Source organism: Loxodonta africana, chromosome 7 (assembly GCF_030014295.1).
Source record: "Loxodonta africana isolate mLoxAfr1 chromosome 7, mLoxAfr1.hap2, whole genome shotgun sequence".
NCBI lineage: Eukaryota > Metazoa > Chordata > Mammalia > Proboscidea > Elephantidae > Loxodonta > Loxodonta africana.
The window spans coordinates 19,045,893-19,097,002 of NC_087348.1; the positions used below are offsets into that span (position 1 = coordinate 19,045,893).

A 51,110-nucleotide genomic window follows, 5' to 3' on the forward strand; every position below is an offset into this window, starting at 1 on the left:
AGTTGCATCCCTGCATTTACTTAGGGTGAGCGTGTATTCAGGACGAGGAGGAGCCGGCTGATGGAGAGGAGTCCCTGGGGCGGCCCCGGGCAGAAACTAGCACCCGGATGAGCAGACCCCAGCCCCGCGCTCTGCGCGCTCACCGCCTGATGCAGAGCGCCCCCTACCGGGACTCAGAGACCAGGCACGCCGCGCGCTCCAGGGACCATCCGTGCCCCCCAACAAAGATCGCGAGCTGTCCGGATCCGAGCGCGCGGCTCTGAGGCCTGGCCGGGTTCTCCCCGCAGGGCCCCCTCTGTCTTCGAAAAGCCAGTGGGGAACAGGTCTGCTGCGTCCGGCGACCGCACGGGCGGAGCGGAGCGTAGGCGGGGCTCCCGGAGGTGGGGTCCCCGGGGCGGGGCGCCTAGTCTCCTCGCAAGGTCGGCTGGAGTCCGCTAGTGCCCCACACTCGGTTCCGAGATGTCAGCGAGGAAGCGGGTGGCGAAGGTAACCGCGTTTGGGACACTCCTTCTCCCCCGCTCCTCCTCCCTCCGTCTCTTTCCCGATTCCCTCCCCCCTCCACCCCTTCCTCGGCTCCCTGCCCCCTCCGCCCCTTCCCGGGCTCCCTACTCCCTCCATCCTTTCCCCTGCCGGCTCTCCGAGCGCTCCCAGTAGTCCAGGTACTGGGGCCGGCTGAATGCCTGTCATCTCCTGCTCCCTAACCCCAGGGGAGAAGGGGGTCTGCGAGGGGTCAGAGAATAGTGTTTTTGGGGGGAGGGGGCATATGGGGTGTGGTGTCGCTGGTTCCCTGAGCCGTGCTGGGGGTGGAGTGAGCCGATCGGAGTCCCCCCCCGCCCCCCCAACTGGTTTCAGTTTCGCTTCTGCCAGAAACTTGTGAGAACATTTACGTGCGTCTCTGGTGCGGGGAGGGTTTCCTGGCCTCATCCTGGTGGCAGGCGCCCTGCTGTGGGTGGGGAGTGGGCTATGCACAGAGATAGGGGACAAGGTACTTTCCTCGGAATAGTCTATGGCCCGTCCTCTGGGCTGATACCTGCTTGACTAGGGTCCAAAGCAGCATGGGGTGCTGACCAGGAGTAGGTCAAAGTTCCCTGAGCGCTCTGTGGAGAAGATGCTGAAGCAGAGCAGGGAAGGCTCCTGGAGACGGTGGCGCGCGCCTGCCTTGTTCCTTGTTCTGCAGTTGCTGTTCAATGCCTACTGTATGCTGGCCCTGTTCTAGCTGGTAGGGAGGCAGAGGTGAACAAAGGACACAAATCCCTGCCTTCCTTGAGCCTTCGTTTTAATCAGGGACACAGTTTGAGATGAGGTCTGGAAGGATGGGGATGGAGCAAATTCCACCAGGAGGTGGGAAAATCCTGGGTGGTTGGGGGGGGCCTGGGGTGTAGCTGGAGATGGAGAAGAATCCTGGTGAAGTGGATCTGACACCCCCAGACTCTGAGTTCCTCTAATCTGCAGAATGGAGTGGAGGGGCTGAGGGGAGTGCCTGCTACCCCCAGCCTCTGAGAAGAAGAGGGTCTCAGTCTGGGTCACCCAGAGTAGGCTCAACCCAGAAGAACTGAAATCTGAAGGGCGACTGCTAAATGGAGCAGGGGTTTTTCCAGTAGGAAAGAGATGGAAACCAGTATTTATCACACTGGAGTTCCTGTGTGGTGCAAACTGGTTAACACACTTAGCTGCTAACAGAAAATTTGGCAGTTCAAGTCTACCCAGGTGCCTTAGAAGAAAGGCCTGGCAATCTACTTCCCCAAAAATCAGCCATCGAGAATCCTGTGGAGTACAGTTCTGCTCTGACACACATGGGGTGGCCGTGAGTTGGAATCAATTAGATGGCAGCTGGTTTTATTTATCACACTGGCATCATTACGTGCCAGGCAGTTTACATCAGTTGTTTCATCCAATTCTCACAGCAACCCTGTACTCCCATTTTACAGATGAGGAAATTGAGGCTCCGATAAAATAACTCATTTATCCAGGGTCACTAAAGAAGGAAGAGATGGGGCTGGAATTTAAGCTGGGTCCTCAGGACTCCAAACAGGCCCTTTCAATGGTCACTCTACTTTCATTTTCTCTTCCTCTAAGTCAGGTGATTTCTTAACAGGCCTCAGGAAGGAGCCTTGTGTCCTAGCTCAGGTTTCATCATCCTCAGGTGTTGCGAAAGCTTTGGCAGAACTCACCTGTAATAGATAAAATCCGAAATGTTCCTGTTAATGGTAAAGTCAGGGAAAAATGTCCATTCCAGAGCTTCTCTATTCAACCTTGGGCTTCATTGTTGCCCCCAAAATAACAGATGATACCGGAACCCGATTTGTAGTAAAAGATGCTTCTAGTTTGGGGCAAAAAATAAATGAAAAGTCGTAGAATCTGGGTAGAAGGTGTGAGAAGCAGTGTGTTGGAGTGAAGGGGCGGGGAACAAAGGCGTGTTTATATTTTGGGAGGGGGAAATAGAAAGTTCGGATGGTCTACAGTGTTAAAGGACCCCTTCTCAACTGGGAACTGGGTTTGGGGAAAGTTCTCTCTGCCCTTGTTTCCACCAGAGCTTCTCAACCTCCTCACTATGGACATTTGGTCGGATAATTCTTCGTTGTGGGAGGTTGTCCTGTGCACTATAGGATGTTTAGCTGCATCCCTGGCCTCTACCCACTAGATGCCAATAGCATTCCTGCCTCCCATTTATGGCAACCAAAAATGCCTCCAGATATTGGCAAATGTTCCTGGGCGGGGGTGTGGGGGGGGGCTCCGTAAAATTTCCTGTAGTTGAGAACCAGTGGTTTACACCCATTTGGTGTTTCACAGACGTATGACCTGCCCTTGAATGTCATTTTTATGTTGTTTTGAAAAAAATGTTCTGTCATCAGCAAAGGGCGAGAGGTTGCTTGGTCAGATCCATTTGAGAAGTACTGCATGCTATGGGCTCACGTTTTGGGGATTCACAATATGTAATAACAAATTAAAGGCTCTGGAAATCCCTGCAGTAAGGAAACCTATTTAGCCCAGTGTTTCCCAAACATACTCATCCATTGAACCCTTTTCCTGTAATAACTATTGACCTTCCATGGGACATTTGCCCTAATTGGGCCTGTCTTGGTGCCCCTCAACTTCTCTGCGTGGTGGACTCCTGTTTATTCTGCATGGCCCGGCTCACCATGTGCAGCCCCTGTAAGCCTTCCTGTTCCCATCTCTCTCCTCATTAATGCATCCACACACGTCATTCTCGTAATTGCATTCATGTTTCCTCCATTACTCCATGGTTGTTCTTGAGGCTTGAGCCATGTCGTGGTCCCTAGAGCATGCTCAGTCAATGGCTGTTGAGGTCATTGGGTGATGGCCAGGTGATTGGGCCACATTTCTGAGAAGGTGAGTCCCTGCCTGTCACTTATTTCTCTGCTTGGTGTATAGAGTTCTTACCTGCTGTGGTCTGCCTGAGTTGTTTTCCTTCCCCAACCCTGGGCGAGTGGAGTCTGACAAGGCTGAGGCGATGTCTTTGCCACCCACTCTGCCATGAGCACTGTGTGTACATCTCATCATGCTGGGCACTTGGCGGATGCTGATGGAAGGAAGGGAAGGAGAGAGAGAATTAAGACCTAGTGATTTTCTAGGAAGAGGGCAAGAGGGTGAAGCACCTTGGTTTCAGGGGAAAAAAATTCTAAGAGAGTTTAGTTCCAAGTTTTTAAATCTGGGAGAAGTGATCTGGTGCTTCTCTACACCAAGAACCCCCAGAATTATAAGGCTAAAATCATATAATTCACTTGAAGCACTTACCACCATGCCTGGTGCATACTAAACCAAAATAAAAACAAACCCCGTTGCTGTCAGGTCAACTCTGACTCATGGTGACCGCCTGTGTTGCAGAGTAGAGCTGCTCCATAGGGTTTTCTTGGCTGTAATCTGGGTGAAAGCAGATCGCCAGGCCTTTCTTTCATGGCTTTGTTGGTTTGAACCGCCAACCTTTAGGTTAATAGACTGGCGTAAGCCATTTGCACCACCCAGGGACCTTGACACATACTGAGTGCTCAATAAACGGGGACTTTGACTTTGTTGGCTTCTGCCCCCTAGGGTGTCCTGCTTTGGACAGGACAGCTTGCTGCTGGGGCAGGGGCAGGAGCTGAAGTGTGGAAGTCGAGGCCAACTGCCCGCTTGCTGTTCCCCTTGCAGGAGCTGGAGGATCTGCAGAGCCAGCTTCCCAGGTACCTGCAGAATCTGGTCAGCGAAGATGCCAACGTCCTGGTGTGGCACGCCCTCCTCCTGCCCGTGAGTGTCCATGGGGATTGCGGCTCTGGACTGGGGGTGGCTCAGGCCAGGGGCCTGGGCAAGGAGGGTCATGATTGGGCAGGAATTCTCCCTGCCTTAGGGTCCTCTCACTGGAGGCTGCCATTGGTGGGGATGGGGAGGTTCTCCCTCTGCACTGATTGCAACAAATAGCACCTAAAAAAGAAGTAAGAAAAAGATCTAATAGACCTTTGTCAAGGATTCTCTGAGTGGTGCAAAGTGTTAAGTGCTTGGCTACTAACTGAAAGGTTGTCTGTTCAAACCAGGGCTTCGAACTAGTTTATTCCAGTTTGAACCTCTGCTGAGAATTTGCATTTCTAACAAGTTCCCAGGAAGTTATACCTAAGAATCACCTCGGGATCTTGTTAAAATGAAGATTCTGATTTACAACCTCATATCTAGGGTGGAAATGCAAATTTCTCATCAGGGAACTTGTTAGAAATGCAAATTATTAGCAGGAGTTCAAACTGGAAAGAACTGGCTCAAAGCCCTGGTTCAAATTCACCTAGAGGTCCCTCAGAAGAAAGACCTGGCAATCTACTTCTGAAAGGTCACATCTGTGAAAACCCTATGGCATACAGTTCTACTCTGATACACATGGGGTTGCCATGAGTCAGAATCGACCCAGTGATAACTACGGGGAAAAAAAAAGACCTTTGTTAAGTGGTAGGGGCAAACTTCTAGGTTCCCATAAAAAGAAAAACAAAACAAAAAAAACCATTTCCATTGAGTCAATTCTGACTCATAGCGACCCTACAGGTCAGAGTAGAAGTGCCACTAGGGTTTCCAAGGAGCGCCTGGTGGATTCGAACTGCTGGCCTTTTGGTTAGCAGCCAAACTCTTAGCCACTATGCCACCCGAGTTTCTATAGTTGGTAAAATTTACTCCCCTAAACCTCATTAAAAAAAAAAAAAAAAACCTCATATGTTGTATTTTTTCTTTTAAAGACTAATTTCAGAAAATCATTGTTCCAGGTGACAACACAGTTAACTTATCTCTACTGTTCTGATTCCTCTATACTTATTATTTGATATCATCTTGATAAAACCTCCCTTTGGAAGTCATATTCCAAAGAATTTATCATCAGAGTGCAAGCTCTTTATTTTGACATTTAGTTATTAGTGCCTGAAGATACTGTCTTACAGAAATTCATCCATACACCTTTGGTCCCTTGGAAATAAAAATGAAAACATTTGAGTTTTTTGTCAGTCAAAGCTCTTTGGAAGGGAACACACCCATCTGTAGATACAGGTCTGGTGGTGGATATTTCTGTAGGCGACGCTTATATATCAGTATAGACGATAGATCACACAAAGGCCACAGTCAGGGCAGCTTCTTAGACATAACCAAACACCTTGCAGGATGAAGTTCTTAGGCTTGAAGGCAAAGGACCATATAGACTTGGGGGACATCTACATTAGTTAGCACAACATAGTTCATAAAGACAAAGTTCTTCATCCTACTTTGGTGAGCAGCATCTGGGGTCTTAAAAGCTTGTGAGTGGCCAGCTAAGATACATCCATTGGTCTCTTACCATGTGGAGCAAAAGAGAATTCAGAAAACCAAAGACTCAAAGGAGCAATTAGTCCAAAGGACTAATGGACTACATGAAACACAGCCTACATGACACTAAGATCAGAAGAACTAGTTGGTGCCTGGCTACCACTAGCGACGGCTCTGACTGGGATCACAACAGAGGGTCCCAGACAAACTGGGAAAACATTGCAGAACAAAAAATCAAATTCAAAAGAAAGACCAGAAATGACTGGTCTGATATAGAGACTGGAGGAACCCCCGAGACTATGGCCCTGAGACACCCTTCTGAATTGGAACTGAAGCCATTACCAGAGACCACCCATCAGCCAAAGCATAGATAGGCTCATAAAATAAACAACACTCTGATTTGTAAACTTTCACTTAAAGCACAATAAAAATTAAAAAAAAAAAAAAAAAAGCTCTTGAGGAATGTGTTCCTTAGAACAATCGATTAAATAAGATCGAAAGGGGGACATTTGCTCAAAAGCAAAAGATAAGAAGGCAGGAAGAGGTAGCAAGACAGTACAAAAGGAAACGCGGAGCCTAGGAGGGAAATGGGGGGAGGGCAGGCACGTTATGGGGAATGGAATCAACTTAATGGAACATTTTGTGTACAAACTATCAAATGGGAAACTAATTTGCCATGTAAGCTTTCCCTAGTGCACAATGAAATTAAAAAAAAAAAAAAAAAGCCCTTTGGGATGGAAAGGGAACAATTCATCTTATTATTTAGGATTTGGATGTCTTACTAACAATACAGCATGCCAGGGTTGTGCCATCTCATCTTTTTCGACTGATCTGTAGCCTGGAAAAATAGAAAAGGCTTGAGTTGGGTCAACATTTGAACCTTCTATCAAGTCCCTTGGGCTGCTGGGTTGAAGCAAGTTACTTACCTGGCTGGGAATGGGAACACCTGTTAGGTGCCAGGGGAAGAAGGTGCTGGAAAGAGCTCCGGGGACTGATTAGATCTCCAAGGAAACCAGCTTTGAGATGATAAGAGTGAAGGCAAGAAGCAAGTCAGAAGCTAAGAAAATGGGGGTAGGAAAACCTAGAGAAGGTCACATTTGGAAGAATACTGTGAAATCAGAGGACCGGAAGTGTTGGCAAGACTGGGGTGGGTAGGTGGACCCCAGGAACCAGTCAAAGATCTGGCAGCCTTACAAGGGCCCTGAAGAAGCATGCTAGTTGGAAGGAACCCCAGGGCTGGGGACCAAAACTTGGTGCAGACTAGTCATCCAGGAGGACCTGAAGGAACCCAGTGAAGCCGTGAAGGAGGGGACGGTTGGCCAGCGGGGAAGGAGAGGTAGGAGAGGTCTGTGGGGTGAGCAGATAGCTTCCCCCTCAAAGGCTCAGCCTCCATCTGCATGTTCATTTAGGTGGCCTCACTTTGCTGGTCTTGATCATAGAAGGCTACGGTTGGATGGCCCTTGTGAAGCTGATAGTAAGAGTTCACATTTATTGAGAATCTCCTGTTCTAAGTACATATTTGAGGTCATATTGAATCCTCACAACCACCCAATGAGGAAGGTAGTATTTTTTACTACCTACCAGCTGCTGTCAAATTGATTCAAATTCATGGTGACCCCATGTGTGTCAGAGTGGAACTGTGCTCCATAGGGTTTTCAATGGCTGATTTTTTGAAGGTAGATCACCAGGTCTTTAGTGGACTTGGATCTCCAACTGCTAACTTTCCAGTTAGTAGCAGAGCACATTAACCTTTGCACTACCCAGGGACTCCTAGTATTATTTTTATAATTGAAAAAAACAGAGGCATAGGAGGGTAAGTAACTTGTCCAAAGTCATACAGCATAAGGTGGTAGGGATAGAATTCAACTGACACCAGAGTCCTCTCTCTTAACCACTCCATGAAAGATGGATGGTTTTCAAACTTTTTTCAGTCTTTTTTTTTTTTTTTTAATAGTAAAGTGGTTTATTTAACTCGGAACTTAGAAGAAACTAGAACTTTCGGCAGTCCCTAAGGTGCAATGTGGAGTTTTCTGTCTAGACCAACTTCATCTTATAGATGAGGAAACTGAGCCCAAGAAAGGCTGAGTAATGAGCTGAGGCACAGCTGGGACAAGGCAGAGCAGGAAAGGGTGGAGTCGTTGGGGCTCCGTTACTTCCTCCCTCTTTAAGATTAAGAAGCCCCATAAATGGCCCTGTAAACCCATACCCACAGACACGCCCATCCTTTTCTGAGGCCTATGCCCTTGGTCTTACCTGCTGCAAGGGTTCCAGCCCTTCTCATTCCGTAAAAGCTGAGATGTTTTCCTTATCTTCCCAGTAAAAACCAAAAACCAAACCCATTGCCATCTTCCCAGTAGTTACTCCATTTCTTAGATACACCTAAGACCACTGTGGCTTCCCCCAAGGAGGAGGAGCTCTGTGAAGACCTTGACTCTGCTTAACTACCTTTGTCATTCAAACTGTCCTTGCCTTGTCTTCTCAGTAAAGAAGGTTCTGGAAGATTTGGTCCTTTGGAACCAGCCTAAACGCCCCTGTGCTCAGTGCCAGGGTCACCTAATTCTAGGGGTCCTCTATTCTAGGAGTATAAAGCAGTGATCGAGGTGGAAACCTTGAGTCTACAGCTCTCCGTTCCCATCCCAGCACTGCCACTTACTAGCTGTATATGGCCCTGGGCAAGCAACTTATAAACACTGAACTTGAGTTTCCTCATCTGAAAACAGAGATGTTAATAGTTGTGAGTGTTCATAATACTTATCATAATTGCTGTTGTTAGGTGCTGTAGAGTGGGTTTTGACTCATATCAACCCTATGCGACAGGGTAGAACTGCCCCATAGGGTTTTCTTGCCTGTAATCTTTACAGGAGCAGATTGCCAGATCTTTCTCCCATGGAGCCACTGGGTGGGTTGAAACCACCAACCTTTCGGTTAGCAGCTGAGCGCTTAACCGTTGCACCATCAGGGCTCTCTTATCATACATAAGAGACAGATACATACATAACTGACAGATATGTAATGTTTGCCATGTCCTGTTCTAAGCTTCTCATGTAAGTTGACCCATTTAATTCTCACATAAGCCCTATGAAGAAGTAAGTCTATTATTATCCTTATATTGAAGCACAGGGAAGTTAAGTTACTTGCCCAAGATCACTCCCGGGCAGCCTATGTGACCTCAACATTCTGAAGCAGAGGTTCACGCGTGTCAAGCCCTTAGCACGAGGTAGGTGCTCAGGAAGGTCTTCAGGTCTCTCTGAGTCTGGAGGGTCTCCTCCTGGATCGCGGGGGACCTCATCTCCTCAGTCACTGCAGCCCCTGTGTTCTTATGGTTTCTTCGTTTTCTCTATCTCCTCTCCATTCCAGTGATGATGTATTCCTGTACTTGCTAACAGCTCCCAAAGAGAGGATGTTCTGGTCCTTCTCTTGCATAGTTCTCACAAAGACTTTAAAGCTGGGGTAGCCCTTAGGCTTCACCTAGTCAAACCTTACCTATTTTTCACACGAGGAAACTGAGGCCTAGAGGTGGGGGAAGCTTGCCCATGGTCACACAGCAAAAGGTAGGGTTAGACTTTTCTGGCTCGAAGTCCAGTGTTCTTTTATTTTGTTTATTTTTATTATTGTTGGGAATACACACAGCAAAACATACACCAATTCAATAGTTTCTATATGTATAGTTTAGTGACATTGACTATATTCTCTGAGTTGTGGAACTATTCTCCCTCATTAACATCATCTCACTGCCCCCTGAGTTTCCTTTCTGACCTTTCAAGTTGGTGTTGTCAATTTGATCTCACATAGATGGTTCATAAAAGAGCACAATGCTCAAGGCACGCCTTCTTTACTGGTTAAGCTAACCTATTGTTTGCTTTAAAGACTCAGCAGTTATTTTTGGTTTAAGGTTTAAAGATCATCTCAGGGGAATCGTTTTGGGGGTTCATCCAGCCTCCATGGCTCTGGAAAGGTTGGATTCCACGAGAATTTGAAATCCAGTTCCTCATTTTCCCCCCTTTTATCGAGGTTCTTCTATTGGTTCTTTGGTCAAAACATTCAGTAATGCAGTTCTTCTGGTCTCATGGCCAAGGAAGCAGTTGTTCAAGGAGGCAATTAGCTACCCATTCCATTTCTTCCTCCTAGTCCTGACTCTCTTCTTTCTCTGTTCCTCTAGGCAAACAGAGACAGTCCAGTGGTCTTTTGTGATTCCACCTTCCCCCTATTCTATGGCTCAATTGTTGAGTGGATTCAGCTGCCATCTGTACTCCCTGCTCGAGATTCTTCCCAGGAGCGGAGCAGGGAATGCCTGGGACCCTGGGATGGGGGGGCGGGGAGGAGGAAAACTAGACCAGGACTCCAAAGGAGAAAGGTGGCCTTTGCCGAGCAGCCATTCTTGGAGCAGAGCTTGACCCTTTCTCTCCCTACAGGACCAACCACCCTACAACCTCAGAGCCTTCAATCTACGTATCGACTTCTCCGAGGAGTATCCGTTCAAGCCCCCCACGGTGAAATTCACAACCAAGATCTACCACCCCAACGTGGATGAGAACGGACAGGTGTGCCTGCCCATTATCAGCAACAAGTACTGGAAGCCATGCACCAAGACCTGCCAAGGTGGGAGGGGAGGGACCAGTTAGGCGGGGGTTACCAAACTGATTTGGGGTGGTTATTGTTTCTCAGTGCTGTCGAGATTCTGACTCATGGCATCCCCATATGACAGAGTAGAACTGCCTACGGGTTTTCTAGGCTGTAATCTTTATGGAAACAGATCTCTAGGGCTTTCTCCCTCGGAGCTGGGTAGGATCAGACTTGCCAGCTTTTCAATTAGCAACTTAACCATTGTGCCACCAAGGCTCCTTGATTCCTGGTTACCAAACCTGTTGCCGTTGAGTCGATGCTGAGTCACAGGGACCCAATAGGACAGAGAAGAACTGCCCAATAGGGTTTCCAAGGAGCTACTGGTGCATTTGAACTGCCAGCCTTTTGGTTAGCAGCTGAGCACTTAACCACTGTACCACCCAAAAAGGAAGAAGACAAAAATTGTGAGTTTCAGCTGAGGTTATCATGAGGTAGAAGAGATGCTGCCAGAGATCTTGGATGGGTGACCTCCTCCTACCTGTGTTTCTACACCTGGGCAGGTGTGCAGAGGAACTTTGTCATGGGTCTTGGGAGAGAGAAGCAGTTGGGCTGTAGACGGAGATGGCTTGGGATAAGAAGACCCACCGCTCCATCTGTGAGCAAGTCCTTTTTCTTTTCTGACCTCAGTGCCCTCGTTTGAGGGGATTGGCCTCATGATGATAAAACTCATCCTGGAGTTGAACGCTTTCGGCACAGAGCTAAGGGCTCACACACAGACTTCATTTGATGCCCTCAGCAATCCCATGAGGTAGTGCTGCTATCAACTCTATAGACGAAGACAGAGGCATAAGAGAGCTGAGGCAATTGCCTGAGGCTACACAGCTGGCAAGTGGCAGAGCTGGTATTCAACCCATGTTTGGCTGACTCTGGAGCAGTGCTGTCCAGCAGCACTTTCTGCCATAATGGAATGTTCTGTAGTTGACCTGTCCAGTGGAGTAGTCACTTGCCACATGTGACTGTTGAGCACTTGAAATGTGGCTAGTGCAACTGAGGAACTGAATTTTTCTTGTTTTCATACAGACAGCAAAGAATTTTTTCCCAAAGAAATAATTTTACCGTAAACACCCATATATTTTTTTACCTATATATTTTTATATTACCAGTTGCTGTCAAGTCAGTTCCGACTCATGGCGACCCCACTTGTGTCAGCACAGAACTGTGCTCAGTAGGGCTTTCAGTGGCTGATCTTTAGAAGTAGATCACCAGGCCTTTCTTTCAAGGCACGTCTGAGTGAACTCAAGCCTCCAACCTTTCAGTTAACAGCCAAGCTCATTGACCATTTGCACCATTTAAAAAAAAAAAAAAAAAACAACCCATTGCCATCAAGTTGATTCCAACTCATAGAGACCCTGTAGGATGGAGTAGAGCTGCCCCATAGGGTTTCAAAGGAGCACCTGTGGATTCCAACTGTCCACCTTTTGGTTAACAGCCATAGCTCTTAACCACTGTGCCACCAGGGCTCCTTGCATACCTAGGAATTCCTAAATAACCCTAGTATACTACCTAGATAGTACCATTAACTTTTTACTATCCTTGCTTCATCACATCTATCCATTCTTCTATCCACTTATTAATCCATCTTATTTTTTTAATTAATAATTCTTGAATATCAAATATTCAATTAGTGTTTATATTTTCCTAATTGTCTTATTTTCTTTTTTGGGTACGATGGTTGTTTTTGTTTCATTATTATATTTTTTAAAAAATATTTTATTGAGTTTTTGGTGAAAGTTTACACAGCAAACTACATTTCCCATTTAATAATTTGTATACATATTATTGTTTAGTGACGTTGGTTACACTTTCTACATTGTATCAACATTCTCTGTATTTCTGCTGTGGTTGTTCTGTTTCCATTAATCCCGCTTCCCTGCCCACCCTGACCTTCTCATCTAAGCTTTAAGGTAAGTGTTGACCATTTGGGCTCATACAGATGATTTTTTTTAAAGGAGCACAGGACTCTTGGGTGATTTTGTTTATTTTATGAGCCAATCTGTTTTTTAGCTGAAAGGTGACCTCTGGAAGTAGTTTCAGTTCAAAGTTTAAAGGGTATCTCAGAACAATAGTCTCAGGGGTTCCTTTAGCCTCTACTAGTCCAGTAAGCCTGGCCTTTTTTTTTTTTTTTTTTAATAAGAATTAGAATTTTCATCAGACATGAAAGGGACTGGACAGTGGGTAGGAGAGAGATGCTGATGAAGAGTGAGCTATTTGTATCAGGTGGACACTTGAGACTGTGTTGGCATCTCCTGTCTGGAGGGGGGATGGGAGGATAGACAGAGTTGGAAGCTGGCAAAATTGTCACGAGAGACTGGAAGGGCTGACTCATTAGGGGGAGAGCAAGTGGGAGTACGGAGTAAGGTGTATATAAACTTATATGTGACAGTTTGACTTGATTTGTAAACGTTCACTTGAAGCTCAATAAAAGTTAATAATAAAAAAAAAAGAATTAGAGTTTTGTTCTACAATTTCCTCCCATTTTATCTGGAACTGTCTATTGTGTCCCTGGTCAGAACAGTCAGTGGTAGTAGCCAGGCACCATCTAGTTCTCCTGATCTCTGGATAGATAAAGCCGTGGTTCATGTAGACTGTTCGTCCTGTAGACTATATTCTTCCTTGAGTCTTTGGTTTCGTTCTTTCTCTTTTGCTCCAGAGGAGTAGAGACCAACAGTTTTGTCTTAGGTGGCTGCTCACAAGCTTTTAAGACCCCAGATACTACTAACCAAACTAGGTTGTAAAACATAGACTTTATAGACTATGTTGTGCCAGTTGACCAAGTTGTCTCACAAGACTATGGTCCTAAGCCTTCAAACCTAGTAAAACAATCCTGTGGGGTGTTTGGTTACGTCTGGGAGGTAACTGTGACTATGTCTCCTATGTGCTTTATTTTATATATATGAATATATGTGCGGCACACACAAACATGTATTTATCCATGCCTGCAGATATGCCTGTATGTCCATATGGATATATACACATATACCTTGCTATACACGTAACATGCTTATATATCTACCTATGTAACCACTCACGTATTTTTGGGTTGTTACTGCTGTTGTCGCCAAATTGTGTATGTTATAGCATTTACCCATAAGGTCCCTTAATTTTGTGTATTACTTATTGTCATCACTTACCTTCGTTAAGTTGTGCACGCTTTATCCGCATTCGGTATTGCCTTCCCCATCACCAAAAATACCAAGTGTCTTCTGTCTAGAGAGTGATTCCTCCTCCCTCCTCCTCCCCCCGCATCTCTGGTATCCACCAAAGAACGCTGACTTCTGTATATATACCTATTTTTTAAATTAATAATTCTTTAATATCCAATTAGTATTTACATTTTCTTTCTTGTTTTGGGTGTAATGGTTGTTGCTTTTGTTTTATAAATCAAGACCTAAATAAGGTCCACCGAGTCAGGTTTGATTTTTTTTGGTTTATTGTTTGATTATGGATATATCTTTTTTTAATGTAAAGTACAATTTACCAATTTTAAGTGGACACTGTTTTAGTTCTTTAGTCTTGCTCTAACAGAAATACCAAAGTGGATGGCTTTAAGAGACAGAAGTTTATTCTCTCACAGTCTAGGAGGCTAGAAGTCTGAATTCAGTGTGCCAGCTCCAGCGGAAGGCTTTCTGTCTCTGTCAGCTCTGGGGGAAGGTCCTTGTCATCAATCTTCTCCGGTCAAGGAGTTTCTCAGCGCAGGGACCCTGGGTCCAAAGGATGTGCCCTGTGTGTGGCTTTTCTTGCGTGGTGGTGATGAGGTCCCTCTCTTGTCTGCTCACTTCTCTCTTTTTTATATCTCAAAAGAGATTGACTCAAGATACAACCTAATCCTGTAGATTGTGTCCTGCCTCATTAACATCATGGAGGTTAAGATTTACAATACACAGGTAATTACATCAGATCACAAATGGAGGACAACCGTACGATACTGGGAATCATGGCCTAACCAATTTGACACACATTTTTTGGGGACACAATTCAATCCATAACAGAAACTGATGACTTTTTTCCCATTCCCTCTTCTTCCATTCCCTGCTAACCACCAGTTTTCTTTTGTCTCAGTGAATTTACTTTTTCAAGATATTTCATATAAATGAGATCATTCAATATTTCTCCTTTTGTGTCTGGCTGAATTGAATTAAAAAATATATACATTTTATTTATTTTTGGTGGCAATATACACCACCAAAATCCATTCACAATTTCTACATGAACAGTTCAATCACATTGGTTACATACTTCACATTGTGTCACTGTTCTCACTTTCTTTACCCATATTGTTTTATCACCATTAATTTAGGCTCTCTGCCTCTGAGAGTTCTCATCTGTGCTTTAGATTAACTCTTGTCAGTTTGCACACATATTGATAACCCTTTATAAGAATGCTGTGCTTGAGGCAAACATTATTAATTGGACTAAACTGTTGTTTAGCTTAACTACGGCTTTTTGAGATAGTTTCAGTTCAAGGTTTAGAGATTATTTCCAGGCATTAGACTCAGGTGTTTTCCCAATCTCAATGAATCCAGTAAATCTGGTTTCCAAATGAGTGTAAATTCTGTTCTGCACTTTTCCTCCTTTGGATCAGGATCTATCTCTTGGGTCCTTGCTCAAAACATGAACTTAATTTTTAGTTGTACTTAATTTTAATTAAGTTTAGATAACCATCGAATGACTAGTGGGTACTGCCTTGGGCAGTGCCACTCTAGAGTCTATGAGCTTAATCTGTCCTGCCTCAGGACCAGCTCAGGAGTTCTTAACTCAGGAACCCAGCAGATCCTTGTTTGGATGAGCTTCAGGGGGTCTGCGAAGCACTCTTGGCTCAGAACTGTATGTTTGTGCATGTGCACATGTGTACATGCCGAGGAGATGGGTCCCTGCCTTCACCAGGTTCCCAAAAGCACCCATGAAAGATTAAAAGCCACTGGGGCAGTAGTGGTCTTCGGTCTTTAGCCACAGAATGCTTTTGTCCAAATACAAATTTATTTGGAATCCTAATATAAAACAGAGAAACAGAGCTGTTCTTGTTGAAATGGGGGTGGGACCCAGAAGCTCTACTGATCTCATCCACCACCATCATGGATGGCTTCTCTGAAGCTGTAGTTTGAAAACCACCGTTAGAATCAGTCAAAGCTTCAGGTGTCATCAGCCAAGGGGCAAGTAGGGCATTTGGTTGGTTATAGAGTCAACCTGGAGGCCCTGGGTGGTGCAAACCGTTAAGCGCTCAACTACTAGCCAAAAGGTTGACAGTTTGAACCCACCCAGAGGCACTTTGGAGTAAGACCTAGTGATCTGCTTTTGAAAGGTCACAGCCACAAAAACCCTGTGGAGCACAGTTCTACTCTGCACACATGGGGTCGCTATGAGCCAGACTCGATTTGACAGCAGCTAACAACAAGAGTCATTCTATGAGATTAGCCTTCTTGGGGAACCCCAAAGAATGAGTATGGTGTTTGTGGGGATCTGGGAATAGGTAGCCATACCCTCCTTCCCCAGAGTTTTTCAGTCCACCCTGATGTCCTGATCTGGTTTCTCTCCCCAGTCTTGGAGGCCCTCAACGTGATGGTGAATAAACTGGAGCTGGATCAGCCTCTGCGGGTGGATCTTGCTGACCTACTAGTACGGGACCCGGAGCAGTTCAAAAAGAATGCCAGAGAGTACACCCTTCGCTTTGGAGTGAAACGGCCCACCTAAGCTTGATCTGACCCCTCCCTGTGCATGGTGGACAAACATACCTCATGGACTGGCGGTCAGGGCCCTCTGTGGCCCATTTCTTGCCCATCCTTTCCTTCCTAGGTTGTTAGTTTGTTTGCGGTGGGGGGTCCAGGTGTGTGTATGGTATGTGGACCCACTCCCAGGCTCACCTGGCCATAGGTGCATCCTTTCCCACTCCCTTTCCTGCCCACAGATTCGGGGGAGTTGAGGTTCGCGGAGTTGCAAGCCAGTCCTCCTCCGGCATTGTGTGATATGGGAATCCTGCCCTCATATGGTCCCTCCTTTTTAGGAAGATGAGCCCAAACCAGCTGCAGTGAATGGGCCCAGCAGCCAATTAGCATTCCCCTGGGACCCAGGCATTATTGGGGGGTTGGAGGGAAATGGAGCAGATGGATGGCAAGCAGGGCATGGGGAGGGAATCCTATTTACAATGGAGTGATCTGCTGATGGAGTGATTGTAGTCCTCCAGACTAATGATAGATACCCACAGATTTTGGTACTAAGCCTTCTTTTCTCCATGGATGTACCACAAAATGTAAGAATCTCATTTCTGTCCTGGACACCTGACTACTTGCTTTCAAAACCCGCTTGCTATCTCGTTAGGCTGCCAGTGCCTGCAGCCAGGCCTCAGGGCTCAGCAGTGCCCCTCCCAGCATCAGTCCAGGGGAGCCATGGAAACCCACAGGAACACATAGCCTTTAAAGCCCTGAGGAATTCCGCAGTCCGGCTGAGTCTTCACTGAGCGGGTGGGATGGTTTCATCAGCGGCAAGCAAAGACTGGGGAAGGAGGACTTAGCTGCCGTCTAATACAGGTGTAGCCCTGCTTCCCAGAAGCTGACAGCTTGCCTGACCTTGAACCTTGTGTACCCTAACCACTGTGGAGAAAGCTAGCCATGATAGAATGGGCCATCCTTAGCCAGAGGGGCCTTCAAAAAGTCCACAGGGTAAAATCCCCATTTTATAGATGAGGCAACAGAGCGCTGCGGTGGATTGCCAGCTTCCACACTGCTGATCAGGGAGCCCGGGTGGCAATCATTAACCACTCGGCTACTAACTGAAAGGTCATGGTTCAAGCCCACCAGCGACTCTGTGGGAGAAAAGACCTGGCGATCTGTTCTTATAAAGATTACAGCCTTGGAAGCCTTATGGGGCAGGTCTACTCCGTTATATAGGGTTGCTATGAGTTGGAATGGACTCAGTGGAACACAACAACAACACACTGCCAGTCAGTACAGAGTCCACACCACCTGCACTGTGCCAAGCTGGCTATATATATATATATATATATATATATATATTTAACCCCACAAGCTGCTCTTATCAACACACGTGCTCCAAAAGGCAGATAAAGCAGACAGGATTGTCAGCAGAAAATTATAATCATCTCAGGGGTTCATCTCCAATGAGCAGTGGAAAAACACAAACCAGAACTTCTGCCATAGTTGGAGGGATTAACTTAACCTGAAGGAAGAACTTTCTGGTTGCAATTGTTGGAAGCTCCTGGAAGCCACTGTCTTTCAAGAGACAGAATGTGGGGGTATCTTCAAGTCAAGGGAACCACTCCAGACCCAGCTAGCTCAGTTTGTGTGAGATTTCTAGAGACTCCTCTGCTTGAGCTTCTGCCCAAAACCAAAACCAAACCAAACCCACTGCTGCTGAGTAGAACTACCCCATAGAGTTTCCAAGGAGCGCCTGGTGGATTTGAACTGCTAACCTTTTGGTTAGTAGCTATAGCTCCTCACTACTATGCCCCCAGGGTTTCTGGCTTCTGCCCAGGAGTCCCCTAACCTGAGAGAAGTATGGAAGGTGGAAAGAGGAAAAGGGAATTGGGAAAAGCACCATTGCTGGCTTGAATTGTAAGGTTTGGGGTTTTGTTGCTGTTGTTGTTTTAGTTTTGGCCACCACTTACTGACCATTTTGGCCCATTATTTCATTTTCTCATATAATCCTCATAACACCTCCACGAGGTTGAACTCTTACTATCCCCTTTTGGAACTGTCAGTGGAGGCTCAGTGAGGTTAACCCACTTGCCCAAGGCCACACAGCTGATTAGTGGTGGGACCCAGATCTGCCTGACTCCCAGTGTCCAACGCCCACCCACTGGGTTATTGTCCTTCCAAACACGTTGGACAGTTGTTGAGAAGATCTCTCCAGGTCATGGCTGAGGAAACCAACTCCTGCGTCAGAAGAGATAGGTTCTCAGATGGGTATGGAGGGAGCACAGAGGGGCCAGACAGGGGTTTACAAAAGTACTTTTAATACAGGTCAGACTGATACACCTGCCCTTGTCTGAGCTCACCTCTGCACCCTCCTTGGAGCAGATGAGCCTTAGGCCCATGGGCTGGTCAGCTGGGCGCCCTGCCCACTTCTGCCCATAGGGTCGGTCAGCACCTTATTTCTTCTTGGTCTTCACTAGTCCCTTCTGCACGAGGCTGCGATACAACTCCTGGATGTAAGTGTAGACGCACTTGGAGTCGGGTACTGCCAGGCGCACCATGTCATCCACCTCCAGCAGCTGGGCACAGTCAGCCAGTTTCCTGCAGGATAGGGGTGGGCGGGGAGCAGAGGTCAAAGGCAAAGGATGTGGGAGCCAACGGAAGGGGTGAGGCAGCCCAGTGAGGATGAAATCCATAGAAGGATGTATGTCAGAGCTGGGAGATCCTCTAAGCTAACCAACCCATTGCACAGATGAAGTAACTGAGGTCCCAACAGGGTCAAGACTTGTAATCAGCCTGGTCTGACTCTAAAGGCTGTGTTTTCATTGCACTGTGCATCCTTCCCTGGGAGCAGAACTTCTGGCCTAGTTCTACAGTAGCCCACCCCTTAAAAAGGCAGGTGTATCTAGCCTCTAGAACCAGGAGCCCCTTAAGCCTGGTTTCTCCACACAAATGTAAAATGCAGACATCCAGTCTCAGCCAGAGTGCTGCCTTGCTGCTGCAACATCTCCAGGGCTTCGTTCGGTCTACGTGTATTTATTGAGGGCCTACTGTATGCCAAAGGTGCTTGGTAGTGCAATGGCCAACTGCTCAGCTGCCAACGAAAGATTGGTGGTTCAAACCCCGCCAGTGGCTCTGGGGAAGAAAGACTTGGTGATCTGCTTCTGTAAAGATTACAACCTAGAGAATCCTATGGGGGCAGTTCTACTGTGTCACAAGGGGCTTCTATGAGTTGAATCAACTCAGTGACACCCAACAACAATAACACTATATACCAGGCACCCTGGGAATTCAGCAGTGAACAAAACCAACCTTCTCTACTCTCTCGGCACTGACATTCTCGTGGCAGGAGACAGAGAGTAAACAAACATGTAAACGGGACAGTACATCTGAAGGTGAGGGGTGGCAGAGAGGAATGTAAGGCAGGGAAGGAAGACAGGGTGCCAGATATACGTTCCTTTTCTGTGTCAACTGAGATGATTGTGTGGTTCTTTTCCTTTGTTCTGCTTGTGTGGCGTATTGCACTGATGGCTGTTCTAATGTTGAACCACCCTTGCATTCCTGGGATAAATCCTACTTAGTCATGATGTACAATCCTTTTAATATTCTTTTGGATTTGGTTTAGTAGTATTTCGTTGGGGATTTTTACATCTGTATTCATAAGGGATATTGCTTTGTAGTTTTCTTGTGGTGTCTTTGGTTTTGGTATCAGGGTAATGCTAACCTCAGAATGAGTTAGGAATTGTTCCCTCCTCTTCAATTTTTGGAAAAGTTTAAGGACCGGAATGACTTCTAGAATGTTTGGTAGAATTCGCCGATGAAGCCATCTATAAGCATAGATGCTGTGTTGTTGTTGTTGTGTTGATTCTGACTCATGGAGACCCCATATGTGCAAAGTAGAACTGCTCCATAGGCTTTTCAAGGCTGTGACCTTTTGGAAGCAGATTGCCAGGCCTGTCTTCCAAGGTGCTCCTGGGTGGTTTCAAACTACCAACCTTTTGGCTATTAGTTGAACTCTTAACCATTTTAGCCACCCAGGGACTCTCCCCAAGGGAAGCTATCTGCTATAGGACTTTCCAGGGTATGTTCCTATGTTAGGGAGGGGTCTGTTATTCTTTAATGGGATGCTTAGGGAAGGCTTCTTAAGATAGTAAGTCGTATGCGTATCTGGGGAAGAGGATTCCAGACAGACTGAACAGCATGCGCAAAGGCCCTGAGGCAGGAGCACTTGGTGTGTTTGAGGAACTGCGTGGAACCTGGTACAAGTTCTCTTCTATGTAACATGAATCCCCCCTGCTGCCCTTTGGGGCCTCGTGCTACTCCTGGTAATTATTGGAGCTACCACATTAAGTCCTCACTCCCTCATGCGGGTTGCTTCCCCTTGAATGGTCTCATTTACTCTTCCTCAACCATGGAGCCCTGGTAGCACAGTAGTTAAAAACTCGGCTATTAACCAAAAGGTTGGCAGTTTAAATCCACCAGGCACTCCTTGAAACTCTATGGGGCGGTTCTACTCTGCCCTATAGAGTTGCTATGAGTCGGAATCGACTCATCAGCAACGGGTTTGGTTTGATTTTCCATCCTCAACCAGCAGAAGGGGAACTGGAGACTCAGAGCGTTTTGGTGATATACCCAAGGTCGAAGTTAGTTACACAGCCGGGACTCAACCCCCAGGGCTGCCTGGCCCTCTAGCACCTGTGCTCTGAAGCTGGGTCTCAGCAGGCTCTGAAGCCAGCTGCGGGTGCTGGCAGTAAGACAAGTCAGGGCTCCAGTGGAAATCCTCTCCTGGGCAGAGACAGCTGGCCCGAAATCCAAGCTGGCCTGGCCTAGGGGCTGGGGGAGGGGTGCAGGCTGGAGAGGTTCAAAGAATGAGACAGGCACCCCACAGCTGATGCAGTGGCCAGCTCCTGAGTGCACGTTGGGGTGCCGTCCCCAACAGGGGAGAGGCAAACTCTTCATGGTATTGAGACTGGACTCAGGGCAGGACTCCCACCAGTAGCACAGCTGATGGAGCCCGTTGGGGGCTCTAGCACCACCGGCTCCCTGCTCTTATCCATGGGATCAGAGGATAGTTCTGGAACAGGGGCAGTGAGGTATGATGGCTGTGGCAGGGGCCCCCTTACTTCTCACACTTAATCTTCACACCAAACCAGTTAACCGTTTGTACCAGGCTCATAACTGACATCTTTCCTTATGTTATAACAGCAGCGAGGATTTTTTAGAAGTACTGACTGTGGGATAGGCACTGCGGTAGTGGCTTTACCTAATTCTCACAGTGACTCCCTAAAAGAGGAACCATCATTCCCATTTTAGAGATCAGAATATGAGGCTCAGAAAGCCTGTCCAAGATCACATGGCTAACAAATGGCAGAGTCAGAATCTGACCCCAAATCTTTGTAACCACCCTACCCAAAACCGCAGGCCAGCCTCTCTTCCATCCCTTTCTCTGCCTAATTTTTCTTTAGATCCTATCACCACCTGGTATTTTATGTAATATCTATTTGTGTGTTTGGAGTCCCTGACTGATGCAAACAGTTAAGCACCCAGCTACTAACCAAAAGTTTGGAGACTCGAGTCTACCCTGAGGCACCACGGAAGAAAGGCCTAGTGATCTACTTCCAAGCAGCCATTGAAAACCTTTTGGAGCACAGTTCTACTCTCACACACGTGGCATCACATGAGTCTGAGTCGACGTGACCGTAACTGTTTTGTGTGCATTTATGATCTGTCTCTTCCTTTAGAATGTTATCCATGGGAGAGCAGGGATTTTGTCTGTTTTACCCACTGCTGTATCCCCTGGGCCTGAAACAGTGCCTGGTGCTCACAGATTTTTGTTGGAAAAATGAATGCGTGGCCACCACACCAATCTGACTACTCCCCTCTCCACCCCTGTGAAACCAGCCCTCCTCTTGGGTTGCCCTGAGCCCCCACCCTGCCTCGCCATCTCTTGGCTTACTCAGCGGTGGAGAAGGCCAGGGTGAAGTTGTGCCGGCGCTGCGTGGGGTCCAGCGCAGTGTAGTCAAAGGCATCGGGGAAGAACTTGTGGATGAGGGCACAGAAGGCCATGCCGCTGCTCCAGCTGGAGGAGAAGTTCTGGATGTCCACGTGCTGTGGGAGACATGGCAGGCGGGTAGGGTGCAGAGGGGGCCACAGTGAATCTCCAGCCAGAGGGCCTGGGAGGCTGGGACTTGGCCCCCATCCCACCCTCCTACCCTCTGAGCTTTGCACACTCAGAGCCTCCCAGGCACTGCTGCCCTGGAAGGGTCCCTTGCCCACCTCGTATTTCTTTGTCATGGCCCGGCACCACTCCAACAGCATGTTTTTGACCCCGCCAATGGCTGCCCCCGCTGCCTTTGTGTTCCGGAACAGGGCTGTGGGGCCCGAGGCTGCCCTGTGAGGGCAAGGGTATAGATGGTCAGGCCAGAGAGGGCTGGGTCAGGAAGGAGCCGCACCCCCAGATATCAGGCCCCCACCCTAGCTTCGCCTCTCTGCTGCCCCTCAGACTTCTGCCCGTCCTGGTTTCCAGGGAGAGTCTAGCCAGCTCTGGCCTGCGTCCTACCCGCCAAACTTGTCCACGATGGCTTTGCGGTTCTGTGCACGGGCCACCCGGGGCCGAGTAGGGGCTGACACCCTGCGCTCTGGGGCCTTTTCCTTCTTCTTTTCCATCGGGGGAGAGGGCTCCGTGGGACTCTGAGCCACATCGCTGGGAGAAGACTCACTAGGTGGAAAAGTCCGGAGAGGGGAGAGGGGCTGGGAGCAGCTCTTACACGGTACAGGGAGGGGCTGGGGGTCACTGCAGTCTAAAGGGACACGTGCAGTGTGTTGCCCATACTCGGCACACATGGATTCTGCACCTGGCACTGGGAGAGGGTTGAGAAGGATGAAGCCAGTTCTAACCTCCAGAATCTGGTGGGGATGTTGAGCAGAACTAGGACAAGCCTGAGGGCTGACCTGAGTTTGAATTCTGCCTTTGCCTCTTATTTGCTGTGTGGTCTTGGAACTGCCACGTCATTTCTCTGAGCCTCAGCTTCCTCATCTGTAAAATGGGGACAAGAAAACCTCTCAAGATGGTTCTAAGGGCCATATGAAGAGGTAAATATAAAGCACCCAGCTTGCCTACCACACAGCTGCATGAGCACCCCGTGAATATTCACTGGTTAACTTTTCCTAGATGTCCCTGGGTGACACAAACAACTAAGCTCTGGGCTACTAACTCAAGCTTGTCGGTTTGAACCCACCCAGAAGCCCTTTGGAAGAAAGGCTTGGTGATCTGTTTCCAAATGGTCACACCCGTGAAAACCCTGTGGAGCACAGTTCTACTCTGTACACATGGGGTCGCCTTGAGTCGGAGTCAACTCGACAACTGGTTTGTTTTGTTTCGTGTATTTTTCCTTAAGAAAGTGACAAGGAGGTTGATTTCTGCTCAGTATAAAGGAAGATTCTTCTAATGACTAAAGTTGTGCAGTGGCAAGAATAAGGCTGTGATGCAGTGGTTAAGAGCTACAGCTGCTAACCAAAAGGCTGGCAGTTCGAATCCACCAACTGCTCCTTGGAAACCCATGGGACAGTTCTAGTTTGTCCTATAGGGTCACTGTGAGTCAGAATTGACTTGACAGCAATGAGGTTTGTTTGTTTTTTTATACTAAAGATGAAGGTTTACAAAACAAACTATTTTCTCATTAAACAGTTAGTACACATATCGTTTTATGACATTGGTTAACAACCCCACGACATGTCAACACTCTCCCTTCTCGAACTTGGGTTCCCTTTTACCTGTTTCCTGTTTCGTCTTGTCTTCTAGTCCTTGCCTGTGGGCTGGTGTGCCCCTTAGTCTTGTTTTGTTTTATGGGCCTGTCTAATCTTTGGCTGAAGGGTGAACCTTGGAAGTAACTTCATTGCTGAGCTAAAAGGGTGTCTGGGGGCCATACTGTGATGGTTTCTCCAGTCTCAGTCAGACCAGTAAGTCTGGTCTTTTTTTGTAAGTTAGAATTTTGTTCTACATTTTCCTCCAGCTCTGTCTGGAAATGTCTATAGTGATCCCTGTCAGAGCAATCAGTGGTGGTAGCCGGGCACCATCTAGTTTTACTGGACTCAGTCTGGTGGAGGCCATGGTAGATGTGGTCTGGACTAATCTTTCCCTCGTATCTTTAGTTTTCTTCATTATCCCTTGCTCCCGAAGGTGTGAGACCAGTCTTGTATCTCAGATGGCTGCTCACAGGCTTTTAAGACCCCAGACACTACTCACCAAAGTAGAATGTAGAACATTTTCTTTATAAACTATGTTATGCCAATTGAGCTAAATGTTCCCCGAGACTAGGGTCCCCTTAGCCCAGCAATTCGGTCCCTCAGGGAGTTTGGATGTGTCTATGGAGCTTCCATGACCTTGCCTTGTACAAGTTGTGCTGGCTTCCCCAGTACTGTGTACTGTCTTATCCTTCACCAAAGTTACCACTTATCTATTGTCTAGGCGATGAGTTTTTTTGGTTTACTATGCACCAGGCACTGTGCTAAGTGCTTTGCACACACTACATCATTTAAGCCTCAGAACAATCTGATAAGATAGGTACAATTATTATGCCCGCTCCACAGACAAGAAAAGGCTAAGTGGCATGGCCAAGGTCACACAGCAGGTAAGTGGCAAAGCCATTGTCCAAACTCAGGCTTTCTGACCATGCTCTTATGCATGATGCTGACACCATGGAAACAGGCTGAGCTGCAAGGTACAGAACTCCCAGGAAGGAGACTTCAGCAGTGGAGTGGGAAGTGGACCAGGTGTCCTCCACGCTCCTTCCTGCCTCTGGCTCCTTTGGTTCCCTGAGCTCTGCCCTGGGATAGGGGTCTGAGTGCAGGAATCCTGGAGTGTCTCAAGATCAGGTGCTGGGGGAGGGAGGGGCAGGCTGAGGTGATGGTATACTTGGAAAGGAGCAGGTGGTAGGGGGAGTTGGAGTTGGAGCCCTGAAGGTTGACATTACCTGGCAGAAGGACTGGTCTCTCCAGAAGCTTCTGCTTCTGGGGGCACCCCATCTGAAGGAAAGGAACCGGAAGGGGGGAGGCTGGGGCTACCCATGACACGCTTTCTGCACCCCCTCCTCCCACTGCCCCAGGGTTGCCCCTGCAGTGCCTGTGGGCCCCCTGGGCTCCCACTCACCGGGGCTGAGGCCATGGGCCTCGTCCGTGGGACTCTCAGGCCACTCATCCGGGGAGCTGGGGACCACCCCTACCCCTTCCTCTGGTCCTTCCGCCACGTACTGGTCCTGCTCTTCATTGATACCACCAGATTCCTGGAACAAACATGGTCCATGTGGCCATGGTCACACAAGCACCTACCCCAGGCTTTGTGAGACCTTCAGAAAGATCTAAAGGCAGACTAAGCCGCAATGCTTCATCCCTGTCCTCCACCTTCCCCACCCCAGTCACCTGATATCAGTGGTGGGGAGGACTGGACTTTCCAAAGGGAGTAAGGCAGGGAGGTTTGTTCTCCAGGGTCAGGAGACATGGCTGCCTCCCCACTTCATGGAGCCTTCTCCCTCTCCTCTGCCTCGCTCACCTCCTTCTTAGCATCACTTTCGACCTCCTCTTTCCCATCAACCTCCTGAGGTCCAGCTTTAGCCTCATCGTTCACAACAGCCTTCTTCTGAGATTCCGTCTTGGCTTCTTTCGCACCAGCCTCCTCCTTGAGTTCAGCCTTGGGCTCCTCCATCTTTTTGCTCTCCTCCTGAGGGGCCACCACGGCTGCCTCTTTCCCATCAGCCTCCTTGGGTTCAGCCTTGGCCTCTTCCACCTCATCGGCAGCCTGCTTCAGTTCATCCTTGGCCTCGTCATCCACGTCAGCTTTCTCCCTGGATCCTGGCTTGGCTTCTTTCTCGTCAGCTTTCAGCTTCTCAGAGGCCAATGTGGCCTCTTCTTTTTCCTCAGCCTCCTTGAGTTCAGATTTGGTCTCTTCTTTCCTGTCAGTCTTCTCCTGAGAGGCCCCTGTGGTCTCTTCCTTCCCACCATCTTCTTTTTTAAGTTCAGCCTTGGCCTCCCCTTCAGATTCCACCTTGACCTCATCTAACCCATTTGCTTCTCCCTGGAATTCAGCTGGTGCATTTTCTGGCTTTCCTGCCCCATCTGGAGCCTGGTCTTGGACAGTCTTCCCAGCTGTGCCTTCACCCTCCTTCTCTGCAGAGGCTCCATCTCTCAGGGTCCCAGGGTCCTCTGTGGTTGGGGGGACAGTGATTTTATCCTCTGAGGGCTTCCCTTCCTTCTGCTCCATCTCTGGGAAGAGAAGACAAGCAGGCCTGGTCATGCCCGATCTCAGCGAGCACCGGTCTAGGGGCCAGGAGGCCTGAGGTTCAGTCCAGGCCCCTCCACTACTTGGATATGTGACCCAGCATCCACTTTTCCTGGAGTAAAATGAAAGGAAAGAGCTCTGCTTTCCAAAAGGTGGGAGAGCTGGGCTACGTTGACTTGATGTTGGGCAGTGTCCACCTAAAGGGCCCTGTATAAGCTACCGCTTTGTCTTTAAAAAAGAACATTAGACAGCATAATGACTTTCCAATGATTTTGCATTCCTTCAGATTAAACCAACAGATGGTCACAATTTGATACCAGCATGCCTCTAACACCTGTGGAGCAATTGCTACTCTCCCCTGTTAGGGGACACAGCCAGCCTTGGGCTCAGAGCCCAGAGCAAGCAGGAATACAGTATCTAGATAGCATTTAATAACACTCTTTTGTTTCCATTGTGTTTACTTTTACAGTTGCCTTCTATTTCTGGCAAGCGATATTGAGTTTCCATTTCCAATGGTGATCTAAAGATTCTTTTTTTTTTTTTTTAAAGATTCTTTTAAAAATAAATTGATTGAGTTTAAAAATGAGTGAATCCAAAGGAAAGCATTCAGGAAACCCGAGTACAGGTGACACAGATGTGGCTCAATCATGGGGGTGGTGTAAAAGCACCTGGAATCTGGGAAACTCAGGGCCAGCTAGTGTCTAGGGTTCTGTCAGCTGGGCCAGCCTGGGGTTCTTAGAAACAGTGGGCCTGGGCAGGGAAGCGTGTCCTTTGGTGAAGACTGGAAACATTTTCTCCCTAGCCTTGGCAGGGGAATCTGACCCTCCGTTGGCCCCAAGGGAAGGGAGGGCTATGGCACCTCAACTTATGGTTTCCTACTCAAGCCTTATACTTACTGTAAGATCTACACAAACAGGTGGGTCCCAGGAACAAGGCCACTCCTTCATCCCCCTGGCCTTCTTGGGGGTCTGGTTACAAAGAAAACAATCTCCAAATAGGGCTCAGGGTGTGACTCAGGAGGACAGAGGCAGGGACACTCTTGTCACTGGCTAAAAATATCTCTTGCTTTGGCAGTGCCATCTTTCTTGGTGACAGTACCCAGGGTACCTGGGTAATTGGGACAGAGGATGGGAGGCAGGAGGACAGGCAGATTAGAGACAGGGCTCTGTTCCTGCTGCCCACTCGGGTCTTCCTGCCCCCAGACCAGAGCCCTACAATTCCTGGATTCAGTACTCATACCATTTCTTACGAAACAGGCTGGGGTTTGGGAAGGTACTCACACTACCCCTTTGTTTTGGCTTGAATTGTGTCCCCCCAAAATATGTGTTGTAAATCCTAGCCCCTATGCCTGTGCATGTGATCCTATTTGGGAGTAGGGTTTTCGCTGTTATGTTAATCAGGCAGTATCAGTGTTGGGTGTGTTTTAAACCAATCACTTCTGAGATACAAAGGAGCAGATTAGGTACAGAAGACAGCAGACATGAGGGGAAGACCAACACTATCTGAAGACAATGGAAGCAGACCAGTCTATAAGCCCAGGATCTCTAAGGATGGCCAGTTAGAGAAGTTGAGACAAGGATTTTACCCTAGAGTGGACAGAGAGCCTTCCCCTAGAGCCAGTGCCCTGAATTTGGACTTCTAGCCTCCTCACTGTGAGAAAACAAATTTCTGTTTGTTAAAGCCACCCACTGGTGGCATTTCTGTTCTAGCAGCACTAAGAAATTAAGACACCCTTTGTAGTTCAGCAGGTCCAGCACTGTATTAAGGTGAGAGGGAAAAAAATCAGCCTGAGAGATGAAATGTACGTTAGCAGGGAGGCAGGGAGTCAGGAGGACATGGAACTGGCCTCCCACTCACTCACTCCACCACTCACCTGAGACCTGAGCAGGTACGTCCCTTTGCCTCTCGGGCTTCAGTTCCCACTGACAAGGCCTGAGTTGGTCTAGATCTAGGGCAGTGGAGGACTAAGGAATCAAATGCATAGAAAGTGTTTAGAGGAGCGCCTGGTATGAGGGCGTGCTGTCTCAGTGTGGCTGGCATCGGCTTCCACGGGGTGGGTCTGCCCTCTGCTCAGCCCTGTCCCAGGGTAACATCCTGACATGGCCTCAAGGGCATTTAGTTGGTGAGACTAGGCAGAGAGAACTGAACGCCAGGAAGATGATAACAAACCCTTTTTATACCTCAGAGTGTGACAGTACTTGGCTGGGATGTGGCTGAGTGCTCCAATCATCTCTCCCTCTCCTAATTTCAGTCCATCTACACACCACACACTTGGAGTGGTGGAGGGGAAAGGGTAGGTGTACATACACACATGCGTACACACTCACACTCTCTCTCTCTCTCAGACACCCTGTGTTTTCATCACCTCAGCTTCCCACCCTCCAGGCTTGTCATAAATAGACAAGCCATGAAGTGTCTCAGAATGTTGAGAAACCAGGACATCACCACCAACCCCAGTGTTAATAATTCCAGAGCAGTTTACAGCTTACTGCAGTGCCCTGCTTCACCTCAGCCAGTCTTCATGCTAACCCTTCAGAATAACCCTTCATGCTAACCCTTCAGAACATGCTAACCCCGTTTCCAGTTATCATTGAGTCGACTCTGACTCGTGGTGACCCTGTGTGTGTCAGAGCAGAACTGTGCTCCATAAGGTTTTCAATAGCTGCTTTTTCTGAGGTAGATGGCAAGGCCTTTCTTCTGAGTAGAATAGGCATTACCGGCCCCATTTTACAGATTAGGAATTTGAGGCTCAGAGAGTTTAAGTCTCTTAAGTCATAGGACAATAAGTAAATGGCTAAACCATGTCTAGAACCCAAGTCTCCTGACTTCCAGTCCAGTGCTGTTGCCAAAGATGCTGCTCCCAACTGTCTCCTGAGCTCAGTGTCCGTTCAATGGCCCCAGCCCAGAGTGAGGAGCATGCCTCTGGTGGGGAAGGGCAATCAGATATGCTGAGGAGTTCAGCTCTTTCTCCTAAGCACACAGTAGGCCCTTCATGAAAGTTTCTCCCCCTCCTTCCCTTCTCCCCTCCCTCCCACTCCCCATTGGCTGTAATCTTTATGGACTCAGATTGCCAGGTCTTTCTTCATGGTGCCACTGTGTAGGTTCCATCCACCAACCTTCCAGTTAGTAGACCAAATCGTTTGTACCACCCAGGGACCTCCTCTTTCCCTGCTTACACTGTAGAAGCCTCCCCACCATCCCCATGTTGTGTCTAAAGCAGCACAGCTGATATTCCCCACTCCCTCTTCCTGTTTCTCTGGGCAGAGCAGGACAAGAACCCAGGAGCCCAAGTTCCAAGCCCAGGTAGTACAGGCCACGCTTGATGGTTCCGCTGATGCCTCTGCCATCCCCTGCCGCCAGTCTGGCTTCCAGTGACCCTGAAGCATTGACTTTCCCCTACTCCAGCCAGGAACCTTCCCTTGGAGAGACCGTTCTCAGCTGCTCAGAGTCTCTCTCCCAACCCAACTGGACAGGCAAGATGTGTAAGGCCCCTTCCACCCCTGTGAGGTCCTCCTCACTGATGGCCACCTACAGGCTGCCCTGTAGACGATCTCAGGTGGCCCGACCCCCAGACTGTGTCCCTAACCCCTGGGATCTAAAGAGAGTTAGCAGATAGCAGTGGAGAGAATTAGAAAGGAGCCTGGGCTTCTCCAACTGCGGGGACCTGCTTGAAGCCTCCGGGCATTGGAAGGTGGGAGTTGGGGTTGGCAGCTGGGGACAGGACTCTAAGAAAGGGTCCAGGGCTTCTCCTACCTGTGGGGCCTCTTGCCTCGGCTTGAGAGTAGCTCCTTCCAGCTCCTGGGCCTCGCTCCCAGGCTGCCTTTAAGCCCAGGCAGCGTCTAGCCCCCAGCTCCTCTGTCCCGCCCCTCCCCCACTCCTCCAACCTCCCCCCACAACCTCATGAGGCTCAGGCTCCCCACCCCCCGCCCCACGAAAGAGCATTGTTTACTGCCCTGTTGGTACAACACTGTGTCCTGAACTTGGAGGCTCGGATTTCCCGTGAAGACTTGACAGGTGGCACCTTTCAATCACGGTGTGCCCCTCCCGCTCTGACATCCGTCCTGTGGTTACCTTTCTTCCCAATGGACTCGCCTGGCCCCAGGGACCTGGGCAACCCTCTCCCGGGGCCATTTGGAGCATGGTCCCCAGGCCTCTGGCCTTCCCTGTCCATCCGGAGCCCCGGCCAGGCCTTCCCTGCTCCCTTCAGGGGTTACCCACATGCTCCTTTAAATAGCCCCTCTTACTCTTCCCGAGACAAAAGCAGCTGCAGAAGGGTGGGCTGAGCAGGGGGTGACCGGGGCAGTTGCCAGACATGGGGGATAAATCTTGGGGCACACACTGGATGGAGAGATTTGGAGGTGGAGGGGGCAAAGAGGAAAAGAGTGATGGGGCAAGCTGAGGGATGGACTTGGAGTCTAGAAAATAGAAAACTCCTGAACCCTATTTTGAGCTGAAGTAACTGGTACACGGTAGGCTTGAATACACTGTGGTACTGAATTGAAACTTTGCTCCCCAAAAAGCAAACCTATCTTGAGCTTCTCTCTATGCATGCCATAGAATGGACAATAGGTACGACTTCCAGAGAATGTGCTCAGGGGAGACCTCCTACTCCTGGTTCTTATGAAACTTTTGCTTCCACCCAGCCCCCTCCCCCCATGGCCCCACCACTTCAGACACTGGCCTCCTTCCTGTTCCTTAAATAAATCAATCCCTTTCCAGGCTCAGGACTGGAACCTTCTTTCCTCTGCTCTTTGCAAGGATGACTCCTTCTCATCCTTCTGGTGTCAGCTCAAATTTCACTTCCTTAGAGAAGTCTTTCATGACCACGTGATCTAAAGGAACATGCTCCTGCCACCCTCTCCCACCCCTACCCCATCACTGTCTTCGGTTTCTCTCTGTTATCTCAGCCTGTTTTCTTTTCTTCGTGATACTTACCGGAATCTAAAAGGGTTTTATTATTTATTATCTGTCTCTCATTAGTACTAGAAGCTTGGTGTAGACAGGGATTTAGTGTACCATGCTTATGGCTATATGCCCTGGGCCTAACAAATTGCCTGGTTCATATTAATTAAAAAAAAAAAAAACTAAACTCATTGCCATTGAGTCAATTCTGACTCATAGCAACACTGTAGGACAGGGTAGAACTGCCCCATAGGGTTTCCAAGGAGAAGCTGGTGGATTCAAACTGCTGACCTTTTGGTTAACAGCCAGTCTCTTAACCACTTGCCACCAGGGCTCCCGGGTTCATATTAGGTGCTCAATAAATATATGTTGAATGAATGAATAGAAATACTAGGTAGGAACTTGGTGCCCTATGCCTGGGATGATCTGAGAGTAAAACCTTGTGCAGCCAGGTTTGGGTACTAATGATCTGTCCAAGAGTAACGGGTTCTGGCTGCCTCTGGTTGAAGATATCTCCCTCACCCTTCCAGCGCTTATCTGGCTGGTGAGCTCTTCCAATCTCTCTCTTTTTAAAATTCATTTCTCTTCTTATCCAGCCCTCATTGAATATTGAAAACAGCAAAATAGCAAATCATTGCACTGCTCATGAAAACATCTCCTAGACAGTTCATTTATTTGATCAAATGGTTTTTGAGCACCAAGTGTGATGGAGATAAAACAGTGAACACAACAGAAAACAGACAAAACCTGATCAAAAATTTTCTGCCCTCCTGGAGCTCACGTGTAGGGGAGAGGGAGAGGATAGGCAGTAAATGAAAATAAAAATCTTTATGGGTAAAAGTATCAATTTTATTGTAAAGCATTTGAAATGACCTAAATAATTTGAAAGTTACATTAAAAAAAAGTCAGTCTGATCTCAGAGTGCATTCATTGAAACAGGGAGTGGGTGGTGTTAGACTTGAGATGATGTAAAGATACAGATACAGAGGCTCACGTCAGACCATACCAATAATGGTGCGTCAGTTATGCACACAGACAGTACATTAAGGTGGCCACTGGTGGACTGATGTGACCACAAAGGCAAAAGGTTGGAGAAGCCATGTCTCATGACACTGAGAGTGTTTAGCTTTGGGAACAGAATGCTTCAAGTAAAAGAAAGAGATAGGTTTCTGCACACATAAGTGCTGGACTGTTGTGCGGGAAAGGGAGTCATAAGATTTGTCACCTTCATCAGGAAGCCTTTTGTGGCTATCACTCCCTTTCTTTTCCAAATGCCCTCATCTGTTCTTTCATAAACCCACTGCCATCAAGTGGATGGCATAGTGACACCACATGACGAAGCAGAACTGCCCCATTGGGTTTCCAAGGCTGTAATCTTTATGGAAGCAGACTGCCACATCCTTCTCCCATGGAGCGACTGGGGAGTTCCAACTGCCGGCCTTTCAGTTAGCAGCCAAGCCCTTTAGCCACTGTGTCACTGAGGCTCCTCATTCTTTCATAACACCCAGCAAATATCCCATCTAGGAGGCAGATTCTTCTAGTGAGAACTCATGTTCTTTGTTTATGCAGTGTCTTAATCTTTCATAATATGTTGATTCTATTTTTCAAAAGTGAACACCAGGGCAAGATATGCCCACTAAAACATGTACAACAACATTCATAGCAGCCATTATTTGTAGCAGCCAAAAAGCTGGAAATAGCCCACATGTGCATCAACAGGAACAAGGATAAATGAATTCTGGTATATTCATACAATCAAACACTAGACAGCAACAGAAAGGAATACACACAACCATGTGGATGAAATCTTACAGGTAAGCTAAAGAAGCCAGTCGCAAACGAGAAAATAATGTATGATTTCATTTATAGGAAATTCAAGAAGAGCAAAACTAATTGATGGTAATATAAGTCAGAATAGTGGTTAACTGCCTGAGAGGGGGTATTGGCTGGGAAGGAGCATGAGAGAAACTTTTGGGGTGCTGGAAGTAGTTTATATCTTGATCTGGGTGGTGGTTACACAAATGTATACATATTTAATCTTAGGATTAGTGTATTTTATGCACTTTACACACACACACCCACTGCCGTCAAGTAGATTCCGACTCACAGCGACCTTAAAGGATGGAGTAGAACTGCCCCATAGGGTTTCCAGGGAGCAACTGGTGGATTTGAACTGCTGACCTTTTTGTTAGCAGGTGAGCTCTTAACCACTGTGCCACTGGGGCTCCTTACATACTTAACTGTATGAATATTATACCTCAATAAAAAAAGAAACAGGAATCAGGGCGCTGCATTTGACAGCAGCAATGAGACAGACTGTTTAAAACAAGACTGTCTTGGACAAATAGGGAAGCGTATGGTAACCATATGTATAAAATGGCCAGCACATAGTAGGTGAAGGATAAACGGCTGGGTTGGTTTGTTTGTACAGGCCACATTCTCCAATGGGCAGTGTATCCTGTTAATTTGCATTCAAAAAATTTAGTTTACTGGGAAAATGTGTGAAAAGTCAAGGGGTTGAGGTTTGTGTGTGCGTGGGTGGGTGCAGATCTAGGAATACATTAAGTCTTGAAAGATGAAGAGTTCACCATTCCTCTCCTCCCTCACCCAAATGTACTAGATTAAAGCTGGTGACAACCGAAACCACCCCTATTCATCTCTTCAGGGTTCAGAGCGTCTAACAAAAGTTGAATAAAACACAGTTAAACATATCTTTCTGAGAGCAGAAATCGTATCTCACTTGTCTTTACAGTTTCAGAGTGAGGTTTAGTGACTTGCACACAGCAATAAATCGCAAAAGTTCCTTAAAGCGCTGGTTCTCAAACTTGGCTGAACATAGGAATCACCTGGGGAATTTTAAAATTTACTCATGCCTAGGTCCTGCTCCCAGATTCTGATTCAATTGGCATAGTGTGGCCTGGGACTTGGAGTTTAAAAAACGCTCCCAGGTGATTTCAAGGTGCAACAAAACCCTAAACCGTTGTTTAGGGGCGTTCCTCTTTCTCCAAACTTAAGTGACTGCTCTCTAGGGCGAGAGCGAGGCTCGCCTAGTTCTATCGACATTGCGCCCTTCTTACAGAACCAATAAACTCAAAGTTCTCTGTGCCAACCCTAGAAACTTGAAGTCTAACCAGGACGCGGACACTCTGCACATGGCGCATGCCTCTAGGTACTTTGGAGTCCCCTCTAGCATTCACGAATCTCATTCGCTTTCAGTCGGAGCCGGCTGCTTCCTCTCTATGGTAGCGGATTTCCCGGCTCCACCTCGATGGTACTTCATTCCGGAAGCGAGCCTGGATCAAAGAGGAGGCGGGACTTCCCTCCCGGAACTTATCCACGTGCTTCCGCTGTATCGTATCTCAGCGCCGGGTGAGTTTCCAGCGTTTGCCTGAAGTTGGTTGTACAAGGGACATTGTGACGGGCCCCAGGCCGTGGTGAGTGACCTATGACCCCCTGGTCCCTAGGTGACCCTGAAGATGGTGCCACCATTTCTGAGGTGTAGTTTTTGGGCTGGGGCCGAGCGCCTGGGTCCCGCGTATGATTGAATTCCCAGGGCCTGGAAGGTTCAGTCCCGCTGTTCAGGGTGTACCACTCCAGTTTCTCGATGTTCTCCTGGACAGGGCTGACCCGGAGTGATAGAGCGTAGGGCGCCAGGGCTCGGTTTCCAATCCCGCCATTGTCATGCTGTGTGACCTTGGGCTAGGCACTGCTTCTTTACGGGCCTCTGTTTTCCCATCTGTGAAATGGGGCAGTTGGGCTCACTGAGCTCAGTGAACCCCTCCCAGTTCCGAGGCCCTGTGACCTTCCGCATCCTTAAGCCAGCCCCCGAGTTAGAAGGGCGAATGGGGGCGGGGAGGCTGGGCGCTGACGGTGATATTTGCCCCCAGGACTAGGAGGTCTGAAGGAGATCCCCTCCACGGTGCCGGGGCTAAGATGGATCCGCTCAGGGCTCAGCAGCTGGCAGCCGAACTGGAGGTGGAGATGATGGCCGATATGTACAACAGGTAAAGAGAGCCGGCCCCAACGTGCGGGAAGTCTCAGAGAATATCCCTTGGCCACCCTTTCCGAGGGCAGGGGCGGAGGACTTCTGACAAAGGCTTTCCTCAGTCTAGGGAAGCCTGAAGCCTGTGCTTAACTGCCCCGCTTCCCACCCATCGTTGACGGCTCCTGCAGACGCCATATGAGGCCACTAGAAGGAGTTGGAAATTTAGATTGGGGTGGAATCGGAAATGAAAAAGTAGAACAGGCAGAAAATTTCCAGTCTGTGCTCTGTTCAGGCTCCAGAAACAGATGAGCATTTGCCTTTCGACAGATAACAGATTTAGTGGTTAACGTTTCTTAAACTCTTCCTTCATGTCAGGCTTGCTAAACATTTACAAACATTACCTTTTTTAATCTTAAAAATAATTCAGTGGGTTGATTTTATTAATCCCATTTTAAGATAATGAAATTGAGGCTTCTAGAGGTTAATTAAGGAGCCCTTGTGGCACAATGGTTAAATGCTCGGTTGCTAACCCAAAGGTCCGTGGTTTGAACCCACCAGCGGTTCCATAGGAGAAAAGACATGGCAATAAGCTCTGGTAAAGATTACAACCTAGGAAACCCTATGGGTCAGTTCTGCTGTGCCCTATAGGGTCGCTATGAGTTGGAGTCAACTCAGTGACACACAACAACAACAACAGAGGTTAATTAACTTCTTCAGGCTTCAAAACTAGTCAGTCACAGTGTCATGACTAGTACCTCAGTCAGACTCCAGAACTAGTGGTCATACCATTTGGCAAACCTGGGAACAAATCCTGGCTCCAACAGTCACCAGGAGTATAGCCTTGGACAGGTTACGGGCTCTTTGATGAATGATTTCCTCATCTATAAAATGGGGATAATGATAGTACTACCTCGTAAAGACATTATAAGTATTAAATGCAAGATGTATGATAAGCCCTCAGCATCAAGGCTCACACATAGTAAGCAGTCAATAAATGTCTGTTATTTTTATCAGCTTTAGCTCTCTACTATCCTCTCTCGATTGATTGGTTTGTTTTGGAGGCTGTATGGTAGATTGGTTTTTAAAATGTAGGCTATGAAGTGAGACTACCTGGGTTTATACCCCAGCTCCACGTGATCCTCAGCAAATTACTGAGCCTCTCTGTGCCTTAGTTTCCTCATCAGTAAAATGGGAATAATTATAGTGTCCACCTTACGGGGTTATTATGAGGATTGTTGTTCCTGTTGATGTGTGCTGTTGAATTGATTCCAACTCATAGCGACTGTATAGGACAGAGAGAACTGCTCCATAGGGTTTTCTTGGCTGTAATCTTTACAGAAGCGATTGCCACATCTTTCTCCTGTGGAGGGGCTGATAGGTGCGAACCGCCAAGCTTTCAGTTAGCTGAGCGTGTAACCACTGAGCCACCAGGGCTCCTATTATAAGAATTATATAAGGGAATCCATATAGAGCAAGCGCTTAGCACAGTGCCTGGCACAGAGCCAGTACTCAGTTGTTGTTGCTAGTTTCGCGCAAGTCTGCCCCTAACTTGTGGTGTACCATGCACATCTGGAAGAAATGCTGCCTGGTCCTGCACCACCCCTGTGATTGGTTGTGGATCAGGCCATTGTGATTCATAGGGTTTTCTTAGGTTGATTTTTGGAAGTAGATCACTAGGCCTTTCTTCTTAGTCTGTCTTAAGCTGGAAGCTTTGCTGAAACCTATCCAGCATCATAGCGACATGCCAGTCTCCACTGACAGACTGGTGTGGGCTGTGCGTGAAGTGCATTGGCTGGGAATCAAACCCAGGTCTCCCTCAAGGAAGGCAAAAGTTCCACCACTAAACCACGCCTGTCCATTAGTACTCAACTAGTGGTTCCTTTTTCATTAGTCATATGCATGGACTCAGACAGGGTTCCTGCTCTAAAGGACCTTCCAGGCTGGCTGAGGTGCAAACTGAAGGTTTATCCTGTCTTCTGTGGGGAAGTGAAATCAGTATAGCCCAAGCAGGAGTGGGTTAGGGTTCCCAGGATGCCTCAGGGCGCTGCTGAACCAACTTTACCGCTCTCCCCTGACAGAATGACCAGTGCCTGCCACCGAAAGTGCGTGCCTCCACACTACAAGGAAGCAGAGCTGTCCAAGGGCGAGTCTGTCTGCCTGGACCGGTGTGTCTCCAAGTACCTGGACATCCATGAGCGGATGGGCAAAAAGTTGACAGAGCTGTCCATGCAGGACGAAGAGCTGATGAAGAGGGTGCAGCAAAGCTCGGGGCCTGTGTGAAGCCCAGGCAGACACACCCTGGGCTGCACTCTGCCCCTTCTCACTTGCCTAATAAAAGTGCCCTGCATTGGGTGTCATCTGTGAAGACTGCCAGGCGTCAGCTCTCTCTGGAGGGTCTCAGGAGCCCAGAATGTGGTAGAGCTCTCTCCTGGTTGAAGAAGTGCTATTCATCACACTGGAATTAAACTCGTGTGTATGTGCATGTATATAAATATATATATTAAAACAAATTTGTTGACACCTACTACACAAAGCAGTGTGCTTGGCAATCTAGAGGAAAGACACTGTATCGAACAGCAGAGGGAGTCTGATAAACTGTTTAAGAATACAGACTAGCATGACCCCTTAGGTTGCCCCTGAGTTCTGCCACTTGCTGTGTGACCCTGAACATGTCACTTCTGTGTGCTTTAGCTCCCTCAGCTGTAAAATGGGGGTAGTAGCAGTGCCTACATCATACGGCTGTGGTGTGAGGATCAAATGAGTTAATATCTGTAAAGCATTTAGAGTGATGTGCATAGGAAGTGCTCAATAAATATTACATCAGTTGCCATCAAGTTGATTCCGGCTCATGTGGAGCCCTTGTGTTTCAGAATAGAACTGTACTCCACAGGGTTTTCAATGGCTGTGATCTTTCAGGAGTACATCTCCAGACCTTTCTTCTGAGGCAGCTCTGGGTGGATTTGAACCATCCATTCGTTTAGTAGCTGAGTGCATAACTGTTCGTGCCACACAGGAACTCCTTGATAAATATTAGTAATATGTATTTTTAAAGCAACTTGGTATTGAGTGGAGGCAGGCGGGCAGTTCACAAATCATACAAAGGAATCATTTAGAAGAGAAGGTGAAAAGTAGATGAGATTTAAGACGGAAGTAGCCAACCACTTGGTTCTGAATTGTGATATCAAGAAGTGTGAAGGGACTCCATGTGCGATGTGGCTGCTGCTGCCTGGCTAAGTGATCCGGGGGGGCCCTGAGTGACACCAACAACCACTGAGTGCTCAGCAGGATCAGGGACTGCTCTCTCATGCAATACCCAGTGCAGTCCTCCCACATGAGTTAAAGGTCCCATTAGGAAATGGAGCCTCAGAGGTGGTCACTTGTTGGAGGGCACACAAGTAGAGCAGCACCATGGAAGCTAGGGCAGACTCCCAACTTGCCTCACTGAAGAGGGCCTGTGTCTGATTCCTGTCCTGAAATGTGCCCTGAGAGAACTGGGCAGCTTTCAGAATGGATATGGGTCACCCCGCGGGGGGGGGGTTGTTGACACCAATGGCGCTGTGATGTCCCTGCATAGTGGTCCTTCATGGTGGAGGGAGATGATGTAACCTAACCAGGTTATGGGAGATGGAGTGTAGGAGGCAGAATAGAGACCAGCTTAAGAGGGCAGGTTCAAGCCAGACTGCCTGAGTTTGAACCTCGGCTCTGAGATTTTCTAGCTGTGTAACTGGGGCAAGGCACTCAGGAGCTCTGTGCTTCTGTTACCCCATATGTAAAATGGCGATGAAAAAAGTACCGGCCTAATTGGGTGCTTGTGAAAATTGTGCACTCAGTAGAGTGCTTGGCACACGCTTTAAGCACTCAGTGTTTGCTCTTTTTATTATTCATTGCTAAGTTTGGTATGAGATGGAGACATCAGGTAATTGAAGACACCAGGTAGTTTGAAGTTTGGAAAACTTCAAAACCATTATTGTCTTATCTGCCTTAGGGGTGGACTGAGAGCTGAGGCTTCTTTCTAAGTACTGAAGCGCACATTTGGGTCAACAGGTGGCGCTGTCTGCTCACGGGATCTGGCACTATGTGGCCAATTCCACAAGCATTCACTATTGTCTATTCTATGCCAGGAAGTGGTGAGAAAAAACAGACCTTGTACCTGCCTTTAGGTTTAGCAAGAAACACCAAGAATCCTCTGATAGCACATACCTGGAACATTGAAGCTAAGAGTGGTAAAACCAGAAAAACCATTGCCGTCCAGTGGATTCCGAATTATGGTGACCCAATAGGACAGAGTAGAACTGCTCCATAGGTTTTCCAAGGAGCAGCTGGTGGACTCAAACTGTCCACTTCTGGTCAGCAGCCGGCTTCTTAACCACTGCGCCACCAGGGCTCCAAAAAGGGGTGGTCAAAACCCAAAAACCCGATGCCGTCAAGAGGTGGTAGGGAGGTTCCAATAGGAGGGAATAGCACTTGCGAAGGCTTTGAAGCAGCAGAAAAACCGTGGAGTGCTCAGGAACAGAGGTTTGGTGCGGTGGGAGTGCCAAGTGTGAAGGCAGGCAGTGACAATGACAGATCATTTGATGCTCAGGTAGAGAGTGGTAGATGATGGATTAAAGAGAGGGGTGGCCTGGAGCCAGTAAGGAGAGAAGTGGACTGGTGTCAGTAAGAATAGCTCACATTTGTTGACTTATTGCTACAGTGTGGTTAAGCTCTGTGCTAAGTGCCTTAAAGGAACCCAGGTTGCACAGTGGTTAAGCACTCGGCTGCTAACTGAGAGGTCAACAATTTGAACCCACTGGGGAAAGATGTGGCAGACTGCTTCCATAGATTACAGCCTTGGAAACCCTACTGGTGAGTTCTGCTCTGTCTTAGAGGGTCGCTCTGAGTTGGAATTGATTTGATGGCAATAGATTTTTTTAAAGTGCTTTAAATATATTATTTAAATTAATCCTTATAATAATCTTGTGAGGCAAGTGCGATTATTCCCATTTTACAGATGAAGAAACCAAGGCTCTGAAAAATTAGTAACTTAAAGTTTAAGGTCACACAGCAAGTGAGTGGCAGAGCCAGCGTTCCAGTCTAGACACCAGAGGGCACTTTTAACCACTCCTCTAGGGCTGGGGGATGGTCCCTGATGAGACAGTGTCAGCAATTTCATGTTTTACTCAGCAGTGTTTACTGTTGGCCTGTTCCATGCAGAGAGCTGTGGAAAATGCCCAGTGTGAATTAGCTGGGTTCCTGCCCTCGATGAGCAAACGCGAGAGCGGGGGAGAAGAAGAGATGAGACACACATACAAAGGGATTAGAAATCTGCAAGGGTTAGGCCCTTAATGCCATAAGGAGGAGTCATAAACCGCCAACCCTCCCGTGAGTTTTTCTTTACTATTACAGTTTAAATAATCAGGAAATGTCTCATAAAAATCCAGACTCTGCTTCTTTTGCGAATTTAGAAGATCCGACTGCAGTCAAACTGCACTCCTTTTGGCAGTGGTCTGCTGGAGGACTTGCCGAACTGCTTGTTCCCCAGTCTTCCCACCACTGATTTCCTTCCTCCTTGCCATCATCTGCTTGACCCTTGGCATTTGGTCTGCTCCTGCTCTGGGTGTTCAGATGAGTGAACACCGTGTGAGAAAACATAATTATACTGTGGCAGGCAGCCTCTCAGATGCCCCCAATGACCTCTGCCTCCTGGTATTCATGTCCCTGAATAATCCCTTTCCCTTGAGTGTGGGCTGGACCTGGAGACTCACAAAGAGGATGAGATGCCACTTACAAGGTTGTTACCAAAGATTATATATCTGTTTTGTTAGCGCTCTCTCTCTCTGGCTCTCTTCTCTCTTGCTTACTCTGATGAAGTCAGCTGCCATGCTGTGAGCTGCCCTGTGGAGAGGTCCACGTGGTCAGGAACTGAGGGCAGCCTCCAGCCAACAGCCAGCAATGAACTGAATCCTGCCAACAACCAAGTGAGGGAGCCTGGGAGCAGACCCTTCCTCAGTCAAGCCTTCAGATGATCATAGTCCCGGCCAACACTACAAAGCCTTGTGAGAGACCCTGATGCTGAGGACCCCTAAGCCACATTCTGGCCCATACAATCCATCAGAGCAAACAGAAACATCGTGATGAGTATTATCAAAGGGAATTTTGGACTCTGTATAGGTCACAGAAAACCCTGGTGGCATAATGGTTAAGTGCTACAGCTGCTAACCAAGAGGTAGGCAGTTTGAATCTACCAGGTGCTGCTTTGAAACTCTATGGGGCAGTTCTACTCTGTCCTACAGGGTCGCTATGAGTTGGAATCGACTCCACAGCAAAGGATTTGGTTTTTTGGATTTTGATTATATAGGTCACATAGCAAAGAGATTTCTTTAACCTAGTCCCGGAGTCGTGCAAGGAGCCTTCAAGTGACCATTAAATCAAAATCTGAAGGATTAGTTAGCTAGGCCAGGGCAGGGGAATGTTCCAAGCCCAGGAAGAACTCGAGGTGGGAAAGAGCATGAAGTAGGTCACTAAGGTGCAATGAATTGCTTAATATGGCCCTTCTAGTCGTAATCTTTGTAACTCCCACAATATGATTGGGTGGGACTATGCAAATGAGCTGTATGGAACGCTAACGAGGTGATTGGTCAATTTTGCCATTTCGCTAGGCTTAAAGGAAGACACTGAGAGAGTAGGAGCTGTAACATGGAAGACATAGTGGAAGAACTGTAACAGTGGAGACAGTGAGAAGCAGCACCAGAGAAATGGTGGCAGCAAAACCAGAAGACTGCAGGAGACTGGCAAGAGATGGAGCAGTGAGCTTCCTAGCCCACAGAGTGAGAAAGCTGAGTGCCTTCAGGCAGGAGACTTGCTGATGGAGTAGGGTGCCTCTGGGCACTTGGTGGAGCTACATTTGCTGACCCACGGAGCTAGAGCTGAGTGCTTTCAGGGTTACAGGAGGAGTGGAGTGCCTCTGGGAACTTACTGGTAGAGCTAAAAGAGCTTCGAAACACGTGCCCAAGCAAGACAGAGGCCAGGCTGAGGGGTTAAGGGCCATTGATAGACCTGTCTGTGGGCATGGCTGAGAAGAGGCTATTCTGATTAAAGAACGGTATCCTGAGTGTTCCTGAACCTGAATTGTAATCAGTTACTTCCCTAATAAACCCCATAATTGTGAGTATTGTCTCTGAGCTCTGTGTGGCCATTGCAATGAATTATTGAACTCAGTGGAGAAGTAGGGTGTGTTTGGGAGGGACAGATGGTGTCAGAATTGGTAAAGATGGTGGAGAGAAGAGGTATATCTGACTTCTGCCTTGTAGGAATCAGCCTTGGGCTGATGCTCATGGTGATTCTCTCTCCCCCATGTGAAGTTAGAGGAGGTCAGATGCCACCGCCTGCCATTTTTACAGTTGGTGTCAGGAGTGGAATCGTTACAATGGCTCCAGACTTATGGAAGCATGGAACTCGGGAAGAGAAAGAATGAAGGGCCTTAGGAAGTGAAACTTTTGGTTCTTAGATGGTTACTTTTGTCGTTATTCGTAATGGCTGAAAGGAAAGTAAGAGATATTATGCTTCACCTGAGGGGAGAAAAGCCACATCTGAAATGGCTTGGGACAAAAGCCAGGCCAGATAAAATGATTGATAGGGGGCCAAGGCTCACGCAGCCATAGGCTCAAGGCCATATGTATACAAGTGGTAAGATAGTCAAGGGTTGGAGAAGATGAAACTGGAATGTTTTTAAACAGGGTTATGTGTTTATCTGGATGTAATATGGATATTGAATGCTGCTTAGACCTTGTGCTGTAAAACAGACCTAAATGTACGAAAAAAAAAAAAAAAACCCACTCCCATCAAGTCAATTCTGATTCATAGTGACCCCATAGGGTTTCCAAGGCTGTAAATCTCTACGGAAGCAGACTGCCACATCTTTCTCCTGTGGAGCTGCTGGCAGTTTCTAATTGCTAACATTTTGGTTAGCAGTTGATCACTTTAACCACTGCACCACCAAAACCAAACCCATTGCTGTCAAGTCAGTTCCGTCTCATAGCGACCCTATAGGACAGAGTACAACTGCCCCATAGAGTTTCCAGTGAGTGCCTGGTGGATTCGAACTGCGACCTTTTGGTTAGAAGCTGTAGCTCTAAACCAATACACCACCAGGTTGGGCTCCTTAAATGTATGATAGAAATGAATTTTGGATATTATAGATTATAGAGAGCATGTAACTCCACCATCAGCAATACTGGATTGGATATGTTAAAAGAGGAACTGAGATTTGCCTGAAAGAACACAGCCTGTTCCTCTCAATGCAGAAGCCAAGTGTGTATACTTGAGCACCACCCTAACCCTTTGGAGTCAGGAAATTTTACATTTGAAAACACATGCAGACCTACCCAAATCTGCTGAGAGAACAGAAGTTTTGCATTGGAAGGAAGGACTTGCAGGAAAAAAAAAAAAAAAAGACTGTTTTGCTTTTTGAATTTCAAGCAAGCAAGTAGTTTGGCTTTGGGTGCATACCCAAAAAATAAAAAATATAGAGAGGCAGGAAAAGTCAGTGTCCATCAGAACCCCCTTCCAGGACTGGAAGTTAAAGGGAGCCGGAGAGTAGACAGACTGGTATACTCGCATATGATGACCACCCGGGTCCACTTATAAGTGGAAGTAAGGGAGGTACAGCAACGGAGAGACAGTCTGAGTTTGGACATGTTCCACTGGCACCTGTTGACCTAGCCTATGGAGACTAGGGATGAGAGAAAGAAAGAAAGGGCTAACTGGTCAGAAGTGCAGGCAGTTGTGTGGACTGCTGAGCCTACAGATGGTGCCCACTGACCTAGCCCATGGGAGCTGGGGATGAGAGAGAAGGGGCTGGCTGAAGTGCAGGGAGATGTGTGTAAACTCCCAAGCCTACGGCTGGTACCCATTATGACCTAGCTTGGATGGCTAGGGATGAGCCGACCAGAACCCAACCAAATGAAAACAAAGATGTTTGACACAGTGAGCTGGCATAGATGGCTGCAATTTGATGGCTTGCTCTGGACTGGACTTTGCTTATGGACACAGATGCTCAAAGTTCCAACTGGAACAGAAAATTCTTCAGATAAAAAAACATGCTTGTCTCCTCTTAGTATTGGCTTGATAAGGATGGGCAATTTAGAAATTGGCTGTCTAAAATGGGGGAAGATAAAGGCATGAAGTGGCTAGATTACACACTTTCATGAGTGTGCTTACATTAAATGAGAGAGATAAAGGAGAATCCCCACTGAACAGATTCCTCTTTTCCTGATGGGTCTGGGGAAGAGAAGGTGGGGGAAGATGTTGATAGGATTATATGATTCAGTTGTAAGTGCTGATTGTTAACTGGGTAATTGTGATTGTAAAACTGTAGCTGTAGAAGCTGTAAGTATGAAAGATAGACTAAGGAGGAGGCACTGCTGGACTGGAGTACAGTGGCTGAACCTAAAGTCCCTTAAAGGCTTGCTATGCTGATACCTCGTGAGGCTCACAGCAAGGGAAAAATCATCTCAGTTAAATTTTATCAGAGGCCAGGGAGGTGAAGACGACATTTACAGGACCTGACCAGATCAGATAGACACCAGCAGCAGACCTGAATGGCTGGTCTGAGTAGCCTCACCCTTAGGACTCTTTTGCCCTACTGAAGGACTAATTGTTAACAACTGTTTTGAACTGGTAAAGTGATTGAGAGGGGCAAGTTAATCCTTCAAGTATGAAAGTGTCAGTAACTAGAAGAGCCAGAGGGTGGCCTGCAGTGTAATGAATTACTTAATATGGCCCTTCTAGCCAGGAAACCCTGGTGGCCTAGTGGTTAAGTGCTACAGCTGCTTAACCAAAAGGTCAGCAGTTCGAATCTGCTTAGGCACTCCTTGGAAACTCTATGGGGCAGGTCTACTCTGCCCTATAGGGTTGCTATAAGTCAGAAGCAACTGGACGGCAGCAGGTTTTTTTTTTTTTTGGTTCTAGCCCTAGTCTTAGTAACGCCCACCAAATGATTGGGTGGGGCTATGCAAATGAGGTATATGGAACCCTAACAAGGAGATTGGTCAGTTTTGCCATCCTGCTAGGCTTAAACGGAAATACTGAGAGAGAGATTAGGAGCTGTAACATGGAAGACAGAGGGAGAACTGTAACACCGGCAATGGTGAGAAGCAGCAGCAGGGACCAGCAGAACCAGGAGGACTGCAGGAGACTGGCAGGAAATGATGTAGTGGGCTTCTGGCCCACAAAGGGAGAAAGTTGAGTGCCTTCAGGCAGGAGGCTTGCTGGTGGAATAGGGTGCCTCCAGGCATTTGGTGGAGGTAGGTTTGCCTATCCACAAAGCTAGAGCTGGGCACTGTCTTAGTTATCTAGTGCTGCTGTAACAGAAATACCACAAGCAGATGGCTTCAACAGACAGAAGTTTATTCTGTCACAGTTTAGGAGGCTACAAGTCTGAATTCAGGGCACCAGCTCCAGGAGAAGGCTTTCTTTCTCTGTTGGTTCTGGGGGAAGGTCTTCATTATCAATCTTCCCTGTTCAAGGAGCCTCTCAGCGCAGGGACCATGGATCCAAAGGATGTGCTGTTCTCCTGGCTCTTGTTTCTTGGTGGTATGAGGTCCTTGTCTCTCTCCTCACTTTTCTCTTTTATATCACAAAAGAGATTGACTTAAGATACAACCTAATTTTGTAGATTGAGTCTTGCCTCATTAACATAACTGCTACTAATCCCACCTCATTAACATCATAGAGGTAGGATTTGCAACACATAGGAGAATCACGTCAGATAACAAAATGGTAGATAATCACATAATACTGGCAATCATGGCCTAGTCAAGTGGACACATAATTTTAGGAGGACACAATTCAAACCATGATAGGCACCTTTGGCCTGAGGCTTAATGGCAGAGTGTGGTGTCTAGAACACTTATTGGCAGAGCTAAAAGAGCTTTGCAACACTTGCCTAAGCAGGGCGGAGGCCAGGCCAAGGGCCAGGGAGAGACCTGTCTGTGGGCACAGCTGAGGAGAGCCCGTCCTGATTGAAGAACTGTACCTTGAGTGTTCCTGAACCTGAATTGTAACCTGTTACTTCCCTAATAAACCCCCTAATCGTGAGTAGTGTCTGTGAGCTCTCTATGACCATTGCAATGAATTTTGAACCCAGCAGAGAAGTAGAGTGTGCCGTGGGAGGGACAGATAGCGTTAGAAAGAGGAGGTATATCTGACTTCCACCTCATGGGAATCAGCCTTGTGCTGATGCTGCTGGTGATTCTCTCTCCCCCTCATCAAGTTAGAGGAGGTCAGGTGCCACTGCCATGCCATTTTTACAGGTACCATGGCAGAAACATCAAGAGGAGAGAGACCAGAAGGGAGGCTGGGAGCAGCATGGAGGGTCCTGGTGACACAGGACTCGGGGGCCATTGTAGGGGGTCTGTACATTTCCCTGAAGGTCATGGGAACCCTTTCAAGGGCAGTGACTGGGTCAAATCTGCATTTCCAGATCATTCTGACTGGATGGTGGGGCCATGTACTGAGGGTGGAAGGGTTGGAGGGGCTGATGGTGACCTGGGCTTCAGTGATGGCAGTGGCCGGGGAGGGCAGTGCACGGAGACTAGAGGGTAGGTGTCTTGGTTTCCTAGTGTTGCTGTAGCAGAAATACCACAGTTGGTGGTTTTAACCAACAGGAATTAATTTTCTTACAGTTTAGGAGGCTAGAAGTCCTAATTCAGGGCACGAGCTCTAGGGGAAGGCTCTCTCATCAGCTGGAGGCAAAAATCCTTGTCTCAGCTTCTCTAGCCCCCGTGTTCTTTGGTTCCTTGGCGATCTCCTTTCTGTCTTCCCTCCGTTTGTCCTTTCATCTCTGTGCCCAATCCGCTCTTTTTGTGTCTCAAAACTGATTAGGTTTAAGACACATGCTACTCTGATAGGTCTTCATTAACTTAACAAAGAAAACTCCATTCCCGGCTAGGATTACATCCGAAGGTACAGGGGTTAGGATTCCAACATACATTTTGGGGGACACAGTTCAATCCAATGGCAGTAAGAACCACAGACATGCAGGAGGGTTGTATGCAAAGGGAGACGCAGGAGGCAAACTGCTATCTCCAGTTTTGTGGCTTAAGGGACTCGGTGAACCCCAAACCCATTGCCATCATTCTGACTCACAGTGATCCTATAGGGCAGAGTGGAACTTCCCTATAGGGTTTCCAAGGTTGTAATCTTTACTGAAGCCAACTGCCACATCTTTCTCCCATAGAGCAGCTGGTGGGTTCGAACCACCAACCTTTCAGTTAGCAGCTGTTATGGATTGAATTGTGTTCTTCCAAAAAATGTGCCTCAACTTGGCTAGGCCATGATTCCCAGTATTGTGTGATTGTCCACCATTTTGTCATCTGACATGATTTTCCAATGTGTTGTAAATCCTGACTTATGATTTGATGAGATGGGATTTGTGGCAGTTATGCTAATGAGGCAGGACTTAATCTACAAGATTAGGTTTTGGCACATTGAATTCAGATTTATAGCCTCCTAGACTGTGAGAGAACAGATTTCTCTTTGTTAAAGCCATCCACTTGTGGTATTTCTGTTATAGCAGCACTAGATGACTAAGACAGCAGCTGAGCGTTTAACCAATGTACCATTAGGGTTCTTCAACCCTGATGGTGGTGCTTTACTGACATAGGCAACAATGGAGGAGGGGAAGGAAGGTAATTTTCAGCCACTTGAGATTAGCATTGAGCACTCTTTGTCTCAGAACCAAAAAAACCAAAACCATTGCATCAATTCCAACTCATAGTGACCCTATAGGACAGAGTAGAACTGCCCCATATGGTTCCCAAGGAGTCCCCGGTGGATTCAAACTGCCGACCTTTTGGTTAGCAGCCATACCTTAACCATTACGCCACCAGGGTTTCCATTGTCTCAGAAGGTAGAAAATAATAGGTCTGTATCCATCTTTCTGGCTGTAGTCTCATCCACACTGGCCCTCCTTCAGTTCCGCATATGCTTCAGGCTTCCTCCTTTGCACGTGCTGTTTCTTCCTCTTGGCGTTGATAAATCCTATCCTGACGTGGAAATGTGTATTCTCATCATAGCACAAGCGTCTTCCGGAAGGACGCCTCCGTGTCTTTCTGCCGAGGTCAAACCTCCCTCCCCAATTATATGTTCTCATAGCACCATATACCTTTCCTCCATGGCACCTTTTATTTATTACGATTACACTTAATAAGTGATTACTGGATTCACCTCTGCCTCTCTCCCACCAGACTTTGTGTTCTCTGAGAGTACAGACTGTGTCTTGTTCACCATTGAATTCCTAAGTGCCATATGCAAATGTTGTGTTTTTTTAAAAATTGAGATACAGTTCAAATACTACGAACTTCACCTTTTTAAAGTGTGCAGTTCAGTGCCTTTTAGTTTATTCACAAAGTCATGCAACCATCCTGGTAAACCAGTTGCCGTCGAGTCTATTCTGACTCATAGAAACCCCATGTGTGTCAGGGTGGAACTGTGTTTCATAGCGTTTTCAGTGGCTGGTTTTTTGGAAACAGATCACCAGGCCTTTTTTACGAGGCACCTCTGAGTGGACTTGAACCTCCAACCTTTCGGTTAGCAGTCTAGTGCATTAACAGTTTACCCCCCAGAGACGTGCAACCATCACCACTGTCTAATTGTAGAACATCTTCATCACCCCAAGAAGAAATCTCATACCCATTTGCAGTCACTACTCAGCCCTGGGCAACCACTACTCTACATTTTGTCCGAATGGATTTGGCTATTCTGGACACTTCATATAAATGCCATCATATATAGTACGTGGTCTTTTGTGCCTGGGTTTTTTCACTTAGCATAATGTTTTCAAGATTCTTCCAGAATCAGTACTTCAGTCCTTTTTAAGGCTGAATAATAGTCTATTCTATAGATACACCACATTTGCTTATCCAGTTGATGGAAAATTGGGTGATTTGGATTTTTCGGCTATTAGGCAATGAACATTCATAAGTTTTTGCGTGTGTAGATGTTTTCAGTTCTTTCAGGTATAAATCTAGAGTGGAATTGCTAGGTCATATGGTTACTCTCTGTTTAGCATTTCGGAAACTGCCAGACTGTATTTCCAAAGGGGCTATACCATTTTATTTATATTTCCCATGTAAAGGCTTTTAACAACTATTTGTTAAGGTGAATAAATAATTTCCTGCACTATAAATGGGTACTGTTGTTTCCAATTTCCAGCACTTTACAGACAAGAAGGGTGAGGTTTGGGAAGTTAAGTGACTTGGCCAAAATCCCACAACTGAGCAGTGGCAGAGCCAGATTTGTTCCCAGGCTGTCTAACTCCAGAGCCAGGGCTCTTGACCTCTAGGCTGAGAAGCAAAGACTCTAGCTAGGAGGCTGCCAGAAATCCAATGTGATGGGTAGTATCTGGGGAACAGCACAACAGTTCGTTGTATTCTCAAAGGATCCTGGTGGCACAATGGTTAAGCACTCAACTACTAACCAAAAGATTGGTGGTTCGAACCCACCAGCGGCTCCAAGGGAGAAAAGACCTAGCAATCTGCTCCCATACAGATTACAGCCTAGGAAACTCTATGGGGCAGTTCTACTCTACCCTATAGGGTCACTGTGAGTTGAAATTGACTCGACAGCACACAACAATTCAAAGGCATCCATGATCCTCTAGTGTTAGAACCCCTGATCTAGGGCCCTCTGTGCTGAGCTAAGCAGTTTGACCTTGATCTGGAAGTTCTCAAGCCCAGCAATGCCTTTTAAGAACACAGTCCAGGATGGGATTGCTTCTGGGAGTGGAGAAAAGAGGTTGATAAGTCCTGTTGAATCTGACATGGAAATGTGCCTCAGATCTCTTCCCTTCTTTAATTTCTTCTTTCACTCCTCTTTTTTTCCCCCACCCCCATCTGAACTATTACAGTGGCCTCCTAATTGCTTGACCTACCTGTGGTCTCTTGCCTTTCCGTTCATTAAACACACACACCCGACAATAGCGAGCCCCTTCATTAAAAACAAACAAAACCAAAATAAAACAAAAAAACAAACTCCAGGAGTTCTTCATCAAGTATCTCACAACACTGGAAATCCCTGGCCTAGCAGAGGTCATTCCAAACTGACCTCAGCCTGTATTTTCCAGTTCATTTCCCATCACTGCATTTATCCAACAAACGTTTGTCGTAGGCTGGTGACATCAGGTACTGCGGTAGGTAGCAGGCATATGAATCACCTACAGCATGGTTCCTGCCTCTAAGAGATTTCTATCTCATGCAGAGGGCTAGGCAACGAAAGTGATGCTTCTATATCAGCATGAGGTGAGGACTCCGATTCAGATAAACACAGCATTTTGGGAGAGTACAGAGGCAGAGCCTAGATCAGAGCCAGCTTCCAGACAGAGGTGAAGCTTGAGCTGAGTTGTGAAGGAGGAGTACGCTTGCAATGAAGAAAGGAATCTGTCACTCCCACAAGAAGGACTAGCAGGTGCAAAGGTAGGGAGTGGTTGAAATCAACAGGCTCCATGCGTCATTCCACAGGTGCTTACTGAGTGCCTCGGAGTTGCAGGCGCTGTTCTGGTACACAGTGAGGCCCTTGTGCTCCTGGAGCTGACAGTCCATGACGGGAAAACACAAGAATGTGGGTTGGAGATGAGGAAGGGCAGGTGTGCCAGCCACAGGTGCCCATGGACCCCTGAAGCCCACAAAGGGGGGTCCGTGGAGCCCCTGACATTGAATATAAACGTGTGAGTGTGTTTATGTCCACACATGCATTTTCAGGTAAGTAGCTTCATAAATCACCATGTGTCTGTCAGTTTGTTGTACTGTGGTGGTTAGTGTGTTGCTGTGATGCTGGAAACTATGCCGCCAGTATTCAAATACCTGTAGGGTCACCCATGGCGGACAAGTTTCAGCTGAGCTTCCAGACTAAGACAGTTTAGGGAGAAGGACCTGGCGGT

At 47.5% G+C, this 51,110-nt stretch overlaps 3 protein-coding genes across 3 annotated transcripts; 2 read left to right on the plus strand and 1 right to left on the minus strand.

Annotated features, from left to right (window-relative positions):
• Positions 1–356: 356 nt before the first annotated feature.
• On the plus strand, positions 357–21,731 carry UBE2L6 (ubiquitin conjugating enzyme E2 L6). Its single transcript, XM_003421333.4, has 4 exons — positions 357–486; positions 4,150–4,245; positions 10,179–10,365; positions 15,926–21,731. Exons 1-4 carry the CDS (start codon positions 460–462, stop codon positions 16,075–16,077), a joined length of 462 nt encoding a protein of 153 aa, XP_003421381.1. The 5' UTR covers positions 357–459; the 3' UTR covers positions 16,078–21,731.
• SMTNL1 (smoothelin like 1) lies at positions 18,478–26,337 on the minus strand. The gene is given in 7 exon segments (XM_064288037.1): positions 18,478–18,635; positions 21,991–22,142; positions 22,311–22,425; positions 22,594–22,752; positions 25,007–25,058; positions 25,183–25,315; positions 25,534–26,337. Coding segments are annotated over 7 exon segments (1,545 nt in total). The 5' UTR covers positions 26,323–26,337; the 3' UTR covers positions 18,478–18,490.
• An 8,182-nt stretch (positions 26,338–34,519) lies between these two features.
• TIMM10 (translocase of inner mitochondrial membrane 10) lies at positions 34,520–37,718 on the plus strand. Its single transcript, XM_003421377.4, has 3 exons — positions 34,520–34,643; positions 35,097–35,213; positions 37,273–37,718. Exons 2-3 carry the CDS (start codon positions 35,143–35,145, stop codon positions 37,472–37,474), a joined length of 273 nt encoding a protein of 90 aa, XP_003421425.1. The 5' UTR covers positions 34,520–34,643; positions 35,097–35,142; the 3' UTR covers positions 37,475–37,718.
• The last annotated feature ends 13,392 nt before the right edge of the window (positions 37,719–51,110 follow it).

What these genes read in the sequence shown, in the direction of transcription:
- UBE2L6 (XM_003421333.4), top strand. Translation starts at nt 460, where the DNA reads ATGTCAGCGAGGAAGCGGGTGGCGAAG. An exon ending in CGAGGAAGCGGGTGGCGAAG is followed by an intron (nt 487 to 4,149) that starts GTAACCGCGTTT and finishes TTCCCCTTGCAG; the next exon opens with GAGCTGGAGGATCTGCAGAG. An exon ending in ATGCACCAAGACCTGCCAAG is followed by an intron (nt 10,366 to 15,925) that starts GTGGGAGGGGAG and finishes TTCTCTCCCCAG; the next exon opens with TCTTGGAGGCCCTCAACGTG.
- TIMM10 (XM_003421377.4), top strand. Translation starts at nt 35,143, where the DNA reads ATGGATCCGCTCAGGGCTCAGCAGCTGGCAGCCGAACTGGAGGTGGAG. An exon ending in ATGGCCGATATGTACAACAG is followed by an intron (nt 35,214 to 37,272) that starts GTAAAGAGAGCC and finishes CTCCCCTGACAG; the next exon opens with AATGACCAGTGCCTGCCACC.